Raw genomic sequence first — 60,948 nt, 5'->3', positions numbered from 1 at the left:
AAACTTTTTAAGCAGAGGGCCAGGTCACAGTCCCTCAAACTGTTGGAGGGCCAGATTATAATTTGGGAAAACATGAATGAATTCCTATGCACACGGCACATATCTTATTTGTAGTGCAAAAAACACTTGAAATAACACAATAATTAAAATGAAGAACAATTTTAACAAATATAAAGTTATTAGTATTTAAATGGGAAGTGTGGGCCTGCTTTTGGCTGAGGCGATAGGTTTGTTGTTGTTGTTGTTGTATGCTTTCAAGACGTTTCAGACTTAGGTTGACCCTGAGCAAGGGCCTGGTAAATGACCTTGGAGGGCCGTATTCGGATCCCTGGCCTTAGTTTGAGGACCCCTGATATTAAGGGAACGCGACATTAGGAAAGTTGAGAACCACTGGTGTATACTGCTTCTGAGATTTCTCATGGGTGAATCCTGGCATACCCCAAAACCATGAACGTATACCCCAAAACCATGACCTCACTTCCTCTGAGGATGCTTGCCATAGATGCAGGCAAAACGTCAGGAGAGAATGCCTCTAGAACATGGCCATATAGCCCGAAAAAGGCCAGTGATTCCAGCCATGAAAGCCTCCGACAATACATTAACGTATATTTTCAGAGAAGATTACTACAACCCTATCCAATTATCTAGCGTGTGACAGAAAGTTTATTTTAAAAAACCTAATAGTTTAATTTTTTGCAACTTTTGCAATTAGATGTCTTAAAGTCTTAATGGAGCCTTGAGGTCCCACCTCTAGATGATAAGCCCCTCCTGGAGGCATCCCTTGCTTTTTCTTCCAGGAATATTAAGCAGCTTAGAGCCTTAAAGGAGGCTGTGTACCAAACACTGGGCCCAGCAAGGCAAGGCTGGCGATTAGCAGGACAGAAATAGAACCACGTTCTTCTAGCTTGACTTGACAGGGCGACGGAGCAGAGGAAGAAGAGAGAAACCATCATCGCCGACTTGCTATGCACGGTAACTTTTGGCTCTCAAGGTATAGAGGCTTTCCCCCCCTACTTTTCAAAATGATCTAAATATTACTAGTGTGTCTATGACTTGTGCCTTTCTTCTCTGGCCACTGACATGCAGTGATTCATTCTTAACATTGCATTTTGTTGAAGCTTGACGGTGTTTCCTATTCCCCCCCATCCCACCCCCCTGCCCTATCTATCCCTCTTGAATAATATCCCTGAGCATAGCCCTGGGTGAGTCATGGATTAGCATGATTCTAATTGGAACAATGCTGGATTACAAATAGCTGAGGAATGGAAGTTCCCATTCAGACTTTCAACACAGAGAAATTAGCCTGCCGACTTAGGATGCATCTACAGGTAGAATTAATGCTGTTTGACAGCACTTGGACTAACATAGCTCCATGCCATGGAATCATGGGACTTGCAATTGTACAAGGTCTTTAGCCTTCTCTGCCAAAGACGACCAGCGCTTTACGAAACTACAAACCTCAGAACACCATAACACTGAACTATAGCAGATAAAGTGGGACCAAATTGCATTAATTCTACAATGTAGAATAGATGCACCTTCAGATTCCTCAAGGGTCACACATCTTTGCAGTTAGTTGAAACCCATTTATTATGATTGTAATCAAATTAATTACGATCTTCCCATAGAGCAGCATTTCTCAACCTGGAGGCTGGGACCCCTGAAGGGGTCGCGAGGGGGTGTCAGAGGGGTCACCAAAGACCATCAGACAACACAATATTTTCTGTTGTTCATGGGGGTTCTGTGTGGGAAGTTTAATAATAATAATAATAATAATAATAATAATAATAATCTTTATTTATACCCAGAGGTGGCCCTAGGTAATTTTCAATGGTAAGCAAACAGTATTTTGGCACCCCTGCCCCCCCCCCCCCCAAATCAATCACTGATATATATTTTCTGTTCGTCTGTGTGCCATATTTGGTTCAATTCCATCATTGGTGGAGTTCAGAATGCTCTTTGATTGTAGGTGAACTATACATCCCAGCAACTACAACTCGCATATGTCAAGGTCTATTTTCCCCCAAGAGCACCTCAAGAGCGCCCGTGGGCAAAATCAACTATACTGCAAAGGCTTACTTTGCGTAATGGTTGAGCCGCCCCTGTTTATACCCCGCCACCATCTCCCCGATGGGGACTCGGAGCGGCTTCCATGAGGCCAAGCCCAAACAACAAATTACAACAGAGTAAAACCGGAAACACAAACCGAAAACGCGATCAATAAACAACAACCTCATAATTACATAAAACATGAATACATAGCAATATAAAATTACAATAAGCACAAACACAATGACAATGGGCGGGCTACATGTAATGATTAAAAGAAAAACTAATTAAAAATTGGGGCGAGATAAAAGAGAAGCAGGTTATTTGCGGACAGAGGCGGCCCTAAGCAATTTTCAACGGTAAGCAAACAGTATTTTGGTGCCCCCCCCCCAACTTTTGGCATCCCCTCCCCAACCAATCACTGATATATATTATCTGTTCGTCGTGGGAGTTCTGTGTGCCATATTTGGTTCAATTCCATCATTGGTGGAGTTCAGGATGCTCTTTGATTGTAGGTGAACTATACATCCCAGTAACTACAACTCGCATATGTCAAGGTCTATTTTTCCCCCAAGAGCACCTTAAGAGGCCCCTGGGCAAAATCAACTATACTGCAAATGCTTACTTTGCGTAATGGGTTGAGCCGCCCCTGTTTGCGGAAGAGGGCTCATTATAAGTTTGGCTCAATTCTGTTGTTGGTGGAGTTCAGAATGCTCTTTGATTGTAGGTGAACTATAAATCCCGGCAACTACAACTCCCAAATGTCAAGGTCTGTTTTCCCTAAACCCCATCAATGTTCACATTTGGGCGTATTGAGTATTCTTGCCAAGTTTGGTCCAGATCCATCATTGTGTGAGTCCACGGTGCTCTCTGGATGTAGGTGAACTACAACTCCCAAATTCAAGGTCAATACCCACCAAACCCTTTCAGTATTTTCTGTAGGTTATGGGAGTTCTGTGTGCCAAGTTTGATTCAACTCCATCGTTGATGGGGTTCAGAATGCTCTTTGATTGTAGGTGAACTCCAAATCCCAGTAACTACAAATCCCAAATGGCAAAATCAATCCCACCTCAACTCCACCAATATTCAAATTTGGGTGAATATGGTATTTGTGCCAAATTTGGTCCAGTGAATGAAAATACATCCTGCATATCAGAGATTTACATTATGATTCATAACAGTAGCAAAATGACAGTGATGAAGTAGCAAGGAAAATAATGTTATGGTTGGGGGTCACCACAAAGGAGGAACTGCGTTAAGGGGTCGCAGCATTAGGAAGGTTGAAAAACACTGCCATGGAGTATCAAAGGGCCATATCAAACTTTGGATGAACTCACTGTGATATGTCTCATGCATTACATTACTTAAATTATACTGGTGGCTTTGATCCTTTAGTCTTGCGCAGGGTGTTTCAGTTTGCTCGCTTATTCATATGTTGGATTGATTGTTTTGCATTGTTCCCAGATATATTTACCTTATCTGAATTGTAGTGCTGCACCTGTTTCTAATAATACACATCTATTTTCAAAAGCTTTAAGACTGAGAGGAAGAAGTGGGTGTCATAATAAGATTTTGAAGTCTATATAGTCTTTTTATACTGGATGTCTTTTTTTCTATAATCTATGAAAGCTTGTGCTACAACATCTTTCAAAGAGTGTGGTTGAAGGCAGTCATGGCCGGAATCAATGGGTTGCTGTGAGTTTTTGGATGAGGTGGAGCTCGGATAACCGGAATTCCACTGTAGCTTGGTTTGTTGTGTGTTTTCCGGATTGTATGGCTATGCTCCCAGAAGCATTTTCTCCTGATGTTTCACCCACATCTATGGCAAGCATCCTCAGAGGTTGTGAGGTCTGTTGGAAACTAGGCAAGTGAGGTTTATATATCTGTGGAATGTCCAAGGTGGGACAAAGAAGAATTGTCTGCTTGAGGCAAGTGTGAATGTTGCAATTGAAAACCTTGATTAGCACTGAATGGCCTTGCAGCTTCAAAGACTGCCTGCTTCCTGCCCGGGGGAATCCTTTGTTGGGAGGTATTCGCTAACTCTGATTGTTTCAATGTGCCCAATTGCAACATTTATACATGCCTCAAACACATGAGTTCTTTCTCCCACTCTGGATATTCCACTTTCCCAGTTCCCAACAGATCTCACAACCTCTGAGGATGGCTGTCATAGATGTGGACGAAACGTCAGGAGAGAGTGCTTCTGGAACATGGCCATACAGCCTGGAAAACCCAAAGCAACATATCTTTCAGAGAGTTTGCATCAAAGATTTGTTTAGATATCGATCTAGATTAGCACAGATATTTTTTGAATACAGTACTATTTTAGTGTAATTGTAATCAAATTAAGAGAGGACCTTTTTGGTCTTTATATAACACAAAACACAACAATAATTTATAATTATAATCAAGTGGCTGAAGAACAATACAGGCAGTCCCCGAATTAGAAACACCCAACTTAAAATGACTCCTAGTTAAGAATGGGGGCGAGACAAACAGGAAATGAGAAAAATCTACTCCTCAGAAAGGAATTCACTTCTGAAAGAGCTATTATTATGGGGAAAAGGTGTCTCAACAAAAGCTTTATCTTCAATCCTTGTTTACACAACAAGCCAATTTTTTTTTTCAAAATCCAATTTTCACAGGGACAGAAAGTGAGGTGAAATCTTCAGAACAAGGGCACAGACAGTAAAACAAACACCCCAGGGATGTTAGCCCTTCCCTATGCTACCAAAAACTATATGTGTGTGTGTGTGTGTAAGTATATATATATATATAGAGAGAGAGAGAGAGAGAGAGAGAGAGAGCTAGGATTATACTTTGAAAATGTACCTGTTCCAAGTTACAAACAAATTCAACTTAAGAACAAACCTACAGAATCTATCTTGTTTGTAACTTGTGGACTGCCTGTATTTTAAAACAAGCCAATTTCATTCTATCAAATGCCTGTAAGGAGCTGCCAACTGGGTCTAACCCGAATAAATAAATAATAGACATCAATAACTAAAGTCATAGGTGGCACAGTGGGGCACAGCTCAGGTCCCATCTACACTGACCACATAATACAGTTCAAATTATAGCTTTAGTAAACCTACCCAAAGCATAAAATACATTATTCCAGCTTTCAAAGCTTCGTTGTCTTCTTCAGCAAGCAAAAATATTAAAAGTCATACCGGATTAAAATAGTGTTGATGTTAGTCACAGGGCTCCATTCCATCTGAGATGTTATCACTTAAAATGGAATTGAAAGATTTCAACACTTCTTGTGAAGTGCCATAAAAGAGAGGTAATAAAATTTCAATTCCATTTATCACAGAAAACTAAATTACCTTGAGATTCAGCTGTCCCTGTCCTGAATTTCAGAGAAGGTACTCAGTGGAAGCCCCAGGCTGGATCTACACTGCCCTATATTCCAGGATCTGATCCCAGATTATTTGCTTTGAACTGAGTTTTATGAATCTACACTGTGATGAAGATCTTGGAATATGGGTAGACTCAACAGAGATTTGACCAAGTATTCGAGCCCAAAGACACAGAGGCTTATGTATTAAACTCATCACTTTGAAACAAATCCAGAAATATATCAACAGCTATTACAGCTGAGTCTGAAAAAGTGCTTTATAATCGTGCCTTCTGGACACCATGATGAGTTTGTCCCCAGTACAAACTCTGTACTGGTTGCATTTTCTGAACTATGTTCAGTGTGTTGCAGTAGTCTAACCTGGTAGTTACCAGAGCACAGACCAGGGGTCCACAAACTTTTTAAACAGAGGGCCAGGTCACAGTCCCTCAAACTGTTGGAGGGCCAGATTACAATTTGAAAAAAGCATGAATGAATTCATTTGCACACTGCACATATCTTATTTGTAGTGCAAAAAAACCCACTTAAAAACAATACAATAATTAACATGAATAAAAAAATTAACAAATATAAACTTATTAGTATTTCAGTGGAAAGTGTGGGCCTGCTTTTGGCTGATGAGATAGGATTGTTGTAGTTGTGTGCTTTCAAGTTGTTTCAGACTTAGGTTGACCCTGAGTGAGGGCCAGGTAAATGACCTTGGAGGGCCGTATTCGGCCTGCAGGCCTTAGTTTGAGGACCCCTAGCATAGACCACTAAAGCTATGTTATCCTTGTGCAGATATGGGTAAGCAGATAAGCATGGCCATCAGCCAAAGATAGCACTGGTCAATACACATTTTGGTGCCTAAAATGTTAAGCTTGTTTCTGAGTATACAGTGCTCCTTCGCTACTTCATGATTCGCTTATTGCGGACTTGCTGTTTTGCGGGGAGCAGTGAGGGAATACTGTATAGCTGCTCCCCATTCCTTCCTCGCCAGGCTGGGCGCCCAAGGGCACCCAGCCTGGCAAAGAAGGGACCTCCAAGGCTGGGAGCAGTGGAGGCAGTGAGGAGGAGGAGGTTGTCACCGAAGAGGGCCTCAGCGGCATCCTCCTCCTCATCTCTCCATTGCGCCCTGCTCCTTCCTCACCAGGCTGGGTGCCAGGCTTGGGTGCACAGCCTGGTGAGGAAGGGGCCTCCGAGGTGGGGAGTAGCAGAGATGGCGAGGAGGAGAAGGAGGCCGCCACCACCTAAGTGGGCCTCTGCGGTGGCACCCCCCCCCCCCCCCCCCCCGTCCCTTTGCTACGCCTCACTCCTTCCTCACCAGACTGGGCGCCAGGCTTGGGTGCCCAGCCTTGCGAGAAAGGGGCCTCCGAGACAGGGAGCAGCAGATTTCGCAAGGAGGAGGAAGAGGCCGCCACTGAAGAGGGCCTCAGTGGCAACGTCCTCATCCCTCCGCTGATCTTTGCTCTTTCCTTGCCAGGCTGAGTGCCAGAACATATGCCACGTACCAGTTTTCATCTCCTCATTTATAGAAAATCAGTATAACCATATCTAAGGAACTAGAGTTGTTGTGGTCTGTCCTATGCAATCTTCTAAACAAGGGCCCCAAATAACCCCAAGAATATGCCTAAAAACCAAGACACCAAGAAAAAATGTTGTTGGACTATTTAGTCAAAGATGCTCTAAGTCCATATTAACACATTTCAGGACCCAGAATTCTTTCAGTTCTCTGTGTATGCCTTTTATGAAGTTTTTGCAAAGTAAAACAAATTAAAATTTTCCAGCCTGAAAAATACCACCTCGACTCTGACTATCAACTTGGTCTACTAGAAGATTAATTACTCCCCCATTTTTTAAAAAGTTAATTGTTAGCAATGGCTTGTTTACTACAAACACTGTGTTGTCCTCAGTTGCGGGACAGGCTTCCATATGGCACTCTTTCTGACAAGCTGGAAAGTGTCCAGAGGAGGGCAACTAATATTATCAAGGGTCTGGAGAACAAGCCCTATGAGGAGTGGCTTAAAGAGCTGGGCATGTTTAGCCTGAAGAAGAGAAGGCTGAGAGGAGTCATGTATAAATATGTGAGAGGAAGTCACAGGGAGGAGGGAGCAAGCTTGTTTTCTGCTGCCCTGGAGACTAGGATGCGGAACAATGGCTTCAAACTACAAGAAAGGAGATTCCATCTGAACATGAGGAAGAACTTCTTGACTGTGAGAGCCGTTCAGCAATGAAACTCTCTGCCCCGGAGTGTAGTGGAGGCTCCTTCTTTGGAAGCTTTTAAACAGAGGCTGGATGGCCATCTGTCGGGAGTGCTTTGAATGCCCTGGAGACTAGGATGCGGAGCAATGGCTTCAAAATACAGGAAAGGAGATTCCACTCAAAAATTAGGAAGAACTTCCTGACTGTGAGAGCTGTTCAGCAGTGGAACTCTCTGCCCCGGGGTGTGGTGGAGGCTCCTTCTTTGGAGACTTTTAAACAGAGGCTGTCGGGAGTGCTTTGAATGCAATTTTCCTGCTTCTTGGCAGGGGTTTGGACTGGATGGCCCATGAGGTCTCTTCCAACTCTATGATTTTAACAAAATATGCAGACAGCCAATTCTCTCACACCAGAAGCAGCTTGCAGTTTTTCAAGTCACTTCTGACATGATAATAATAATAAAAATAACAATCCCCTGAATCATCCCCTGGTTTGGCAATGCTGACGGGAGGATTCTGGGAGATTTGGCCACACAACTATTTTTCTGGCTTGAACCGCAATAGCTTCATGGGCAACTTTCATGTTGTTTGAGCTGTACCCACTCCAGGTGACCTTGGGCTCACTCTCTCTTTCCCTGTCTGCTTTCCACCACTTTCCATTTACAGAACTGATCCCAATCTCTCCTGGGTGACGCGAAACCCTTTGAAGGAACATTTCCTCCCCACATTGCTACAGGCCCTAGAAGCTGGATTAATCCGGTTCCAGCCTGGGCAATTAGAACACGCTTGGGGCACGAGGTGACTTTGCAGTGCCTGGATCCCAGGAAGGCGCTGTGTTGAGCCTGGCACCTTCCCACCCCCTCCATCCAGCTATGCGCAGCGTGGCAGGCGGATCCAGTCTGTGCCGGGCCGGGAAGGGTGGCAGGGCAAAGCCTCTCAGTCTGATTGCAGTTATTCAAGTCCTTGAGCGTCCTCTAATCCCATCAAACAACAGAACCTGAGCTCTCCCTCTCTCCCCCTCCCTCTCTCACACTCACACTCATCAACACACACACACACACCTCTCCCACATTGCAAGGCATCTATCTCAGCAGATACCATGGAAGATCCTGAGGCTGTGTGCTGATGGAACGTAATGCAGTCGGTAGGAAACCTTTTAGGGCAACCGTGAGATCTCTCCACTTACTGCATATCCTCATGTATGAGTCAAACTCATGTGTAAGTTGAGGGCAAGTCAAAATTATGGACTTTAATACAATTCCTGGATAAGTCAAGGGTCATTCCACAGAAAGGGAAAAGCAGCAATGCCACCTCAAAGGATAACTTATAATATAATAATAAAACTTTTATTTATATACCACTCTGTCTCCCCAAGGGGACCCAGAGTGGTTTCCATATAACATCATCAATATATATTACACAGTAAGCAACATAACCATAAGATTAACAAAACAATATAAGCATAAAAATTGTCGCCATAACACATATATATTAAAAGTAATACTGCCTGTTAAAGGCAATTTAAAAAGCAGGGCCAAGGCTAGTGCAAACTCAAAATATGAGGGGGGCGGGAATTAAGTACAGTGCTGTAACAGACTAACGGCAATAGCAGGTACGGGTCTGTGGCTGCTCATTTCCAGGTCCTATTAGATCCCTGAAGGGGTCGCGAGGGGGTGTGAGAGGGGTCGCCAAAGATAATAAAAAAACACAGATTTTCTGTTGGTCATGGGGGTTCTGTGTGGGAAGTTTGACCCAATTCTATCATTGGTGAAGATCAGAATGTTCTTTGATTGTAGTGAATTATAAATCCCAACAACTCCAACTCCTAAAGGTCAAGGTCTATTTTCCCCAGACTCCAACAGTGTTCACATTTGGGCATATTGAGTATTTGTGCCAAGTTTGGTCCAGATCCATCATTGAGTCCACAGTGCTCAACTCCAAAACTCAGGGTCAATGCCCACCAAACCATTCCAGTGTTTTCTGTTGGCATGGGAGTTCTGTGTGCCCAGTTTAATTCAATTCCATCGCTGGTGGAGTTCAGAATGCTCTTTGATTATAGGCAAACTAAAAATCCCAGCAACTACAACTCCCAAATGACAAACTCAATCTCACCAGTATTCATATTTGGGCATATTGAATATCTGTGCCAAATTTGTGCCAAATTTGTGAATGAAAATACATCCTGCATATCGGATATTAACATTATGATCTATAACAGTAAAATGACTGTTATGAAGTAGCAAAGAAAACAATGTTATGGTTGGGGGTCACTACAACATGAGGAACTGTATTAAGGGGTCATGGCATTAGGAAGGTTGAGAACCAGTGTATTAGAGGGATGACCGGGGTAATAGGTAAGAGTGCAAGGCCATATTCAATAATGTTTGGGCTGGACTAGAACTGGTCATTCTCAAAGGCTTGTTGAAACCACCAGGTCTTCAAGCTCTTACAAAAGGATGGGAGAGATAGGGCCTGTCTTATTTCCCTTGGAAGGGCGTTCCAGAGGCGGGGCGGGGGGGGCACCACTGAGAAGGCCCTCTCTCTCGTCCCCACCAACCGTACTTGTGACAGTGGTGGGAGTGAAAGAAGGGCCTCCCCAGAAGATCTTAGAGTTCGCGCTGATTCATAGAAGGAGATATGATCGCAGAGATAGATAGGGCCCGAACCATTTAGGGCTTTATACGTCATGACCTGCACCTTGAATTTGGCTTGGCAACTTTAAGCTGCTTTAATAGGGGCGTTGTATGCTCCCTATAGTTTGCTCCAGTAAGGAGCCTGGCTGCTTCCCGTTGTCTCAGTTGAAACTTCCGGGCCGTCTTCAAGGGCAGCCCCACATAGAGTGCATTGCAACAGTCCAGTCTGGATGTAACCAAGGAGTAGACCACCCTGGCCAAGTCAGACTCACTTCCTCAGGCTGCCACTACTAAGTTCCCTCGTAGTCATTCAAAAAAGCCAGAAGCAGTAGCAAAGAAGGTAGAAGGGCCAGTACTTCCTTTAGGTTTTTCTGAGATGGTCTAAGTGCTGCCATTTTGCCATCCAAGTCAGAGAGAGAAGAATGATTTATTTTAAAATAAGAGTTAAAATACAGTGCTACATCAATGATAATCCTGAATCAATCTGTCTACCTTTTGCTTGTGAAACTCAGTGGTTGCTGTCACAGGACGTCCAACTCTTTGTTGGTCATGCAAGTCAGATGTTCCCACCTCAACATCTTTAAACTTACTCACCCAACAATGCACAGTACTCACATCAACACAATCACCATAAACAGCTTGCATTCTCTGACAAATCTCCTTTGGTGTGACACCTTCTGCTGTCAAGAATTCAATGACAGTTGCGTTGTTAAAGTGCGGAGTATGGAACCCTGTGCAGATGGTCCGTCAATGCGATTTAAGCATTGACCGACCGTCTGTGTAGTGTTCCATACTTCGCACTTTAACAACGCAACCGTTCAATGCTAAGGTTTCCTGCCAAAATGGAACTGTAGAGGAGAGTCTACTGAACAAGCCAGTACCTGCAGCATACCAGTACTGCCATCTGTTGAGGAGTTACGAAGGTGGAGGCATTTCTTTTCATTCAACCCTCGTAAAATGCTTCCGACTACCAGTTGCTGATGACTGTGTGGGTTGCTGACATCATTTGTGGGCTTCGCATAAACATCTGGATTTTTGTGAGAAGGTAGGAACTGAACTTGACCAGCCCTAAAGCCTTGAAAGCCTCTGCTACTGAATGAACCGGTTGGTGTCACATACCTTCACAAGCTTTCCAGTGTTGCCAAAGACAGTCCTGATTAATCTTCCGTCATCCCACTTTTTCAACTGCTTTTCCAGCCCTTTGGCCTCAGATTTCTTCAATTGTTGCAGATTGAATTCAAAGCAGATGGGAGTGGAACTGAAGAGGCAGAATCCTTCCCTTCCCAGTAGGCACAGGCAAGAGCCTACTGAATATATATAGTAACTAGCTGTCCCCTGCCACGCATTGCTGTGAGCCAGTCTGGTGATCTGGAAAATAAAGTCATGAGAAAGTGTTGGTTTCTAATATATGTAATTCCTTTATGCTTGTGAGTAAACAGTATTTCTTGTTGTTTCTTTGCCAGTGTTGATGTGGAGAGTGTCTGGTTTGCCTACTCTGGAATATGCAACATATCATAGTCCTTCTTTAAGGGTCTCTTTCAAATCTATGATACTATATCTGTGTGTGAGAGAGAGAATCATATCTATCTATATTTATGACTGGATGGCTCTTTGTCAGGAGGGCTTTGATTACATTTTCTTGCCCTGGTGAAGAGAGTTGGACTGGATGGCCTTAAGTATTTTCTGTTGGTCACTTCCCATGGTGTGGGAAGTTTGCCCCATTTCTGTCGTTTGTGGGTTTCAGAATGCTCTTTCAGAACTATAAATCCCAGTAACTACAAATCCCAAATGTCAAGGTCTATTTCCTCCAAACTCCATCTGTGTTCATATTTAGGCATATGGAATTTTTGTGTCAAGTTTGGTCCAGATCCATCATTGTTTGAGTCCACAGTGCTCTCTGGATGTAGGTGAACTACAACTCCCACACTCAAGGCCAATGCCCACCACACCCTTCCAGTGTGTTCTGTTGGTCATGGAAGTCCTGTATGCCATGTTTGGTTCAATTCCATCATTGGTGGAGTTCAAAATGCTCTTTGATTGTAGGTGAACTATAAATCCCAGTAACTACAAATCCCAAATGTCAAGGTCTATTTCCTCCAAACTCCATTTGTGTTCATATTTGAGCATATGGAATATTTGTGCCAAGTTTGGTCCAGATCCATCATTGTTTGAGTCCACAGTGCTCTCTGGATGTAGGTGAACTACAACTCCCACACTCAAGGCCAATGCCCACCAAACCCTTCCAGTGTGTTCTGTTGGTCATGGAAGTCCTGTATGCCATGTTTGGTTCAATTCCATCATTGGTGGAGTTCAGAATGCTCTTTGATTGTAGGTGAACTATAAATCCCAGTAACTACAAATCCCAAATGTCAAACTCCATCTGTGTTCATATTTGGGCATATGGAATATTCGTGTCATGTTTGGTCCAGATCCATCATTGTTTGAGTCCACAGTGCTCTCTGGATGTGGGTGAACTACAATTCCCAAACTCAAGGTCAATGTCCACCAAACTCTTCCAGTTTTTTCTGTTGGTCACGGGAGCCCTGTGTGCTAAGCTTGGCCCAATTCCATCATTGGTGGAGTTCAGAATGCTCTTTGATTGTAGGTAAACTATAAATCCCATCAACGACAATTCCCAAATGACAAAATCAATTTTTTTGAATGGAGGACATACATTGGGTTGTTAGGTCTTGTGTCCAAATTTGGTGTCAATTCCCCCAGTGGTTTTTGAGTTCCGATGGTATCACAAACGAACATTACATTTTTATTTATATAGATTCTGAATCCCCTGTGTTTCAACAAAGAATCTTCAGGCGTGATGAAATGAATGATTGTGTATATTGTGACATTGCAACATGTCCCTCAGGCCACTTGTAGTTCTTCTTGTTTGGCTTCAAGTCATTTCTGATTTACAGAGATCTTGAATCAACCTCATCATTGGGTTGCCTTGGCAAGAGTTGTCCACAGAGGGCTTGCCCTTGCTTTCCTCCAAGACTGAGACAGTGTGGTTTGTCCAAAGTCATCCAGTGAGTTTCCATGGCTAAGATGGGATTTGAAGCTATAGAATTCTAGGATTTGTAGATCTCTCTAGGAAAGTCGAAATACCCTTCTCTGAACTGGAGATCCTAGGATTCCAAAGGATGTTGCTATGGCAGTGAAAGTAGAATCACAGCGCTATGGTTGTATAGTGTGTAAAGGTCTTTGGGTGTAAAACACAGGAGACCATTAGTCCTGAATTGAGACATTGGACAAATTTCATTTATGGACTGCAGACCCAGGAATGCCCCAGCCAGCATAGCCAGTGGCCCCCAAAAATGTAACTTTTCAAAGCTTTGCCTCAATCTATTGTTGAAGGTTTTCATGGCCGGAATCACTGGGTTTTTGTAGGTTTTTTTTGGGCTATATGGCCATGTTCTAGAGGCATTCTCTTCTGTCATTTCGCCTGCATCTATGGCAAGCATCCTCAGAGGTAGTGAGGTCCTAAAGGATTCCCAGACCTCACTACCTCTGAGGATGCTTGCCATAGATGCAGGCGAAACATCAGGAGAGAATGCCTCTAGAACATGGCCATATAGCCCGAAAAAAACCTACAACAACTCTGCCTCAATCCTTTGTTGTTTAACTCCATGAAATGATACAAAGTTCTGGTATTATCAGAGACAGATATCCTTTTACACTTTCCTCTTTCAGTGGATTGTAGAAGCAGCTCCCAACCAACTCAGAGGTAGCATCTATCACTAAGGAATGCTTTGAATGAGTATTGTCCTAGTTGTAAAGGGCAAAATAAGCATAGTAGCAACTGGCATGGACTGGAGGGTTACATTCAGTTCCTGGACTCAGTAAGAGGAGAACTAAAGTGAAGTCCCAATATAAGTCCCACCACTGCCACCAACAGAAGCAGAATACAAACTGAGCCATCCCTGTTTGGCCAAAACAACTGCCTCTAGATGTTGTTGGACTCCATCTCTTACACCACCATTGTTGGTGGATATGTTGACTAGGGTTGTCAGAGAAAAAACAATAAAGGGTCCCCATCCCTCCAATGGCTGTTTGCAGAAGGGATTTCAGCCATTGTTGTCTCTCATGCAGCCAAGTAACAGGCAATACCTGGCAACATTCCCTCTCCTGCACAACCATTAAAGCCACAGGAGTTGTCTCGTATTTTTATTCTGGCAATCCTAGTAAAAGCCAACCAGAATTGTAGGTCAAAACCATATAAAGGGCAACGGTTGCCCAGACCTGTCCTAAAGGATCCCCAGACCTGTCCTAAATGATCCCCAGACCTGTCCTAAAGGATGCCCATACATCAAAGGTCTGGGGTTCATTCACCCTCCAGATGTTGTTAGGATCCAATGATTGGTCATCATAGACCAGGCCAGGTGGCTAGAAAAAGTGGGGTGACATAGAATGTCCCTGCCAAATTGAAGGATATGGTTTGGCAAGGGCTGATGAGAAATGGAGTAACAAAATCGGAAGGTTACTGTGAGTTTTCTGAGCTGTGTGGCCATGTTCCAGAAGCATTCTCTCCTGACGTTTCGCCCACATCTATGGCAGGCATCCTCTGCGGTTGAGGGGTCTGTTGGAAACTAGTCAAGTGAGATTTGTATATCTGGAATGTCCAGGGTGGGAGAAAGAATTCTTCTCTGTTGGAGGCAGGAGTGAATGTTGCAATTGGTCACCTTGATTAGCACTTAATGGCCTTGCAGCTTCAAAGCCTGGCTGGTTGCTGCCCAGGAATCCTTTGTTGGGAGGTGTTAGCTGGCCCTGATTGATTCTTGTCTGGAATGGCTTCGGAATGGGGCCCATTGTAAGCCGTCCTGAGTCCCCCTTCGGGGGTTGAGAAGGACAGGATAGAAATGCGAGAAATAATAAATAAATAATTTCGCCTTTTTTGAGTGTTGCTCTTTATTTAATATCCTGATTTTTTAATAAAAAAAACTCTGAATGCTCAAAACCAGGGGAATTCCACACAAGAATCAATCAGGGCCAGCTAACACCTCCCAACCAAGGATCCCTGGGCAGCTAAACCAGAAAATCCCAACTGGATTGCACCCCATGAGGGTCTTCCTCCAGGGACAAACCAAGAATGGGCAACTTGGAAGTCCCTGAATAGACTCAGAAGCAGAGTGGGCAGATCAAAAGACAACCTGGCAAAATGGCACAACCTAAAAGAATCCCACACCTTGTGTGAGTGTGGAGCAGAACAGACAACTCGGTAACTGTATGCTTGTCCACTATGCCCTGCCTCATGTACAGAGGAAGAATTGTTGGAGGCTACAGGCAATGCCATTGCTGTTGCCCGTTTCTGGTCAAAAGATATTTAGCTGCCTGTGCGCCTTCTATTTTTATCAGCTTTATACTGATCTATGCAATGTATTGTCGAAGGCTTTCATGGCCGGAATCACTGAGATGTTGTAGGTTTTTTCAGGCTATATGGCCATGTTCTAGAGGCATTTTCTCCTGATGTTTCGCCTGCATCTATGGCAAGCATCCTCAGAGGTAGTGAGATCTGTTGAAACTAGGAAAGTGGGTTTATATATCTGTGGAATGACCAGGGTGGGACAAAGGCTCTTGTCTGTTGGAGCTAGGTGTGAATGTTTCAACTGACCAGTTGAAACATGGTCAGTTGGAACAGTTGGTCATGAAACATGGAACAGTTGATTAGTTCAAACATTCACACCCAGCTCCAACAGACAAGAGTCCTTTGTCCCACCCTGGTCATGCCACAGATATATAAACCCATTTTCCTAGTTCCAATAGACCTCACTACCTCTGAGGATGCTTGCCATAGATGCAGGCGAAATGTCAGGAGAAAATGCCTCTAGAACGAGGCCATATAGCCCGAAAAAACCTACAACATCCCAGTGATTCCAGCCATGAAAGCCTTCGACAATACAATTCTTAAATTAGTTGGTCAGGATTAGTTGGTCATAGATTAGTTGGTCAGGAAACATGGAACAGTTGGTCAGTTGAAACATTCATACCTAGCTCCAACAGTCCTTTGTCCCACCCTGGACATGCCACAGATATATAAACCCATTTTCCTAGTTCCAACAGACTTCACTACCTCTGAGGACGCTTGCCATAGATGCAGGCGAAACGTCAGGAGAAAATGCCTCTAGAACATGGCCATATAGCCCGAAAAAACCTCCAACATCCCAGTGATTCCGGCCATGAAAGCCTTCGACAATACATTGCATAGATTAGTTGGTCAGGATTAGTTGGTCATCGATCAGTTGGTCAGGAAACATGGAACAGTTGGTCAGTTGAAACATTCACACCTAGCTCCAACAGACAAGAGTCCTTTGTCCCACCCTGGTCTTTCCACAGATATATAAACCCATTTTCCTAGTTACAACAGACCTCACTACCTCTGAGGATACTTGCCATAGATGCAGGCGAAACGTCAGGAGAAAATGCCTCTAGAACATGGCCATATAGCCTGAAAAAACCTACAACATCCCATTGATTCCGGCCATGAAAGCCTTCGACAATACATTGCATAGATTAGTTGGTCAGGATTAGTTGGTCATAGATTAGTTGGTCAGGAAACATGGAACAGTTGGTCAGTTGAAACATTCATACCTAGCTCCAACAGACAAGAGTCCTTTGTCCCACCCTGGTCATTCCACAGATATATAAACCCATTTTCCTAGTTCCAACAGACCTCACTACTTCTGAGGATGCTTGCCATAGATGCAGGCGAAACGTCAGGAGAAAATGCCTCTAGAACAGGGACAAGTAGCCCGAAAAAAAACCTACAACAACCCAATCTATGCAATGCTTTTGATACGAAATAAAATAATCCTGATTTTAGAGATTTTTTTAATACTGGTAGCCAGATTTTGTTCGTTTTCATGGTTTCCTCCTTTCTGTTGAAACTGTCTGTATGCTTGTGGATTTCAAAAACCTGAAAGGCCATGGTTTCCCGAGGTCACAGAATCGTAAGAGCTACTTCCAACAGCAGGCTGGCTATCTCCAGAATATTCATAAACTGAGAAGGAAGAAAGACCTTCCCTCTGAATATAACCTTCAGTAATAAGAGATAGGTTGCATTTGTCCATGGAGGCTCCATTCCTCTTCTCATTGCAAAGTGTCACTGGTAGACTTCAAGTATTCCTAGGTGCCTACCAACATCTTTCTGCGCACAGCTTAATCTTCCCAGCCGCCTGTGCTTTTTGTTGGTGCGACTGCGTTTCGGGGAGGGGTGGCCCCAGGGCTGTGCATTTTCTTGGCAACTCTTTTTGTCATTTTACCGAAGCAGGGCTGTGTCCTGCCAGCAGATTAGCCTTGGGCGTGTAATTGGCTCAGTGGCTGAGCATAAAGCGCAGGGAAAGCAGAGGGAAAAAAGCAGTCCTGTCCTGCCGGGACAGACTTAGGGGGCCCCAGGAGTCTGGGCAGCGGTGGACAGGATCTGGAGAGAGGGAACACATCACCACTACGGACAGGTAGGAGAAGCCCTGGCTACTCCTCTAAGAGACAGAGTCTGTGGGCATCCACATAAGCAAGGGGATGAAGAGGTGAGTGGAAAGAGCAGGAAGGAACCTCTGGCTAATCCAGAGGATAATGGGAAGAAGGTGGGTGGAAGAAGAGAAAGGAACGGGTCAGGGGCACATACAGTCACATTGTGGTGTGGTAGGGATTTGAGCTGTGTCACAAAGTGCTGCCCTTGCTGTTTTTTATTTTCTTTTGTCTGTCCGCCTGCAGCAACTATGCCCATGGCTTTCCTCATAGGGATGCATGTCTCAGGAGGTGCATAACTTTTCAGAATGGGAATATGCTTTATAAAGTTTACAAGTTCCAGGAATATGGATTCAAGTGTTTGGCTTTTTTGAGAGGTGCCCTCTCCTTCTGTATTATGACCTGCAAGGGAGCCAAAGGGTGGGAAAGTCCGCATGTCTCTGTCCATGGCTTAACTCCAGTTGACTTTGCGCGCTGCTCTTTCGCTCTCTGCATCACTCCCCTGGTTTTTCTCTAGTAATAATATTTATTTATTTGATCAGTCATATGACCATTTCAAAATAAAACACGAGTAAACACAAGTAAAAAACAAGGCAACAAGGTGATAAGTCAGAATCTTATTTTCCTGGTTCTTTTTTCAGGGTTTTTCTCTAGTAGTAGAATCATAGATTCCAACTCTGAGAACTCGTGGGCCATCCAGTCCAACCCTCTGCCAAGAAGCAGGAAAATCTCATTCAAAGCACCCCCAACAGATAGCCATCCAGCCTCTCTTTAAAAGCCTCCATAGAAGGAGCCTCCACCACACTTCGGGGTAGAGAGTTCCACTGCTGAATGGCTCTCACAGTTGGAAAGTTTTTCCTAATGTTCAGGTGGAATCTTCTTTCCTATAGTTTGAAGCCATTGCTCTGTATCCTAGTCTCCAGGGCAGCAGAAAACAAGCTTGCTCCCTCCTCTCTGTGACTTTCCCTCACATATTTATACATGGCTATCATGTCTCCTCTCAGTGTTCTCTACTGCAGGCTAAACATGCCCAGCTCTTTAAGCCGCTCCTCATAGGGCTTGTTCTCCAGACCCTTGATCATTTTAGTCGCCCTCCTCTGGACACAGGCATGTAACCGAAATTCTCATGGTGGTCCACGAGAAGCCCTACTGGTACACAGGGGCGGCTCAAGCCATTACGCAAAGTAAGCATTCGCAGTATAGTTGATTTTGCCCGGGGGCGCTCTTGAAGCGCTCTTGGGGGAAAATAGACCTTGACATATGTGAGTTGTAGTTACTGGGATGTATAGTTCACCTACAATCAAAGAACATTCTGAACTACACCAATGATGGAACTGAACCAAATATGGCACACAGAACTCCCATGAAGAACAGAAAATATATATCAGTGATTGGTGGGGGGGGGGGGGCACCAAAATACTATTTGCTTACCATTGAAAATTACCTAGGGCTGCCTCTGCTGGTACATTATTTAAAGTGTTATGTTTATTAATATCATTATCTGATCACCATTCTCAATACAGCCCATATGTATGGGAGTATTGGGGTAATAATACAAAAGGTTTGGTAGGGTAGACCCTCTTTCAGCCAGACTCAGCCCCCCCCCCCCCCCCCCCCAAATCAAAATCCTGGCTACGGGCCTGTCTGGACACATTCCAGCTTGTCAATATCTCTCTTCAGGCAATCTTCTCTTCCCATCTCTGGAAAGAGAAGGGAGCTCATTCCCGGCTTGCTTCCCATCTCATAGCTCCATTTTAAAAACAAATTATTCATATAAGAGTCTGGATTGCTTTACTTTCTGGACTGTTCGCTAGTTAATTTGCACTGAAAAGGCTGGTATTTATTTATCATGTCAGGAGCAAACCAAACAGTTGTATTCCATTTTTAACAAACAAACAAACAAAACACAAAGTTTGTAAGCTTGGTAGTTGATTAGATGTCCTTTGACCAGTATCTGGCCACTTGGAGTGCCTCTGGTGTTAATATAAGAAGGTCCTCCATTGTGCATGTGGCTGGGCTCAGGTTGCATTGCAGCAGGTGGTCTGTGGTTTGCTCCTCTCCGCACTCACATGTTGTGGTTTCCACTTTGTAGCCCCATTTCCTAAGGTTGGCTCTGCATCTCGTGGTGCCAGAGTGCAATCTGTTCAGCGCCTTCCAAGTCGCCCAGTTTTCTGTGTGCCCAGAGGGGAGTCTCTCATTTGGTATCAGCCATTGATTGAGGTTCTGGGTTTGAGCCTGCCACTTTTGGACTCTCGCTTGCTGAGCTGTTCCAGTGAGTGTCTCTGTAGATCTTAGAAAACTATTTCTTGATTTAAGTCGTTGACTGGCTGGTTTAATTATGATTATGAAATTGAAAGAATTACCAAAACAAGCACTCTACAAGTGTACCTTTGTTCATGTTGGGAACTATGTTTTAGCAAATCTTATCTTACCAGAGAGCGGGCCCTGTAATCTTTCCCTTGATATTGAGCTCTCCCTACTCCACCTCCCCTATCTTGAAGCAACATTGCTGCCTGCCAAGAGTAAAAGCATAGTGCAATCTGACTGAGAGAATCAGACCACAGTTCTCTTCCATGGCAGTGGGATAGGGTGAATGCAACTATTTAACCAAAGAGTTTGAGGACTGAATCTGACAATCACAAAACGACAGATTTTCCAGATCATATTATAATCAGATGGGCTTTATACCCACACTTCCAAGGAAAGTTTAAAAATGCAAATAGCTGTGTTAAACCACGCTGACACACTGGTTCGGGCAGTTTTCTTCTTCACTTTTGTAAAGCTAATTAATCTTAATTGCCCATTCCTCTTCACCCAATTCCAAATCATAGAATCATAGAATCAAAGAGTTGGAAGAGACCTCATGGGCCATCCAGTCCAACCCCCTGCCAAGAAGCAGGAATATTGCATTCAAATCACCCCTGACAGATGGCCATCCAGCCTCTGTTTAAAAGCTTCCAAAGAAGGAGCCTCCACCAGACTCCGGGGCAGAGAGTTCCACTGCTGAACGGCTCTCACAGTCAGGAAGTTCTTCCTCATGTTCAATACTTTGCATTGCCACAGAGATACCACAAAGAGACAGTGTGGTGTAGTGGTCTGTGACCAGAATTCAAGTCCCTGCTTAACCATGAAATCTACTGGGTGATTTTAAGCATATCACATTCTCTCAACCTCAGAGTAAGGCAATGGCAAATCTGGGTTGCTGTAAGTTTTTCACGCTGTATGGCCATGTTCCAGAAGCATTCTCTCCTGACATTTCGCCTGCATCTATGGCAGGCATCCTCAGAGGTTGTGAGACCTCACAACCTCTGAGGATGCCTGCCATAGATGCAGGCGAAACATCAGGAGAGAATGCTTCTGGAACATAACCTTACAGCCCAAAAAATGTACGGCAACCAGGGGCGGCTCAACCCATTACGCAAAGTAAGCATTTGCAGTATAGTTGATTTTGCCCAGGGGCGCTCTTGAGGGAAAGTAGACCTTGACATATGCGAGTTGTAGTTACTGGGATGTATAGTTCACCTACAACCAAAGAGCATTCTGAATTCCACCAATGATGGAATTGAACCAAATATGGCACACAGAACTCCCACAACGAACAGAAAATATATATCAGTGATTGGTTGGGGCGGGGGGGGGGGGGTGCAAACTACTGTTTGCTTTCCATTGAAAATTACCTAGGGTCGCCTCTGACGGCAGCCCATTGATTCCGGCCATGAAAGCCTTCGAAAACACAATGGCAAACCTCTTCAGGATAAATCGTGCCAAGAAAACTCTTTGGTGGATTTGCCTTAAGGTTACCATTTATTGGAAAAAATGTGAAGGTACACAAAAACAACAATCTATTTTACAGCTCAGGCCCCTTCCACACAGCTGAATAAAATACCACATCATCTGATTTGAACTGGGTTATATGGCAGTGTGGACTCAGATAACCCAGTTCAAAGCAGATATTCTGGATTATCTGCCTTAATATTCTGGGTTATATGGCTGTGTGGCAGGACCCCTAGAACCCATTTTCCTCATTCCTCCCCACAGCTTTTGTGAATATTTTAGCTAAGCTTAGAAGGAATAGAAAGGCTTTATGGGTAGGTGGCAGATGACGTCCTTGAACCTGCAAATCAAAATGTGCCATGCTTTTAATGTATTTTGTGTATTTTAGTAGGCCCAATAATTATCACAGTTTTGTGGATTTTGGGTTTTGTTGTACTATGCTTTAATCCTGTGAGCTTGGCTCTATTAAATCATAAGAGGAATCCGAATTAATGTCATGCAAGGCACTTGCTCTACCACTCAGTTTTGACCATCACTCCTAAAACAAGTACTCAGTGGGTCATGATAAAATGAAGAGGCCAAGTAGGTACCGGAGCAACTGAAAAAGACAGGGCAATTTCTCCAGCATTTTTTTTCCGTGTCAGGAGCTACTTGAGAAACTGCAAGTCGCTACTGGTGTGAAAGAATTGGCCGTCTGCAAGGACGTTGCCCTGGGGATGCTCAGATATTTTGATGTTTTACCAAACTGTGGGAGGCTTCTTTCATGTCCCCTCATGGGAAGCTAGAGCTGAGATGGGAACTCACCCCACTCCCTGGATTCGAGCCACCAACCTGTCAGTCAGCAGTCCTGCCGGTACAAGGGTTTAACCCATTGCACCACCAAGGCTCCATAATCCAGTGATGGTAGACAGGGATGGTTAAGCCAAGTTGAGGGAGAAAATATTAGAATAATAGAATCTGAAGGCCCTTCCACACATCCCTAGATCCCATAATATCAAGGCAGAGAATCCCACAATATCTGATTTGAACTGGGTTGTCTGAGTCCACACTGCCAGATATCCCAGTTCAAAGCAGATATTGTGGGCTTTTCTGCCATGATATTCTGGGATATAGAGCTGTGTGGAAGGACCCATAGAAATGTGGAATTGGAAGTGACCCCCAAGGGGCATCCAGTCCAGCCTCCTGCCGTGCATGAATAGAAAACCACAACATTCCCAACAGACGTCCATCCAACTTCTATTCTAAAATCTCTGAAGGACGTCACCATACTCCAAAGCAGTGTATTCCAATGAAATAATTCTTACCGTTGGGAAGTTCTTCCTAATGATTAGGAAACAGAGTCCACTCTGTTTTCCTGCGGTATGAATCCCTTGTTTTGTATCCTAGTCTCTGCTGTTTCTTCAATAGGGCATCCTATTGAATATTTAAATATTCAATAGGATGTCCTATATTTCCAATATTTGTCCAATATTTAAATATGGCTATCTGTCCTCTCTTAACCTTCTCCAGGCTAAACATGTCCAACCCCCTAAGCCGCTCTTCAGAAGGTTTGGCTTTTATACTTTTTACCATTTTAGTCGCCCTTCTCTGGACACGTTCTAGCTCGTCAATATCCTTCTTGAATTGTGGTACCAAGAACGGGAGGCAGTATTCTAGATGAAATTTGACCGAAACGAAACAGAATGGGACGATTACACTATGCAGGGGCGGCTCAACCCATTACGCAAAGTAAGCATTTGCAGTATAGTTGATTTTGCCCAGGGGCGCTCTTGAGGGAAAAGAGAGACCTTGACATATGCGAGTTGTAGTTACTGGGATGTATAGTTCACCTACAATCAAAGAGCATTCTGAACTCCACCAATGATGGAATTGAACCAAATATGTCACACAGAACTCCCATGATGAACACAAAATATATATCAATGATTGGTTGGGGGGGGGGGGGCAAAATACTGTTTGCTTACCATTGAAAATTACCTAGGGCCGCCTCTGACACTATGTAACACAATTTCCTGGGTTACTGTCATTTTCTAATTGGTTCTATCATAAAAACATGGAAAAGGTTTATTAAACTGCAAAAAACTTTGTTTTTGCAGGACATCCTGCAGCACATTTTGCTATAGTTTTTCAGTGAATATCTCCTAAGTCTCAACCAATTCAACATAGTGGCCACAAAAATGAAGTTTCTGGAGTATAACAACTACTTTCAAAGTAGGTAGTGGACAATTAAACAGGAAATAATACTTTCAAACCAGGAACAGATTTTTTTTTTCAAATTTTGTTACATAGTGTTATTTTCCTCCATAAATAAACAAATAACTAAATAAATCTGTAAGAGCCAACCCCTACCTCTAGTGTTTTTCATTCCACATATTAGTGCCATATCTGCAGCAATGAAGGCATATGGGGAGGATGCATCATGTGACCGACACTTTCTACTTTCCTTGATCTTAAAGGAAAAGTGTAGTTGTAGGTGTCTTTGGTGTTTGGTTTGATTTCCTGGAAAGAAGTGACGAGTGGAGTGCCGCAGGGTTCGGTCCTGGACCCGGTCCTGTTCAACATCTTCATTAATGACTTAGATGAAGTGTTAGAAGGCATGATCATCAAGTTTGCAGATGACACCTTTGTCTGTTTGCTTGTTTTGTTCTGTTAGAAATGTAATACAATTGACTGGTTGCCCGGACACAACAAATAAATAAATTTCCCTTCATCTAGATCAGGGGTCCTCAAACTAAGGCCAGGGGCTGAATACGACCCTCCAAGGTCATTTACCCGGCCCTCACTCAGGGTCAACCTAATCTGAAACAACTTGAAAACACACAACAATAACAGCAACAACAACAATGCTATCTCATCAGTCAAAAGCAGGCCCACACTTCCCATTGAAATACTAATAAGCTTATATTTGTTAATATTATTCTTCATTTTAATTATTGTATTGTTTTTAAGTGTTCTTTGCACTACAACAAAGATATGTGCAGTGTGCATAGGAATTAATTCATTTTTTAAAAAATTATAATCCGACCCTCCAACAGTTTGAGGGACTGTGACCTGGCCCTCTGTTTAAAACGTTTGAGGACCCTGATCTAGATACTGGAGTTTTATTGATGCACCCTAGAATCACATTGGGCTTTTTAGCTGCTGCCTCACCCCGATGACACATCTTCAGCTTGTGATTTACTTCCTAGGTCTAGATCCCTTTTACAAATGAGAACTTTCCTAATTCACCCCATCAGTGTGAATTAGAATTGGTTAAAGTGAAAGAAAGTAGGTATGAAAAATATTTGCTCACACAGTATTTCCACCCATCATTTGGTGCCTAGCTTTCCCTACAAGTCCTGCCTCCATTCTCTATTGGCTCACTGCACATAAAGGGGAAATCACCTTTCCCAAGAAATCAAGAGCAAAGTTGTCTTTCTCAACAATATGCAGCCTTGCAATGTGGTAGAGTCTCCGGCTCCTTCTACACTGCCATATCAAATCCAGATTATCTGCTTTGAATTGGATTATATGGCAGTGTAGACTCATATAATCCAGTTCAAAGCAGATAATGCGGATTAACTGATTTGATAATCTGGATTATATGGCAGTTTAGAAGAGATTTCCTTCTCTTCAGGTTTTAAACAGAGGCTGGATGACCATCTGTCATGAGTGCTTTGATTGTGTGTTCCTGCATGGCAGAAGGAGCTTGGTCTGGATGGTCTTTGGAGGTTTCTTCCGGTTTCAAGGTTCTGTAATCTTTAGAGGCCCCTTCTATACTATTTATAAATCCAGATTATCTGCTTTGGACTGGATTATATGCCTCTATACTGCCATATAATCCAGTTCAAAGCAGATAATCTGCATTTATAAATAGAGTAGAAGGGGCAAGAGCTACCCAGCTCTATGCCTATAGGCTACTGTGCCCTTTAATATTCTTCCATTGCATTGCCAGGAGGGGGAGCCATTACCTCATTATTTACTTTGCTCTTAAGGTGACCTTTGTAAAGTGTGAAACTACCTAAAATGATATATGTTTTTGTTCCAGGTGTGTTGGACCTAAGACAAGTCTCATTTCATCCCCCAGATGACTACTGAGACTTTGTCATTGCCTCCCCCTGCTACCGGGGTTTGCCACAGAAACCAGGAAAGCTCTGAGGTGGGCATATTTGGGGACATGGTGGAGAGCAGGGACATGGCAGAGAATGTGCCCATAAGTGCTACACCAGAGGATTCTTTGCTTGCCCCACTGGATGGTGCCAACAGTTCCCTTGCCAAAGACCAGGCACTGGAAGAGACCCCCTCTTCAATACAGGACAATGATGAGGTTGAGAAGGCCTCCCCTTCTCTCAACATGTCTTCTGAAGAGATTAAAATGGCAAATGATGTGAATCAATCAACCCAAGAGCAGGATGATGGCCTCTCTGCTCATCAAGAGACGACAGCAGAACTCTCCACAGAACAACTGAAAGCAGAAGATACTTTGAACTTGTTGGCCGAAGGGGAGGATAACAACCATCCTGAGTGTCACAGCAAGCTACCAGATGTCTTCTCAGAGCCACAGAGTATTATGGAAAACTCAGTGCTGGAGAGGAAGGAGGAAGAGGTTGAGGAAGAGGAGCAGGGCAGGCAACACCACTATCATAGTGAAGACCCAACTGTGCCTGCCGACTCCATGGAACAGCTGGAAATTAACCAAGAGGCAAACAGTAATCCTCTTGTTCACCATCACAGTTCCTCAGATGTTTCCCAAAAGCAACAGGAGTCTGACAATTCCTCAAGTCGCCTGGACGAAAATGAGGAAAGTGGAATCGTGGGAGATAGTCATGACCAACCACCAGTATCTCCTGAGAAACCAGAACTTGCCAATAGCCCCACACAACCTATAGACAGCCAGGAGAACAGCCAAATCGACTGTGCTGATGTGTCTTCGTCCGAGTCTTCCAAGGGATTGTTGATGGACACATATTCACCCAAGGAAGCAGGAGAAGGAGACTCTTTTGGCTTCCCTAGAAACCTGTCTCCAAGTCCTGCTTCTCCAACTGAGTCTGAAAATCTTCACGAAGACATGAAACCAGACTGTCAAGAAAGTACAGAGGATGATAGTGAAGAAAGGACAGCAAGTGAACAGGTATCCCAGCCACAGCAGGATGAGGAATCTGAGAGTAAACAGTCTTTACAGACTGGCTCAGGTAACAATCACCTTGAAAAAGAGGAGGAAGTTGCTCAAGATTCTGCTTGTACCTCAGCGGCACCTTCTGTGGCTTTAGCAGACCCTCTTCCAGATGCTGACCCATATTGCCAGCAGAGGGCAGCAGAAACAGGTTCTTCCGACACGGCTGCCCGTGCAGTGCCAACACAGTCTCCTGTGGCAACCGGGATCTTTGGACCTGCCCAGCAGGGCCTGGCTGCCGCATGCGACCAGGAAGGACTGGCACTTTGTGAGCCAAGTGGAGCCGGCAACAACAGCGAACCCCAGAGTGAGGCTGGACCTGAAGCTGTGCTGGAGTCTGAGAACAAGAGTGAGGAAGCAACTGGGGACGCTGGGTCTGAAGAAGCCACCAGAGAACAAGAGGGGGTAAAGGATCTTTCACAGGTGGGAAACCTGGCAAGCAATCTTCCGCTCTTAGAAAGTCCATCAGCAGAAACTGATCCATCAGAGACCATGGTTCTAGCAAGCATGGAAGATCCACTTGAGGCCAGGGAACAAGCAGACTCTCAAGATATGGCCAGGGCTGCCATTCCAACACATGATGGTCCTGACCCAGCCTCTGCAGAACAAATGCTGCTGGATGCTAGAGATCCTGCAAAGGGTGAAGAGGGATTGAGTGCTGCGGAGTCAGCTTGCACCATACCCAGTTCGGATGAGCCCTCTACAATGGGCAGCTTGGACGGCCCCACAAACTGGACAATGAATGTCTCTGGCCATCCAGAGACCCCAATCGAACGGGAGATCCGTCTCCATCTGGAACGAGAAGAGCTTCTGCGTCGGGAGCGAGGTCTGGCCAGTCTTCGGGGTACCCAGGAGTATGTGGAAGTGCGCATCAGGCCTTTTCTGAACCAAAGTGGGACGCTGCCCAAGGAGAAGGAGCGACAATGGGCTGGGGCCCAAATGCAGCGAGAGATCCAGCGGGAATGTCGGCGGGAAGAGGACCTGGTGCAGCTTGGGAAGGTCAGAGGGGCCTATGACCGTGGCACACCACAGGAGCTCCAGGAGAAGAAGATGATGTTCGAGCAGCACACCAGCCCAGAGTTTCTCATCCCCAGGAAGCCAGCATGTGGCACTGCCGAAGGGACAAAGGGGCCTTCTTTTGCCGAGGCCAGCCGTGCCACCAATATGGTCATTCTGGACTCAGAGGTTCTGCTACGACCCCAGCAGCCCCCATCGGGGAGGGCCAGCCCCACAGGCAACCCCTTCTTCTGCTTGCGTGCCAAAAGTCCCCAGTCTCTGCTGGAGCAGGAAGTTCAGGAGGCCCAGGAACGAGAGCGGGAGCTGCAGAGGCAGAGGTACAGCCTGTATGGCTCCATTTCACCCTGCCAGGCATCAGAGACCTCAGAGCAGGGGGAGAAGGAGGTCTCAACACAGGCAGGTGAGTGGTTGCGGAGAGGTGCATGGGGGGAAATGCCATCTTTTAGTCTCTTGGTATGCATGTCCCGGAGGTGGGGGGGGGGGGGGATTCAGGGCCACCTAATGAAAGGAACCAGCAGTAGATTTCAAAACAGATGAAAGGAACACCTTCATATAGCTTTGTGACCCTCCAGACCAGCATTTGTCAACCTGGAGATCGGGACCCCTGGGGGGTTGCAAGGTGGTGTCAGAGGGGTCACTAAAGACCATCAGAAAACACAGTATTTTCTGTTGGCTAGCGGTGTTCTGTGTGGGAAGTTTGGCCCAATTCTGTCATTGGTGGAGTTCTGAATGCTCTTTGATTGTAGGTGAACCTATAAATCCCAGCAACTACAACTCCCAAATGACAAAGTCAACCGCCCCCCCCCCCAACCCCACCAGTATCCAAATTTGGACATATCAGGTATTTGTGCCAGATTTGGTCCAGTGAATGAGAATACATCCTGCATATCAGATATTTACATGACGATTCATAACAGTAGCAAAATTACAATTATGAAGTAGCAACGAAAATAATTTTATGTTTGGGAGTCACCACAACTTGAGGAACTGTATTAAGGTGTCGCGGCATTAGGAAAGTTGAGAAACACTTCTCCCAACATTTCTTGACAGCAGCTACAAGCTATTGTCCAACGGTACCTGAAGGGCTACAAATATCCCACTACAATTTTATTATTATTATTATTATTTACTTTGCTTATATACCGCTGTATCTCAAGCCCGAAGGCGACTCACAGCGGTTCACAAACAGTAAAAACAGTAGAAACAGCAGTGGTTCTATACAACATATAACAATTGACTTAACACATTATCCATAAATTACCAATAAGCAATTACAATGCACAATTATTACAAAAAACAACCGTACCCAATCTTCTCATCATCCAAGCGTAGTCCAGGTTCGTCGTCCATTGTTCCATTCCTATATTCCATTACCAGATTGCACTAAATTACTCAAACGCCTGCACAAACATCCAGGTCTTCACCTTTTTGCGGAATACCATTAGAGATGGTGCTAGTCTAATGTTCGTAGGAAGGGCGTTCCACAGCCGAGGAGCCACCACCGAGAAGGCCCTATCTCTCGTCCCCGCCAGCCGAGCTTGAGAAGCAGGCGGGATCGAGAGCAGGGTCTCCCCGGAAGATCTCAAAGTCCTGGTGGGTTCATAGGCAGAGATGCGGTCAGATAGGTGGCTTGGGCCAGAACCGTTTAGGGCTTTAAAGGCCAACGCCAGCACTTTGAATTCAGCCCGGTAGCAGATCGGTAGCCAGTGGAGTTGGCGCAACAGGGGGGTTGTATGCTCCCTGCGCTCTGCTCCTGTTAAAATCATGGCTGCCGAGCGTTGGACTAGTTGGAGCTTCCGAGCTGTTTTCAAAGGCAACCCCACGTAGAGAGCGTTGCAGTGGTCTAAACGGGATGTAACCAGAGCGTGGACTACCGTGGCCAAGTCAGATCTTCTTCTGGCATCCACTCTGCCAATGTGCATCTACACCAGGCATGGACAAACTTCGGCCTTCCAGGTGTTTTGGACTTCAACTCCCACTATTCCTAACAGCCTCAGGCCCTTTCCTTATCCCTCTCAGCTGCTTAGATGGCTGGGGGTGAAAAGGAAGGGGCCTGAAGCTGTTAGGAATGGTGGGAGTTGAAGTCCAAAACACTTGGAAGGCCAAAGTTTGCCTGCACCTGATCTACACTGTAGAATTAATGCATTTTGGCCATGGTTGAATGCTCAAAATCATGGGGGTTTGTATTTTTTACAAACTCTTTCGCTTCCTCTGCCAAAGAGTGCTAGTGCTTCTCCAAAGTACAACTCCCAAGATTCCATAGCATTGAGCCATAGCAGTTAAAGTGGGGTCAAACTGCATTAATTCTACAGTACGGAACCCGCATTTCAGTATCACTATTGTGGCTCCATCCTGAAATCTGTGAGGTGTGTGAAATTCTCAGAAAGTTCTAGCACTTTACAAAGCCAAGATACTACAGGAGACAGCCATGGTGGTTAAAGCAGTATCCAGGCGCTATAAATACAGCTTGAAAAAGAAGCTCAAAATGTTTGATCGATTACAAGTAATATACATTTCCCAAGGAAAACCTCCATATTCAAGGGGTAGCATACCTTTGGATACCAGTTACAAATTCCAATTAACAGACAAGCATTGTGGTTTCCGAGCGCATATGGTTAACTACTGGAGACAGGATTTGAGAGTGGTGTACTTTTCTTTTCATTTCTTTCATTCTGGGATGATCTGTGTAATGACAGAAAGGTAGACCTGAAATAAGGAATGGGACTCTCAACCCTTCAATAGCAACGCTCAAGAGAATTTCAACAGTGTGTTGTCAAAGGCTTTCATGGCCAGAATCATTGGGTTGCTGTGAGTTTTCCGGGCTGTATGGCCATGTTCCGGAAGCATTCTCTCCTGACGTTTCACCCACATCTATGACAGGCATCCTCACAACCTCTGAGGATGCCTGCCATAGATGTGGGCAAAACGTCAGGAGAGAATGCTTCTGGAACATGGCCATACGGAAAACTCACGGCAAACCAATTTCAATAGTATTGCATCTGTGACAATTCTCTCTTCTACACAACCATTAAAGACACAAGAGCCTTATCCTTTATTAAATCTAGAAACCTTACAGTAAGGCAAGGAGTCCCCTCGGGGAGATGGAGCGATATATAAATAAATTATTATTATTATTATTATTATTATTATTATTATTAATGAAAGGCATCCAAAGAGATGGCTGATTTACTGTACAGCCTGGCATTGACAAGTGCTTATTTCATGTTGTACAGTACACATACACACAAGTTGTGCAAACAACTTAAACAAATCCTTGAGGCAGTAATACTTTCAGCGTCTCTAACAGAAATCACTGTAATCCAAGCACATTTATTCCCAAGATCCCAGGCAGCAGATATCTGAAGACGAGGACAGAAAAATTTATAGTAGGCCCTCTGTATCCACAGGTACAGCCATCCATAGCTTGAATATATATATATATATATATATATATATATATATATATATATTAATTCCAAAAAGCAAAGCTTGATTTTGCCATTTTATATAAGGAGCCCCCGGTGGCGCAGTGAGTTAAAGTGCTGAGCTGCTGAGCTTGTTGACTGAAAGGTTGCAGGTTCGATTCTGGGGAGCGGCGTAAGGTTCCACTGTCAGCCCCAGCTTCTGCCAACCTAGCAGTTCGAAAACATGCAAATGTGAGTAGATAAATAGGTACCGCTCCAGCAGGAAGGTAATGGCATTCCATGCAGTCATGCCAGCCACATGACCTTGGAGATATCTGTGGACAACGCTGGCTCTTCGGCTTAGAAATGGAGATGAGCACCACACTCCAGAGTTGGACATGACTGGACTCAATGTCAGGGGATGACCTTTACGTTTACTTATAAGGATGCCATTTAAATGTGTCACTTTACATAATGAAGCTTGAAAAATAACAAATTTTAGTATCTAAAAGAGGTCCTGGAACCAAACTCCAATAGATTTGAAAACCCCCCTGATAGAGTTAACCTTGGAAGATTGGTGAATGTGCCTTGGATGTCTGCGATCTTTCCTGTACATTTATATATACACATTATATGTGGAACAATAACACTATTCCTATGTGTAAATACGTGTGCCTGTCCCAGTCCAACCCCACACAGTGCTGGAAGATCCCACCACAAGCCACTGGCCTAAATTTAAGTGAGATGCCCTGCTTCATATTTATGTGTCCATATGTGGTGCACTGTGCATGCATACCGAGATACCAAATTTATGTCTACTTTGTATAGATGTACATTTAGAAATATGGACTAGACTGGGACTTTATACATCTACATGTGTCACATCCCTACTCACATATGCAATTATTCATTCTCCATAGTTCAAAAAGACAGAAGTCAAAAAGGCACAACCCCCCCCCCCCCCCTCACTGCACTGATGAGCACAGGGAAACAATGACAAATGTCCCATGTGGGCAGTAGCCTGGTTTGATCCAGACCTAATCCAGCTGTCCACATTTCCCTGAAGTTATAGGATACTCTGAAGATTCAAGCAAACTTTGGCACATCTCTCAACGTTGCCTCAAGTGGGGCAAAACTGGTTTAAGCAAGGATAAAGTTATTATTGTTGTTGTTATTGTTATTGCTATTATTATTATTATTTGAAGCACAACGAGATGAGTCCACAGCAGACACTCTGCTGACAGTTGTATTGGATCACTCGTCGGACACATCCCAAGTGTCTAGGGCTGTGTGATGTATCGGCGAATAATGTGTGCAGATCCCAGTAAGGTGTCCTTCTGCAGGTGGCAGATGGTAATCTTGTCAGCGCTAATTGTGTTTAAGTTCAGGCCAAGGTCTTTAGGTGCTGCACCCAGTGTGCCGATCACCCGTGGGACCCCCTTGACTGGCTTGTTGTTGTTGTTGTTCCCCTTGACTGGCCTGTTCTTCTTCTTCTTCTTCTTCTTATTATTATTATTATTATTATTATTATTATTATAAGCTGCAATCCTCACCAAAAGCACAGGAACATTGTGAATTTGTTTATCGTGTCAGGAGCAACCAGACATTTGTATTACTTTTTAAACAAAAACAAACAAACAGACAGACAAAACACAAAGTTTGCAAGCTTGGTAGTTGATTAAATGTCCTTTGACCAGTATCTGGCCACTTGGAGTGCTTCTGCTGTTGCCGCAAGGAGGTCCTCCATTGTGCATGTAGCAGGGCTCAGGTTGCATTGCAGCAGGTGGTCAGTGGTTTGTTCTTCTCCGCACTCGCATGTCATGGATTCCACTTTGTAGCCCCATTTCTTAGGGGTGGCTCTGCATCTCATGGTGCCAGAGCGCAGTCTGTTTAGCGCCTTCCAAGTCGCCCAGTCTTCTGTGTGCCCAGGAGGGAGTCTCTCATCAGGTATCAGCCATTGGTTGAGGTTCTGGGTTTGAGCCTGCCACTTTTGGACTCTCGCTTGCTGAGGTGTTCTAGCGAGTGTCTCTGTAGATCTTAGAAAACTATTTCTTTATTTAAGTTGTTGACGTGCTGGCTGATACCCAAACAAGGGATGAGCTGGAGATGTCACTGCTTTGGTCCTTTCACTATTGGCTGCTACTTCTTGGCGGATGTCAGGTGGTGCAATATTGGCTAGATAGTGTAGTTTCGCCAGTGGTGTAGGGCACAGACACCCCGTGATAATGTGGCATGTCTCATTGAGAGCCACATCTACTGTTTTAGTGTGGTGAGATGTGTTCCACACTGGGCATGCATACTCAGCAGCAGAATAGCAAAGCGCAAGGGCAGATGTCTTCTCTGTGTCTGGTTGTGATCCCCAGGTTGTGCCAGTCAGCTTTCGTATGATATTGTTTCTATCACCCACCTTTTGCTTGATATTCAGGCAGTGCTTCTTGTAGGTCAGAGCACAGTCCAGAGTGATTCCCAGGTATTTGGGTGTGAAGACCGACAGGAATCATGTTGGGTTAAGTCCAGCTTTTCATGCCTGTGTGGACCTTCCCTTATACTGACTGGTTTAAGTTGTACTTTTCATTTTTCCACGTAATTTTCCCCTCTTTTACTCATTTTGGAGTCAAGAAACAAGTGGGGTATGTAACACCTATTTTTAATAGCTATCATTCCAGTTTCTGAGATTTGAACAGCCATTGCCCACACATTCTTGGTTTGGAAATGTTACTTTTGGTGACTACATGTCTTGGAACACTGCAACCATTATGTCTTGGGCTGGGGGCTGGAGGGGAGTGTTCTTGAAGTTGTACAAAATAGTAATTTTCTCTTTTCTCAAGCATTCCTGTGCTGCCCTAAGATCAAAACACTGACTGTTTCTTTGAAGCTGACATTCTTTGGAAGTTCAGTAAGGGTCATACAATCAAACAATGATAGAGTTGGAAGATATCTCTAGTGCCATCCTCTGCATGTAGGAATACATGACTAAAGCACTCCGTAGAGATGGCCATCCAATGTCTCTTTAAATACCGTCAACCCTCCGTATTCACAGATTCTACATCCACAAATTCAGCCAAGCATATGTTGTTCAGGGCTTTCATGGCCGGAATCACTGGGTTGCTGTGAGTTTTCCAGACTGTATGGCCATGTTCTAGAAGCATTCTCTCCTGACGTTTCACCCACATCTATGGCAGGCATCCTCAGGGGTTGTGAGGGCACAACATCTGAGGATGCCTGCCATTGATGTGGGTGCAACATCAGGAGAGAATGCTTCTGGAACATGGCCATACAGTCTGGAAAACTCACAGCAAGTCAACCAACCAACCATGGCTGAATTTTTTTCTAAACCCTCCTCTGCCCCACACCCCATAGCAAACATTGATTTTGCCCTTTTATAAAAGAAAAACCATTGTTTATAATGGGACTTGAGCTTCAGTGGGTTTTGGTATCTACAGAAGAGTCCTGAAACCAAAATGCCAGATGTTAAAGGCCCACTGTATCTCCAAAGAAGAAGAGATGGTGACTAACGCCAGAGCCAAAATTGTGGTATTCCTGGGATTCCATCCTGTGACACCCATAAAGCCTGTTTGCAGCGAGATAAATCTCTGTTAATTCCTCTTGCAAAACTACAAATGGTCTTGGAAATTCTCCACTTTCAGAATAGCTTCATTAGGATCTTTTCAGTTTGTGTGCTGCCAAGCTCAATAATAGCAAAACCCAGGAATCCAGGGCATGTGGTGCCAAATGTTGCATTTTGCACTTGCATTGAATTTTGCCATACCCACCCAGCCCTGGCCTCAGCACTGTCTGGAAACCAGTTTGGTCTCCAGCTGAATGGAAATGCTGGGTCTGACAGATCAAATCCCATTCAGCTATGAATTCATTTTATGGGTGACCTTGAGCTAGTGGCTGGGTTTGCTGGCTCATAAAGCAACTGGATGTGTACAGATCAGACAGTAAATGCATAGAATACACAGAAACCTGTCGGATAATAGTTTCAGTCTCCCAGGAATACTAACTCAAGGTTGGGATACTTGATCTTTAGGGAGTGAATAAAGTACGTTGTTGCTATGCTGGAGTTTTCAGGCAGATCTGACGCCTTTTGTTCTGGCTTAAACAGAACAGAAAGATTTGGTAATACAGCTTCTATTGCAGCACAAAAATGGACTATAACATTTTTTTTGGTCTATAAGACAGTCAATGAAAATATTGCAAGGGAAAGCTTTAGCTGACTTAGGCTCCTTCCACACCCGTATCAAATCCACATTGAACTTGATTATATGGCAGTGTGGACACAGATAACCCCCGGCGGCGCAGTGGGTTAAACCCCTGTGCTGGCAGGACTGAAGACTGACAGGTCGCAGGTTCGAATCCGGGGAGAGACAGATGAGCTCCCTCTATCAGCTCCAGCTCCTCATCCGGGGACATGAGGGAAGCCTCCCACAAGGATGATAAAAACATCAAATCATCCAGGCGTCCCCTGGGCAATTGCAGACAGCCAATTCTCTCACACCAGAAGCGACTTGCAGTTTCTCAAGTCACTCCTGACACGACCAAAAAAAACCCAAACAGTTCAAAGCAGATATTATGAATTATCTGCCTTGATATTCTGGGTTATATGTCTGTGTGGAAGGACCCCGAGGCCCCCTCCACACAGCTGTATAAAATCCTACATAATCTGCTTTGAACTGGGTTATATGGCAGTGTGGACTCAGATAACCCAGTTCAAAGCAGTTATTGTGGATTATCTGCCTTGATATTCTGGGTTATATGGCTGTGTGGAAGGGCCCTTATTGAGGTCTTACCCTTCATATCCTTGCCTCTTTTACAGAAATTCATAAGGTGCTGTATTCGTTGAGATGTCACAAACTCTGGGAAGAGCTGGGTTCAAATCCAGTCAGATATCAAGCTGGTATCAATGAGTTACCCAATGGATTACCCAGATACCAATAGTTACCCTGGTTCAGCTGTACTCTTTCAGCCTAATCTGTCTCATAGGGTTGCTGTGATTTTAAAGTGAAGGAGAGAACTGCAGCTTAGAAAATATTAGTTTTTTGGTCTATACGTCCTAAAATCCCCAACCAGTAACCATAGACCGAAAAACAATTTTTTGAAGCTCTGGAAAAAGCATTCTGGTGTGAAGTCTATTTCAAAACATAGTACATTTTGGGTTGTTATAGGTTTTTTTCGGGCTATATGGCCATGTTCTAGAGGCATTCTCTCCTGACGTTTCGCCTGCATCTATGGCAAACATCCTCAGAGGTTGTGAGGGCTGTTGGAACTAGGAAAATGGGTTTATATATCTGTGGAATGGCCAGCTTGGGACAAAGAACTCTTGTCTGTTGGAGCTAGGTGTGAATGTTTCAACTGACCACCTTGATTAGCATTTGATGGTCTGGCAGTGCCTGGGGCAATCTTTTGTTGAGAGATGATTAGATGTCCCTCTGAGGATGCTTGCCATAGATGCAGGCGAAACGTCAGGAGAGAATGCCTCTAGAACATGGCCATATAGCTCGAAAAAACCTACAGTAACCCAGTGATTCCGGCCATGAAAGCCTTCGACAATACATAGTACATTTTAAATCCAAAATGAAATGCATGTAAAGAAATAAACATATCATATACTACTAACAGGTTTCATTTGATAAGGATCTGATACTCCCCACTTCCAGTTTTTTAAAATAATTTCTTTGAACAACAACAACAACTTTATTTATAACACTTTCTATCTCCCCGAAGGCACTCAGGGAATCATCCTTTCTTTCTGTGATGATGACACTATGTAACACAATTTTTGTTCCTAGGTTATAAATGTCATCTCTTAATTGATTCTATAATAAAAACAGGGAAAAGTTTATTAAACTGCAAAAACATTGTATTGTCGAAGGCTTTCATGGCCGGAATCACTGGGTTGTTGTTGGTTTTTTTGGGCTATATGGCCATGTTCTAGAGGCATTCTCTCCTGACGTTTCGCCTGCATCTATGGCAAGCATCCTCAGAGGTAGTGAGAACTTTGTTTTTGCGGGACATCCTGCAGCACATTTTGCTATAGTTTTTCAATGAATATCTCATAGAGACTCAATAATAATAATAATAATAATAATAATTATTATTATTATTTTATTTATAGCCCGCCACCATCTCCCCAATAGTTTTTCAATGAATATATCATAGAGACTCAATAATAATAATAATAATAATAATAATAATAATAATAATTTTATTTATAGCCCGCCACCATCTCCCCAATAGTTTTTAATGAATATCTCATAGAGACTCAATAATAATAATAATAATAATAATAATAATAATTTTATTTATAGCCCGCCACCATCTCCCCAATAGTTTTTCAATGAATATATCATAGAGACTCAATAATAATAATAATAATAATAATTTTATTTATAGCCCGCCACCATCTCCCCAATAGTTTTTCAATGAATATATCATAGAGACTCAATAATAATAATAATAATAATAATAATTTTATTTATAGCCCGCCACCATCTCCCCAATAGTTTTTCAATGAATATCTCATAGAGACTCAATAATAATAATAATAATAATTTTATTTATAGCCCGCCACCATCTCCCCAATAGTTTTTCAATGAATATCTCATAGAGACTCAATAATAATAATAATAATAATTTTATTTATAGCCCGCCACCATCTCCCCAATAGTTTTTCAATGAATATCTCATAGAGACTCAATAATAATAATAATAATAATAATTTTATTTATAGTCCGCCACCATCTCCCCAATAGTTTTTAATGAATATCTCATAGAGACTCAATTATTATTATTATTATTATTATTATTATTTTATTTATACCCCGCCACCATCTCCCCAAGGGGGCTTGGAGTGGCTTACATGAGGCCAAGCCCAACAACACATCAAAACACAAACACCAATAAGCAAATAAAACAATATAATTAATATAAATCACATATAAAACAATAATTTAAGAATTTTTAAAAATGCAACCACTTCATCATAGTTTGTGGCAGCCACAAAAATAGTTTCTGGAGTAGAACAACTACTTTCAAAGGAAGTACCACACAATTAAACAGGAAATAACACTTTCAAACCAGGAACAGATTTTTTTCCTTCAAATTTTGTTACATAGTGTGATTATTTCAAGTATCTGGTTCTAGCCCAATGTGACCTTCCAAAGCCTTGACCTCCCGTTGGATTTCATATAAATACATAGGTGAGGCCTCCAGTTACAGGATGAGAAATTGGCAGCTAACAGTTTCCCAGTGTGTACCTAATGGGTGGTAATTCATTTCCGTGAGTACAGTTACAAACATAAGGTTGAACATTAACAAAAGCCAGACTGAAACAGAAAGCAGGTTTTCCTCTGTAGGTGTGAGCAAAGGGCAGGAAACATCCTGAGATTCAGTGGGATGGGTCTCTGTGACTCAGGCAAAGGTCTCTTATCAAATTCCTTGGCTGATGTGCCAGAGGTCAGGTTACACACCCTCAAAACTGAAATGCCTTCCATCGATCCTAGATACAAGTGGCTTGGTCGATCACTAGGGTTGGCTTCATCCAGTGTATCAACTCATGGTTTCAGCCACGTGGATCTCCTTCAGTACCAGACCACAATATTGTTGGTAAAACATCAGGAAGAAATGATCAAATTAGCAACTGTATAAAACCAGCATCCACAAAAATAACTATGTGAAATGATGAAATCAGGGGACTCAAGGTGTTGTCGTATTTGGGTAGTAAAGATGGCAGCACATGAGTATTAAAAGGTTAAAAAACAAATCAGCATAGGGTTTTAGTCTTTTGGTATAGTGATAACAGTACATGTTTTTGTGGTCACATATAACCATAGGGATATTTTTATTTAACAAATACATTTTTTTGCTGAAACACAGCAGAATAATACTATAAACCAGTGTTTCTCAACCTAGGGGTTGGGACCCCTGGGAGGTCCAAGGGGGTGTCAGAGGGGTCACCAAAGACCATCAGAAAACTCAGTATTTTCTGTTGATCATGGGGGTTCTGTGTAGTAAGTTTGGCCCAATTCTATTATTGGTGGCAGGCCCGTAGCCAGGATTTTGATTCGGGGGGGGGGGGGGCTGAGTCTGGGTGAAAGGGGGTTTACCCTAGCAAACCTTTTGTATCATTACCCCAATACCCCCATGCATATGAGATATATTGAGCATGGTGATCAGATCATGATATGAATAAACATAACAGTTTAAATAATGTACCAGTAAGGCCTTTTCACAGACCACCATGAGAATTTCGAGGGGAGGGGGCTGAAGCCCCCAAAGCCCCCCCCCCCCGGCTACATGCCTGGTTGGTGGGATTCAGAATGCTCTTTGATTCTAGGTGAACTATAAATTCCAGCAACTACAACTCCCAAATGTCAATTTTCCCCAAACTCCACCAGTGTTCACATTTGGACATATTGAAAATTAGTGCCAAATTTGGTCCAGATTCATCGTTGTTTGAGGCCACAGTGCTCTCTGGATGTAGGTGAACTACAACTCCAAAACTCAAGATCAATACCCACCAAACCCTTCCAGTACTTTCTGTTGGTCATGAGAGTTCTGTGTGCCAAGTTTGGTTCAATTCCATCATTGGTGGAGTTCAGACTGCTCTTTGATTGTAGGTGAACTATAAATCCCAGCAACTACAACTCCCAAATGACAAAATCAGTCGTCTCCCACCCCCACCCAACCCCACCAGTATTCAAATTTGGGTGTATCGGGTATTTGTACCAAATTTGGTCCAGTGAATAAAAATAAATCTTGCATATCAGAGATTTACATGATGATTCATAACAGTTGTAAAAATACAGTTATGAGGTTGCAACAAAAATATTTTTATGGTTGGGGGTCACCACAACTTGAGTAATTGTATTAAGGTCATGGCGTTAGGAAGGTTGAGAAACACCTTCACTACCTCTGAGGATGCTTGCCATAGATGCAGGCGAAATGTCAGGAGAGAATGCCATATAGCCCGAAAAATCCTACAACAACCCACTGATATAAACAGTCCTTGAGGTTTCACCCCCTTTGATGCAGTTTTCACCCTCCCTAGTGACATCACTGGCTCTAGTAATTTAGTGTTGCGTTCTCATGCTCAAAAGCAGTGTTATTATTGTCATTGTGCTCTGCGTAACTCTCTCTTTCTCTTTGTTTCTCCCTCCTTTGCAGAAAGACCTTCCTGCAAGAAGCTGGAGGTGACATGGCCTCCACCAACCTCTTCTGAGACTTCCCATGTGAATGGGCTCTACCAGGTAACAACCAGACTGATAGCCGTGGTTACATCTCAGAGTTAGAACTTGTACTGTGCCTGTGCTTAGGACTAGCAAATATGTCTGTGGCAGAGAGCTTCAATCCATGCAGATATGCTAGGATGCACAACTATAGATCTCACTTAGCAGGCAAAGCCGTCTCCAATATTAGAGGACAAAAGGACCAACGAGGCAGTTCTCCAGCAGATAAATGCCTTTACAAAAAAACCAGTGACCCAGCAGCAAGGTGCAGGGGCTGATCTTGCCAGAGCTACACAGGCTTTCAGACATATGAATGAAACCTAAAATGGTTATTGAAATGTGTTCACCAGCATCAGAGTGGGCAACATCTAACACAGCCCTATATCCCTGAATATCAAGGCAGAAAATCCCACAATATCTGCTTTGAACTGGGTTATCTGAGTCCACACTCAGATAATGTGGGATTTTCTGCCTTCATATTCTGGTATATAGGGCTGTGTGGAAGGGCGCTCAGTGCTGAGAGGCTACACTGGATACTTCCAAACTTCTCATGAAGCAACATTGCTGCTGTTGGGATTTAGGGGCAAACACTAACATTTCTATTGCTACAGTGGAGGGGAATATACATATTTTTTCTTGGCAAGATATGTTCAGAGGGGGGTTGCCTTTGCTTTCTTCTGAGGCTGAGGGAGTGACTTGCGCAAGGTCATCCAGTGGGTTTACATGACTGAGCAGGTATTTGAAAAGCTTTTGGCCTTTTTTGCACTATAATTTTGACTCTATGATTCTTTTTTCCCCCAAATATTTTTATTGGTTTTCTTAGAATACATCAATACATCAATACCTTCAATAATCTTATATTCCATCCTCAATTCATTACATCAACCAAAGTGTATATATATCTTGTATACTTCCCCCCCCCCACCTCTGTGCCCCCCCCCCACCGGGCCACTTCAATTTGCTTTCTCTTTCCAAAATACCATTTCTTCTTGTGAAGTTAATTTCCCGTCTACTTCTTTTAAGCCCTTCTCAATAATTTTTCCCCAAACTTTATCAAAATCATTTTCCTTCCATACCCCTTTCCTGACTCTTAACCTACATGTCAATTTATCATTTATTGCTATTTTCCATAATTCTTTATACCATTCTTCAATTGATATGTTTATTTTAGCTTTCCAATTCTTCGCTATCAGTAATCTTGCTGCAGTTAAAATGTTATCTATTACATCTTTCTCTGTTTCTTTTTTCAATTTCTTAACATTATATAGTGACAACAATGCAATACTTGCACTTGGTTCTATGATTCTTTTTTAACTGTCATGGCCACATCATGCAGGGACATGAGAGAAGCCTCCCACAAGGATGGTAAAAAATCAAAAACATCCGGGCGTCCCTTGGGCAACATCCTTGCAGACGGTCAATTCTCTCACACCAGAAGCGACTTGCAGTTTCTCAAGTCGCTCCTGACACGACCAAAAAAAAAAAATCATCCTATGATTCTCTGGCAGAGCATTCTAGAGGCTCCTCCCAGGATTGATTAAACGCTTCTGACTCTTCGTGACTTCATGGACCAGTCCACGCCAGAGCTCCCTGTTGGTTGTCACCACCCCCAGCTCCTTCAAGGTCAATCCAGTCACTTCAAGGATGCCATCTTGCCCTTGGTCGGCCCCTCTTCCTTTTTCCTTCCATTTTCCCCAGCATCACTGTCTTCTCTAAGCTCTCCTGTCTTCTCTTGATGTGGCCAAAGTACTTCATCTTTGCCTCTAATATCATTCCATCCAATGAGGAGTCAGGATTTGGGCTTTATTTCCTGACGTATGGACTGGTTGGATCTTCTCGCAGTCCAAGGCACTATCAGAATTTTCCTCCAACATTACAGTCCAAAAGCATCTATCTTCCTTCGTTCAGCCTTCCAAAACCATGTTTAAGCAATGTCAATCTACAACAGGGGTCCCCAAATTAAGGCCCACAGGCTGGATGCAGTCTTCCAAAGTAATTTCCCTGGCCTCCACCCTAAACTTTAGACCAGTGGTCCCCAACACCTAAAATATGGTCTGAAGCCTCACCATTACTACACAACGAGAGTTGCAACGAGAGCGACTGATCTTATAGTGCCGTTGCAACAGGGTTGCCAGAAGGAGAGAGGCTGACTACCCACAAAAGTCACAATAAGCCTCCTGACTGGCTGCTGCTTCTCCTCTTCCTCCTTCGCCCTGAGTGGAGCCATTTCATGTGAAGCCTGGAAGCGGAGGTGCCTTGATGTCTTCATTTTTAGGCCTGCACCTGGAATTATTCAGGAAATAAAGCCCGACTGCTCACTAGAGGGAAGGATATTAGAGGCAAAGATGAAGTACTTTGGCCACATCATGAGAAGACAGGAAAGCTTAGAGAAGACAACAATGCTGGGGGAAAGGGAAGGGAAAAGGAAGTGGTGCCGACCAAGGGCAAGATGGATGGATGGCATCCTTGGAAGTGACTGGCTTGGCTCTGAAGGAGCTGGGGGTGGTGACAGCTGACAGGGAGCTCTGGCGTGGGCTGGTACATGAGGTCACAAAGAGTCGGAAGCGACTGAACAAATAAACAACAACCTGGGATTATTTGGGGTGCTGATTCAGAAAATTGCATTGGATAGACCACATCAGCTCTAGATTATTAAATATGGTTTTTGCGGGCGAGCAGATGGCAACTACTGGATGACATATGTTCTGTATCAGAAACTAGAGCTGATGTGGTCTATCCAATGCAATTTTCTGAATCAGCATCCCAAATAATCAAACCGAATCTAAAGTTAACCAAAAACAGATTCGTAACCCTTTTGGTACTAATATTGGAGAGTGGTCCCTGGTCAAAAAAAGGTTGGAAACCACTGCTTTAGACTTGTGTTCACCCTCAGTCTGAAACGACTTGAAGGCACACAACAACAACAATCCTAATTCACTTGACTCTCTCATCAGCCAAAAGGAGGTCCACACCTCTCATTAAAATACTCATTGAAATTCTCATTGAGGAGCCCCTGGTAGCGCAGTGGGTTAAACCCCTGTGCTGGCAGGACTGAAGACCGACAGGTCGCAGGTTTGAATCCGGGGAGAGCGCGGATGAGCTCCCTCTAACAGCTCCAGCTCCTCATACGGGGACATGAGAGAAACCTCCCACAAAGGCAGTAAAAACATCAAAACATCTGGGCATCCCTGGGCAACATCCTTGCAGACAGCCAATTCTCTCACACCAGAAGCAACTTGAAGTTTCTCAAGTTGCTCCTGACACGACAAAAAAAAAATTGAAATACTAGTAAGTTTATGTTGGTTAAAATTGTTCTTCAAATATTGTATTTTTCTTTCTTTCTTTTTTGCACTACAAATAAGATATGTGCAGTGTGCATCGGAATTCATTCATGCTTTTTTAAAAACTATAGTCCAGCCCCTAACAGTACGAGGAAATGTGAACCAGTCCTTTCTTTAAAGAATCCGAGGACCCATGATCTACGATAACTGTATAATATGAGGTAGACCTTTGTTGCGTTTGTGAAGCAGTCAAATTTTAATGGTGTGGCTTTAGCTGTGGAAGGCGTACCAGAAACCACAGTGGGCCACATTTGTTCTGGGTGGGGTGGCATAGCCCACTCTGGATTAATACTATAAATGTCTCTGGGGCTGACTATGAGATCTGCTATTAACCTAAATACTCATAGATCTATCATGGAAGATGAGGTCACACTCACCCTATATTACACTTTGCTCCCTTTTCCCTTAGGAAGATAAGCTGCGTAAATTGGACCACAGCTCCCTATAGCTTGTGCAAGGGCTGGCTCTTCAGGTCTTTTTGGAGCGCATCCCCTATCAGCCGGTGGTGAGGAATTCTGGGAATTGAAGTTCCCCTATCTGGAAGGCTGCAGTTTGCCCACCCTAATCTAAAATAACAATTCAGCATGTTGCCCTGATATGTTTTACTGTATCAGCCTCCCCAAAACAGCTCAAGGAGGATACCAAAACTATTCTCATCTGTTTCAATTTGAGCGTACATACAAACTGTCCTGATAGTTCAAACCCCATGTAAGGGGCTGATCTGCTGTCCTTAACAGTACACAATGCCTACTGGCGGTGGAAACAAGGGTTGCTTATCTTTCCCTTTGCATACCTCACCCTCTTTTTCACAAAGCCTCAATAGGCTCATTGTAATGCATTTGAATTTTGTATCCTTTCTACCTGATAGAAATAGACAAGCAAATGGTACATAACAGTGCTCGGCTGTCCTTCAAAAGGTTCCTTGTGAATACATTTCCCATTATTCAAATCCTGGCACAAAGTTTGGCACTCTTTTGTTTCATTTGCTCATGTATTGATATGAAAAACAGACTCTGCCATTCACTTTTCAAAGGCCAAAATCCATCTTCATTTCCATGATGGTACAACACAGCCCCGAAAGTATGAATTCGAGCGCTGGACAAAGAATAAGGAGATACGTCTGCTCAGCCATAGAAGCCTATGGGTAAACTTGGACAAGTCACACTCTCTCAACCTCAAAGAAAGGCATAAGCAACCCCTCTGAACAAATATTGCCTGGAAAATCACACGATAGGTTTATTTTGTTGTTGTTTATTCGTTCAGTAGCTTCCGATTCTTCGTGACCTCATGGACCAGCCCACGCCAGAGCTCCCTGTCAGCCGTCACCACCCCCAGCTCCTTCTGGATCAAGCCAGTCACTTCAAGGATGCCATCCATCCCTCTTGCCCTTGGTCGACCCCTCTTCCTTTTTCCTTCCATTTTTCCCAGCATCATTGTCTTCTCCAAGCTTTCCTGTCCTCTCATGATGTGGCCAAAGTACTTCATCTTGGCCTCTACTATCCTTCCCTCCAATGAGCAGTCGGGCTTTATCTCCTGAAGTATGGACTGGTTGGGTCTTCTTGTGGCCCAAGCCACTCTCAGAACTTTCCTCCAGCACCACTGTTCAAAAGCATCTGTCTTCCTTCGCACAGGGTTTTAGGGTTGCCATAAGTGAGAAATGACTTGAAGATACAACAGAATCTACTACTACAAGTTTGTAGGGACTTCCTGGAGCACAGAAATGTTCATTTTTGGACCACAGCTCCTAACCTAAATCCTCCATCCAGCATTGGAAATATAGTCCAAAACCCGAGCTTTCCCAATATTCCATATTATCTAAAAGTAAGAACTTTTCTTTCCACCGTGTGCCCTCTTTTCTTACTTGGTGAAAAATGAGCTGAGAGAAATGATAGCTATGAGTTCAAGAACTTGGCTAAAGAGCCAGGTTTCGGTCCCAGATCTGGGATAAAAAACGTATACACTTTTACAGAGCAAATGCATGGGGCAAAACAAAATTATGCTTATATTTGTTTAAATTGTTCTTTATTTTAATTATTGTATTGTTTAAAAGTGGTTTTTTTTTTTTGCACTACAAATAATATATGTGCAGTGTGCATTCATTCGATTTTTTTTCAAATTATAATCTGGCCCTCCAACAGTTTGAGGGACTGTGACTTGGTCCCCTGTTTAAAAAGTTTGAGGACCCTTGATATAGACAAAAGATAGGGAATATGATAGCATGGACCATCTAAACTTCAGTATTCTGTTCCATATATTTATATTTTGCATTCTGTTCCATATATTTAGTATTCAGTTTCATATATTTATGTTTCAGGATCTTGTAATTCCCCACATCTATTGTTCATCATGCTATGCTCCGGAGCTTGGATTACCCATTAGTATATACCACCATATTGCTGTGCCAGGTTTTAATTTTAGAAGGTTGTCATAGAGCCTTGCAATTATATTTCACTCAATGCTAAATAGTGTGGATGTGGTAGTTGCTTTTTCACTATATATTTATGATCTATGGCAAGGATGTAATACGGTTCTGAGTTACTCTTTTGTGACATGAGAAAGCAAAGTGTGCTCCAATTGATATTCGTAGGTAGGAAGAATGTTGTCTGCATTCTCTGCCCCATGCACTGCAATGTTTTGCCCAGCCTGAAAACTGTGATCCTAAGCACTAGGGAGTACTTAGGTGATCCTTCCTAGTCCGAGGATGATGGTTCTTCAAGTGGAGTGTTCTGGCGGTGGGTCCGTTCCATTTGTGCCTCTTCAAATTCTACAGCACTGCTGGCCACAGCTGACCTCCAACTGGAGTGCTCAAGGGCCAGGGCTTCCCAGTTCTCAGTGTCTACGCCAGAGTTTTTAAGGTTGGCTTTGAGCCCGTCTTTGAGCCCTTTTATGGAGTAAGCCCCATAGAAACACATTTGATTTGGCAGGAAAAACGGGTGACCCTCTAGATCAGTGGTTCTCAACCTTCCTAATGCCATGACCATTTAATACAGTTCCTCATGTTGTGGTAATTCCCAACCATGAAATTATTTTGTTGCTTGCATTGTCGAAGGCTTTCATGGCTGGAATCACTCAATTCTTGTGGGTTTTTTCGGGCTATATGGCCATGTTCTAGAGGCATTTCTCCTGACGTTTCGGCTGCATCTATGGCAAGCATCCTCGGATGCTTGCCATAGATGCAGGCGAAATGTCAGGAGAAATGCCTCTAGAACATGGCCATATAGCCCGAAAAAAACCCACAAGAACTATTTTGTTGCTACTTCATAACTGTAATTTTGCTACTGTTATGAATCATCATGTAAATATCTGACATGTAGGATGTATTTTCATTCACTGGACCAAATTTGGCACAAATACCCGATATGGGATTGATTTTGCCATTTGGAAGTTGTAGTTGCTGGGATTTATAGTTAACCTACAATCAAAGAACATTCTGAACTCCACCAACAATGGAATTGCACCAAACTTGGCACACAGAACTCCCATGACCAACAGAAAATGGTTTGGTGGGCATTGATCTTTTGGAGTTGTAGTTCACCTACATCCAGAGAGCACTGTGGACTCAAATAACAATGGATGTGTACCTAACTTGGCACAAATACTCAATATGCCCAAATGTGAACACTGGTGTAGTTTGGGGAAAATAAACATTGACATTTGGGAGTTGTAGTTGCTAGGATTAATAGTTCACCTACAATCAAAGAGCACTCTGAACCCAGCCCACAATAGATCTGCACCAAACATGGCACAGTACCTACATAGCTGACACTGGTGAGGTGGGGGTGGGGCTGTTTTTGAATTCTGGGAATTGTAGTTCACGAACACCAAAAAGTATGAGAAGGACAGGCAGAGAGATCTTCAGCCTTCTCTGCCAAAGAGGTTCTAATGCTGTGGACCATTAGAAATATGTGTTTTCTTTTGGTCTTTGGCGATCCCTCTTTAACACCCTCCCCCTTGCAACCCTGACCTTTAGGTTGAGAAACACTGCTCTAGATGTTCCAAGCAATCTCCACAATCGACCATTTTGACTGATGAGCATTGCAATTCAAAAATATCAGAAGGCTACAAGTTGGCTATGTCTGCTGCTGTATTTACTGCCACGTTAATGGGCCTCAAATGGCAGTGCATGTGTGCATACATTTTTCCGTAAACGCTAAACAATAATAACAATAAACAACAAGAGTAATTGTAAATGTATTGTGGTAGCTTGCAACTTAATCATGAAATTTATTAAAGACAAGCACATCCACCAGTTGAATGAAAATGCTTGAATTTGTACTCAATTATGATGGGGGGGGGGTGAATTAGGGAGTGCTTATCTTTCGGCCTCCATTCTCTATGTCCTGAAATGAACCTTGGCCATGAAACAGCAGGCCATGGGCTCAATCCAATTGATACAATCCATTTTTCTTTGCAGAAGACAATGGCATTGAATCTGTTCCTGGAACCAAATCTTCCTCCATTGCTGGGAATAGTTACTTTTAAGACTATTTATTTATCATGTCAGGAGCGAACCAATACAGTTGTATTGCATTAAAAACAAACAAACAAACCACAAAGTTTGCAGGCTTGGTATCCTATTAAAAGTCCTTTGACCAGTATCTGGCCACTTGGTGTTGCAGCAAGAAGGTCCTCCATTGTGCATGTGGCAGGGCTCAGGTTGCATTACAGTAGGTGGTCTGTGGTTTGCTCTTCTCCACACTCGCATGTCGTGGATTCCACTTTGTAGCCCCATTTCTTAAGGTTGGCTCTGCATCTCGTGGTGCCAGAGCGCAGTCTGTTCAGCACCTTCCAAGTCGCCCAGTTTGTGTGCCCAGGAGGGAGTCTTCATTTGGTATCAGCCATTGATTGAGGTTCTGGGTTTGAGCCTGCCACTTTTAGACTCTTGCTTGCTGAGGTGTTCCAGTGAGAGTCTCTGTAGATGTTAGAAAACTATTTCTTGATTTAAGTCGTTGGCATGCTGGCTGATACCCAAACAAGGGGTGAGCCAGAGATGTCACTGCCTTGGTCCTACTTTTAAGACTACAAATTCCAGATTCTCATGCAGTCTGGCCAGTGGATATGCTTGTTGGAAATCGTGGGAGTTGTCATCCAAAAAGACCTTCTTCTCTTTATTCTGTTCTCTCCCAAAGGAACAATAAGGGATCTTCCTTGAATTTTGCTCACTAACCCCGCTTCTTTCTCTCCCCCATTGAACCCACAGTCAGAGAAAAGTCCTCGAATCCTTCGTCGCCAGAGGAGTGCCTTAATCGAACGCTGGGAGTCTGGGGCCGTTGGCAACCAGGAGGATGAAGATTAGAGACATTTTCTCAGCGAGAAGAAGCAGCGGTTCGCGTCTCCAGTGATAAGACACATGGCGGACCTGGGGGGAGCTTCCCCACTCCTATGCAAGGACATACTACCAGAGCCAACTATGTTTTCGTTTCACTCAGCCTTTTGATTTGACTTTCCCCAAAAACATATCTGCAGGGTGATTATGGGATGGAACTGTGCTTATAATAGGCTGTCTTCCAAACTTTTTATATGGAATGAGGAGAAGGGATGAATGGGTAAGCTTCAAGTGCACAAAGCATGACTATCTGCTAGTGTTACATTTGCAAAGGGTCCCCTAGGAGGATTCATTCCAAGTGCTTTCCACATTCAGCTCCATGCTAGGTTTTTGCTGGCTCTTCTGACCTGTATTAGACAGACTCTCTGCAAAAGTTATATGGGTGCATCCATACGGGAAGCCCATGCCCAGAGAGGCACTGTTAGGCACACTATTAGGATGACTGGATTCATAAGAGAGAGCAAGGCAATAGGGAATGTTACTTTTTGAACTACAACTCCCAAAATCTCCCAATACCCCTGCTGGCTGGGGCTTCTGGAAGCTATAGTCTAACAAATAACCAAGTAGCTGTGTCAGCAATTCCCATCCCAACAGAATATTTTTGTATTGGGGTAGTTCACAGGTTGCAGAGGACCAACAGTCTGTGTGGATATATGTCTCAGAGGATTGGAGGAAGTTACACTTTGGAGTATAATTCCCAGAATCTCTAGGTAAGGAATTCTGTGTGTTGTAGCCAGGAAAGGATTTCTCACTACCAGCCCTGATCCCTGTGACATCAGAGTGCTACTTCCAATAAGATATTTTACCCTTTTAATATGAGAATTTTGGCATGTTTTTTTTCCTTTGGGTATTTAGCTCTAAGACCAAAACAAAATATGTCTTATAAGAGCCAGAGACTATAGATAGCAATGTGCTCTATGTATTATCAAAGGCTTTCACGGACGGAATCACTGGGTTGTTGTATTTTTTTTCGGGCTGTATGGTCATGTTCTAGAAGCATTGTCTCCTGACATTTCGCCTGCATCTGTGGGGATCTCACAACCTCTGAGGATGCTTGCCACAGATGCAGGCTAAACGTTAGGAGAGAATGTTTCTAGAACATGGCCATACAGCCCGAAAAAACCTACAACAACCCAGTGATTCCGGCCATGAAAGCCTTCGACAATACAAAGTACATTTTAAATCCAAAATGAAATGCATGTAAAGAAATAAACATATCACATACTGCTAACAGGTTTCATTTGATAAGGATCTGATACTCCCCACTTCCATTTTTTTTAAAAAAAATTCCTTTGAACAACAACAAAAACTTTATAACACTTTCTATCTCCCCGAAGGCACTCAGGGAATCATCCTTTCTTTCAGTGATGATGACACTATGTAACACAATTTTTGTTCCTAGGTTATAAATGTCATCTCCTAATTGATTCTATAATAAAAACATGGGAAAAGTTTATTAAACTGCAAAACTTTCTTTTTATGGGACATCCTGCAGCACATTTTGCTATAGTTTTTCAATGAATATGACATTCATTGAAAACAATTTTTTTTATTAACTTCATTTGTACCCCCGCTACCATCTCCCCAAGGGACTCGGTGCGGCTTACATGAGGCCAAGCCCAAACACAACAATACAAGCAGTAAAACATCAATACAAGCAATTAAAAAACATAGACAATAAAATACACAACATTATCAAAAAGCAACACATAATTAAAAACAGAGGGGAGGCCAAATGTAGAGTTAAAATTGGAAATAATGCTGGGCCATGAATGGAAGGTGATACTGGTGTTTGTGGAAGGGCATACGAGCAGACTCAGGGAAATGTGCTTTGGAGGACAAAGTGCTATGGGGTCATTATTCTAGGAAGGCACACTGGAACAGCCACGTCTTCAAGCTCCTCCTGAAGACTGCCAGAGTTGGAGCCTGTCTGATATCTTTAGGGAGTGAGTTCCAGAGTCGAGGGGCCACCACTGAAAAGGCCCTCACTCTCGTCCCCACCAAACGCGCCTGCGATGCTGGTGGGATTGAGAGCAGGGCCTCTCCAGAAGATTGAAGGGATCGTGTGGGTTCATATACAGAGATACGATCATGTAGGTAGGCGGGTCCCAAACCGTTCAGGGCTTTGTAGGTAAGAACCTGAACCTTGAATTGGGTTTGGTAGATGAATGGCAGCCAGTGGAGCTCCTTGAACAGGAAGGAAAACAAACCACTTCATCATAGTTTGTGGCAGCCACAAAAATAGTTCCTGGAGTAGAACAACTACTTTCAAAGGAAGTACCACACAATTAAACAGGAAATAACACTTTCAAACCAGGAACAGATTTTTTTCTTCAAATTTTGTTACATAGTGTATCTCCTCCTACTTAAGGTAGGAGAGAGCTCAAGAAACCATCAAGGGCATCCAGGAGTAGAGGCACCCAACAAATTCTGGTTTTATGCAGACTTTTCTTCCTTGAAATAAAGTAGATACAGTGCAGTCACAGGGCTATGTGTCACCTACTAGGCTGTTTTTGGGCCACAACCTTTCCAGGCTCTGGATCCTGTCCCCCTTTAAGGTCTTTGTCAAAGAAGAACTATGTCTCTCTAGAGTCTCAGAACTGCCAGTTCCACATTCTAATTCGCTCCACCAAATACATGTCTTTTGTTTTTCATTTCTCTTTTAGAATCTAGTCTTCTAAAGCAACATCTGGTTTCCTGTCACAGTTTTCATGTTCCTTTAATTTATTGATTCTCCTACCGATAAAATATACTAGGGTGATGAGGTTCAACATCTGGTTTCCTGTGACAGATGAGCAACATATATGTGGTGTTTGATGGAAAACACAGGAGGAACATATGAATGGAAACCCTTCTAAGTTCTGAGGATGCCTGCCATAGATGCAGGTGAAACGTCAGGAGAGAATACTTCTAAAACATGGCCATACAGCCCAAAAAACCTACAACAACTTTCTAAGTGGCCTTCACTGATTGTGGGCTTAAAATTGTTGACCTTGGAATTAACCAAACTATCATCTAGTCATAAACTAAAACAAATGATTGCAGTCTTATGATCAACAGATTGCAGTTTCCCAAGTAGTTTTGCAGGAATCCAAGACTTAGTAAGTTGTAGAATGCGGACTTGGCGAATCCTGCGTTCAAATCTCTGCTCAACTCTTGAACCATAATAAGTGACCCTGGCAAATTACATCCTTATGTCACTAGAGAAACCTCTTCTGAATAAACCTTGCCAAGAAAACAAGAACAACAATACAAAAGAGGCATTGAATAATTTGGAAAATGTCTTAGCTTGTTAGAACAGTCTCTCATTGAATTAATACAACATAATTCTACAACATGGGAGCCACGGTGGCGCAATGGGTTAAACCCTTGTGCCGACTATACTGCTGACCGGAAGGTGGGCAGTTCGAATCCCACGAGACAGAGTGAGCCCCCTCTGTCAGCTCCAGCTTTATTATTATTATTATTATTATTATTATTATTATTAACTTTATTTATATCCCTCTAACATCTCCCGAAGGACTCGGTACGGATTACAAAAGGCCAAGGCCCTTAATAAAACAACAGCATAACAAATACAACAATAAACTCATAAAGCAAAACAATAAACATTAAAGCAATAGCAAAAAACATTAGAACAATAATACCACGACGCATTTAAAAACTAAGGCTGGGCCAACCGTAATGAATAAAATTTAAAAAGTGTTGGACATGACAGGTGCCATGGATAGGTTTTTAGAGATAGGTGCGGTGTGCAGACAATCTTAAATATCTAATAAAGTGCATTTGGGACATGATGCTAGAAGTTTCCTATTCTGGAAAGGCACACTGGAACAGCCACATCTTCAAGCTCTTCCTAAAGACTGCCAACGTAGGGGCTTGTCTGATGTCCTTGGGGAGAGAGTTCCAGAGTTGGGGGGCTATCACAGAGAAGGCCCTGTCCCTCGTCCTCACCAACCGCGCTTGCAACGCAGGTGGGATCGTGAGCAGGGCCTCTCCAGATGATCGGAGAGATCATGTGGGTTCATATACGGAGATGTGGCCACGCAGGTAGGCAGGTCCCAAACCGTTTAGGGCTTTGTAGGTAAGCACCTGCACCTTAAATTGGGATCAGAAAATGAACGGCAGGCAATGGAGCTCCTTAAACAGGAGGGTTGACCTCTCTTTGTAAGGAGCACCAGTTAACAACCTGGCCGCCGCCCGTTGGACCAGTTGGAATTCCGGGCCGTTTTCAAGGGGAGCCCCACGTAGAGCGCATTGCAGTAGTCCAATCTGGAGGTGACTAAGGCATGGACCACCCTGGCCAGCTTCCCATGCAGGGACATGAGGGAAGCTTCCCACAGGATGGTAACACATCCGGGCGTCCCCTGGGCAACATCCTTGCAGACACTGACTCTCTCACACCAGAAGCAACTTGCAGTTTCTCAAGTCACTTCTGACATGACAAAAAAAAATCCTAAACCATGATTCTGAAATTAATGCCGCGTTTTCAATTTGCCTCCATTACGTTAGTTTGCTTAAGTTCTCCCTTTACATTAAAAATGTCCAAATTAATAGATAACTTCATTTGTTTTCATGAGATAGTTCCTTTGTCAGGTTTTATTTGTAATCTTTATAACTGTGTAAACTATTTGCTAAGATGAAATAACTGCAGTTAGTTATCAATTATTGCCCCTGAGATAGCAGGTGTAATGCAGAACAGGATTGCACTACACTTGTGAAGAAATCCTGTATGTCAGCCAGGAAGTAACAGCCGGTAGGTATTAGTCTTGTGGAGGAAGGCAGGCATTTTTAGTTGGATCGTTTCCTCTTCTCCCTTCTTTATTGAAAGCATTTCCACATTCTCAAGACAACAAATAAACAACCAAACTGAAACTAAATCCAGACAAGACAGAGGTACTCCTGGTCAGTCGCAAGGCCGAACGGGATATAGGGTTACAGCCTGTGCTGGACGGGGTCGCACTCCCCTTGAAGGCGCAGGTTCGCAGCTTGGGTGTGACTCTGGACTCATCGTTGAGCCTGGACCCCCAGGTTTCAGCGGTGACCAGGGGAGCATTTGCACAGCTTAGGCTCGTGCGCCAGCTGCGCCCGTATCTCGGGAAGTCTGACTTGGCCACGGTGGTACACGCTCTTGTCACATCCCGCCTGGATTACTGCAACGCTCTCTACGTGGGGCTGCCCTTGAAGACGGCCCGGAAGCTTCAGCTGGTCCAGCGTGCGGCAGCCATGTTACTAGCTGGAACGGGTAGCAGGGAGCACACAACGCCCTTGTTGTCCCAGCTTCACTGGCTGCCGATTTGCTACCGGACCCAATTCAAGGTGCTGGTCTTGGCCTACAAAGCCCTAAACGGTTCCGGCCCAAAATACCTTTCTGACCGCATCTTGGCCTACGAGCCCACGAGGACCTTGAGATCGTCTGGGGAGGCCCTTCTCTCGATCCCGCCTGCATCACAGGCACGGCTGGCGGGGACGAGGGAGAGGGCCTTCTCGGTGGTGGCCCCCCGGCTGTGGAACACTCTCCCGGCACACATCAGACAGGCGCCCTCCCTCATGTCCTTTCGAAAAAGCCTTAAGACCTGGCTGTCCGAGAGGGCATTTAATTAAGTGCTAAGCAACAACATTACGGTAATGAGAACTGGAATGGTATAAGGAAAATGAGACTGGCTATGATTCTACTAAGAGACGAAGCGGATTTTTATGTAGTTTGTATTTGTTGTATAGTCATATGTTGTTGATACTGGCCTCTGTAACTGTCTTTTTATGTGTACTGTACACCGCCATGAGTCGCCCGTAAGGGCTGAGAATGGCGGTCAATAAGTGCATCTAATAAATAATTAATAAATAATTAAAACAGTGTAAAAATAAGAATCTTTTTGTAAGGAGTGTTTTCTCAAATAGCATGATGTACAAACTCGTAAACGCAGTCTAAAAATAATCCTAGAATCTAGTTTTGAAACAGTTGAGCTGGCAATTTCAAACACTGAATACCACCTGCTGAAAAGAGACAGAGACAGCCTAAGTTCCTCTGGTGTGGAGTTTCATAGACAGGGCGCTGCTACAGAGAAAGCCATTGATTGTACCCACCAACCTAATTCCACATAGTGTTGGGACACACAACAGAGCCTCTTCCAAAGATCTCAGATTTCTGGAAGGCTGATATGGGAGGAGATGGTCTTTCGTGCATCTTTTTATTTATTTATTTATTTAAAAATTTTCTATCCCAATCTTCTCTACCTCCGTAGAGGGACTCAGACCAGCTAACAGCAAGGATTCAGTGCTAACACTACAATCTAAAATATCAAAACACTCTAACAACAAACATCAACAATGAATTAAAATACATATAGGGTAAAATACATATAAGCCAGTTCGTCAAGATAAAAATCATATCCAATTCAGTCTATATCTTGTGGGCCATAACTTTGGTCAATTGCCGGTCTTAGCTATCATTCTGGGACTGCCTCGTTCCAAAGCCATGATTTTACTAGCTTCCTAAAGGTCAGGAGGGAGGGGGCAGATCTAATTTCATTCGGGAGAGAGTTCCATAGTCGAGGGGTCAACACAGAGAAGGCCTTGTCTCTTGTTCCCACCAGATGCGACTGCGAAAGTGGTGGGACTGAGAGCAGAGCCCCTCCAGAAGATTTTAGAACCTTGACGGTTCATAGGGGAGAATACATTCGGACAGATAAACTGGGCCGGAACAGTATAGGGTTTTGTAGGTTAAAACCAGCACTTTGAGTTGTGCTTGGAAGGTAATTGGCAGCCAGTGGAGCTGGCGCAACAAGGGAGTTGTGTGCTTCCTGTATCCTGCTCCCATCAATAGCCTGGCTGCCGAACGTTGGACTAGTTGCAGCTTCCGGGCAGTCTTCAGAGGCAACCCCACGTAGAGAGTGTTGCAGTAGTCTATACAGGATGTAACAAGAGCTTGGACCACCGTGGCCAAGTCAGACTTCCCAAGGTACGGGCGCAGCTGGCGCACAAACTTTAACTGTGCAAAAGCTCCCCTGGCCACCACCATGACCTAGGGTTCCAGGCTCAGCGATGAATCCAGGATCACTCCCAAGCTGCACACCTGCGCCTTCTTGGCTCCAAATCGTTTAGGGCTCTATAGGTCAACACTTGCACACTGAATTGAGAACAGAAGAAATGGTGTTGTATGGTCTAAAATGCAGACCTGACACCAATCTGGAGCCTCTGGTGGTGCAATGGATTAAACTAGGGGTCCTCAAACCTTTTAAACAGAGAGCCAGGTCGCAGTTCCTCAAACTGTTCGAGGGCTAGATTATAATTTGAATGAAAACATGAATGAATTCCTATGCACACTACACATATCTTATTTGTATTTATTTATTTATTTATTTATTTATTTATTTATTTATTTGGTATGCTTGTATACCGCTAATATCTCAGCCTGTGCGGCGACTCATTGCGGTTTACAACATGTTAAAATATACAATGTTAAAATATACAATTCGCTTAAGCATATAAAATTAAAATTAAGAATACATACAAAAACATACGCAGTATTGGGCCACCAATACAGATCGGGACATCTCATAGTTAGTGCAAAAACACTTAAAAACAATACAATAATTAAAATGAAAAACAATTTTAACAAATATAAACTTATTAGTATTTCAATGGGAAGTGTGGGCTTGCTTTTGGCTGATGAGATAGGATTGTTGTTGTTGTTGTTGTTGTTGTTGTTGTTGTGTGCTTTCAGGTTGTTTCAGACTTAGGTTGACCCTGAGCGAGGACCAGATAAATGATCTTGGAGGGCCGTATCCGGCCCCTGGGCCTTAGTTTGAGGACTCCTGCTGTAGGCAATCATCAAAGGTACCACTGGGACCACCTTGACTCCGTTTATGAACCCGCACGCTCCCTTCGCTCATCCGGAGAGACCCTGCTCATGATCCCACCTGCGTCGCAGCCCCCCAACTCTGGAACTCCCTTCCCAGGGACATCAGACAAGCCCCTACGTTGGCAGTCTTTGTTTTATTGAGGCCTTGGCTTTTGTAAGCTGCATCGAGTCCTTCGGGAGATGTTAGCGGGATATAAATAATGATAATAATAATAATAATAATAATAATAATAATAATAAATGCTAGCGGGGTACAAATAAAGTTAATAAATAAATAAATAAATTGACTATCTTGTGCCAGAGTCTTTGCAGTTCGATCCTTAAATCCTATTCTTATTATTCCATTTATTATTTTACTCTCTTTATTAATATTGGAAAGATACGTAAGCAGATTTACATTGAAGAAGGTTAGAATAATGGTTTAATCAGAGTTGGACAGTCTTCTCTTAAATTACAGGTTTATGTAAATATTCAAAAACATTTAACCTACTGATGCCCCAATTAATATAATTTTATTGATATCTATTTTATAAAATATATACAGAGTTATATAAAATATATACAGAGTTATATGCAGCTTGCTTGCTTTTTGCCAAGATCCTGACCAATCTCCCTCTTCAGTTGCTATAAATTAATCCAGGGAGGCCCACTGATGTTAAGGGTCACGAAAAAGTCCCATTCTTTGCAATGGACCCATTTGAATGGGATGGGATTAATGTTGGGTTTAATTCTTGCATTCCAAAGAGTTATGCAATGTGATTGCTCTATGGTTGGCAACATGGCAAGGTCTGCTGACGTGTCACTCCCCAAAAGCGAACGTGAGTCATGTACTCTTCACTCATGGGTCAGGATTCCACCCTCATTCCTGAGTCAATTGCCCCTCTGAGGGAGTATATAAAGTGACAGACTACTCGCTAACATTACAGTTGCTTCTGATTTGACGACACAGACTTTCCAGACTCCTCAGATCTGACTTGTCACCATGAGTACTGGAGGTGTAACCAAAGTCAGACCTGCTACTCCAGAAGTTCAGGAGCCTTAAGCGACACCAAACCTGCTGTTCCAGTAGTTCAGGAGATGGTTGACAAGGTGAGTGAACGAGTCTACTAGAAGGTTGAAAAAGCATAGTTTAATGAAACCGTATTTTAGGAAAACTGGCAAAGACAGATTGCTGTAAGACCATTTTAACGAGTAGTAATTCTTATGGGTTCTTCCTCTGGCTCAGAGGACCCAATCTCTTCTGGAAGACCCTTCTTCCACCACATAAACCTCAACAGATAAGAGTCACAGCTTGGGAGGTGGCTCTGGATCCTGGTACCCTCTGAACAACTGGAATGCAAGTGCAGGCACCTTTTACACTGCCATGTAATCCAGATCATCAAGGCAGAAAATCCACATGATCTGCTTTGAACTGGATTATCTGAGTCTGCACTGCTAGATAATCTAGTTGAAAGCAGATAATCTGGATTTTATATGGCAGTGTAGAAGGGGCCTCCAGGAAGACCATTTCCACCATTTGCTTTGGCTAGAAATTATCTTGAGACAGTATAGCATTTTGGGAGGGTGCTTAAACTCATTAATGTCCGGTGGGGTTTCATGAAATTCAACTTCTAACGCTTAGAAAAATGGGACCTATCTCACCTTTTTCCTGACACTGTTCCGTTCTTTTCTGTACAGGAAGTAAAATGTGTACCTATTCTTGTTAATTTCAGACAAAAGGTGAAATAGAACAAAAGGAAAACAAGAAGTATTCCACTTTCAAGGTTATTGGATACAAGACACAGATGACTGCTGGAACTAACTTCTTCATTAAGGTCAGTGCTGCCAGTAAAGTCGAGATATCTTGTGAAGTACACCTCTTACGATTCCAAAACATTGAGCCGTGGTAGTTAAACAGAGGTGTCAAACTGCATGAATTCCACAGTGTTGATGCATCCTGTGTGTATTTATTCCACCTGAATTGCATATTTCTGAAGGCTTCCCTTTTGGTGATTTCAGGAGTCTGTATGGACTGTGAAAGTTGTGTGGGTAGGTCTGGATATGGTTTATGTGCCCGGATGCATCTGGGCTGTTTGGAGGTATATGGGGTGTGAATGGGTGGCATAGCCCAACAAGGAGTGTGGATTTGTAGTGTAGATATGAGCTAAATAGGTGCCAGTGCCTGAAGTGTGTTGGAGATGGGTACCTACAGTTAGAGTTAAAGGAATATGTCAAGAGTGTCTGGAGATGAATATATTGGAGGTTACGTGTGCTTCTGATGGGTATGCATGTATGTAGTATACGTGGGGGTGAGGGCTAGTGAGGGTATGTGTGTATGAGGAGTGGCTGGAGGAAGGAGATGTTAAATGGGGTTGAGGGGAATGTAAGCTGCTTGGTTTGGTGTGGAGATATCAAATGTTCCTCCACTCCAAATGTATCCTTCATGTGTTTGGGGATCCCTTTCAGTTGAGCCCTCAGACTTGTGGTTGTGTGTGCTATTAAGTTCAGTACCTTTCCATTCCCTGTCCAGTCATCTGGTCTGGCGAGTGAGACCTAAACCCAGAGACACAAAAACGCTTAAATAAGCCTAATGCTATCAACATGAATCCTGGCCACTGAGAAGATGATCAAGTGAGATGGTCCCACATGACTTTTAGATGGGTAATTCTCCAAGAGGTTCTCCTGGTCAGTCGGAAGGACGAACAGGGTATAGGGCTACAGCCTGTGCTTGATGGGTTTACACTCCCCCTGAAGACGCAGGTTCGCAGTTTGGGATTGATGCCCTAAATTAACAAATAATAAATAAGTTTTCCAAGACTGGGGCAGTCTGTAGAGATTGGGGAGGAGGTATCTCCATTTAGTGACTCTTGATTGTGACATTTGGTAACAACAAAAGCAAAATGTTCAGAGTGGCGGGTTTCTCTCTCTTCCCTGCAGGTTGATGTTGGTCAGGGAGAATATATGCACCTGCTTATCTTCCAACTCTTATCTCATGTAAATATCTCTCTGAGTAGTTACCAGACCGGAAAGACAGCAGATGATCCGCTGATCTACTTCTAAGAGCCTTCTACTGCCTTGTTCTTTTGCTGTGAACCAGTTGGCGGCAGATTAACAAATGAAGAAAACCAGAAAATGGCCTGAAATGTTTTGGGAAGTTTGCAGTTTAGTTTTGCATTCCATGGCACTCAAGGCATTTACAGTAGTAGAAGAAATATGTATGCTAAAGTAAAATAGTGGCAATTGAATAAGGCTGGACAAATTAAATCCCTGTCTCCTCTGATTTTAAGCATGGGAAGGAAGGATGGTTTTTGGAGAACTCCATGGTTTTTGGAGAAGTCGGCTTCCTATTCCATTCTTATCCACTTCATGAGATACACTTCTCTTTCTTTCCTTTCCTAATCTTTGCCATCTCATTTTTTTTAATTCCCAGTGGTTTATTGATTTCTTCCAAAAACAAACAAACTACAAATTGAGCTCCCTTGAAAGCTGCACTATGCCCACCCCGAGCATAGGACGAGGATGAGGAACGTGTTGCCCTCTCCATGTGGTCCTATTGTAGTGCCCATCAGTAGACATTGCCAGTGGTGCAGGTGCAGCAAATCTATCCAGAAGCTTTTATTTCAGCCATAGACTTTTCACTGTCACTGTTCAGAGATCCTCTTTCAGCAAATGACCACAATTACAACCAAGAGAAGAGAAATGTCAACAGTGCCTTAAGGTCAAAGGAGGAAGGGCAGGAGAAAACGAACAAAAGCATAAGAAGCCCAATAGCTGCATTAGAAAGTGGTGATCGGCACACTGGGTGCAGTTTCTAAAGACCTTGGCCTGCACTTAAACACAATTGGCGCTGACAAAATTACCATCTGCCAGCTGCAAAAGGCCACCTTACTTGGATCTGCACTCATTTTTTATTGGAACTTGTTCCACAAATACCATCTGCCTGCGACAAAGAACTGGTGGGATCACAAGCTGGAAAAAGTTACAGAGAATGAACACGCCAAACTCCTCTGGGACTTCCGGATTCAGACAGACAGAGTTCTAGAGCACAACACTCTTGACCTCACAATCGTGTTAAAACAAAAGTATGGATCGTTGATGTCGCAATCCCAAATCCCTAAATGGATTTGGGATGGGCATTGATTACTTTATCCGAGTCTTCCTGTTACAATCAGATAAGGCACAA

The 60,948-nt window shown here is 43.5% G+C and overlaps 1 protein-coding gene across 3 annotated transcripts; it reads left to right on the top strand.

Moving 5' to 3' along the window:
• Nucleotides 1-841: 841 nt before the first annotated feature.
• Nucleotides 842-49,857, top strand: MISP3 (MISP family member 3). Of its 3 annotated transcripts, none has more exons than XM_067463989.1 (4): nucleotides 842-972; nucleotides 25,483-28,024; nucleotides 40,197-40,279; nucleotides 48,800-49,857. In XM_067463989.1, exons 2-4 carry the CDS (start codon nucleotides 25,522-25,524, stop codon nucleotides 48,893-48,895), a joined length of 2,682 nt encoding a protein of 893 aa, XP_067320090.1. In that variant the 5' UTR covers nucleotides 842-972; nucleotides 25,483-25,521; the 3' UTR covers nucleotides 48,896-49,857. The 3 variants fall into 3 exon arrangements, with proteins under 3 accessions (XP_067320090.1, XP_060615772.2, XP_067320092.1); XM_060759789.2 differs by having other exon boundaries at nucleotides 842-991; XM_067463991.1 differs by lacking the exon at nucleotides 842-972 and adding an exon at nucleotides 17,547-17,668.
• Nucleotides 49,858-60,948: the final 11,091 nt, after the last annotated feature.

Source organism: Anolis sagrei, chromosome 2, assembly GCF_037176765.1.
Source record: "Anolis sagrei isolate rAnoSag1 chromosome 2, rAnoSag1.mat, whole genome shotgun sequence".
Taxonomy (NCBI): domain Eukaryota; kingdom Metazoa; phylum Chordata; class Lepidosauria; order Squamata; family Dactyloidae; genus Anolis; species Anolis sagrei.
Note: the sequence above shows the minus strand (reverse complement) of the source record. Positions and strands in the feature narration are given on the sequence as shown.

Coding starts and splice junctions, on each gene's coding strand:
- MISP3 (XM_067463989.1), top strand. CDS start 25,522: ATGACTACTGAGACTTTGTCATTGCCTCCCCCTGCTACCGGGGTTTGC. Junction 28,025..40,196: donor GGAGGTCTCAACACAGGCAG/GTGAGTGGTTGC, acceptor CCTCCTTTGCAG/AAAGACCTTCCTGCAAGAAG. Junction 40,280..48,799: donor ATGTGAATGGGCTCTACCAG/GTAACAACCAGA, acceptor TTGAACCCACAG/TCAGAGAAAAGTCCTCGAAT.